This window comes from Aegilops tauschii, chromosome 7 (genome assembly GCF_002575655.3).
Source record: "Aegilops tauschii subsp. strangulata cultivar AL8/78 chromosome 7, Aet v6.0, whole genome shotgun sequence".
Classification (NCBI taxonomy): Eukaryota; Viridiplantae; Streptophyta; class Magnoliopsida; order Poales; family Poaceae; genus Aegilops; species Aegilops tauschii.
Genome location: NC_053041.3, coordinates 178,613,179 through 178,685,267, shown reverse-complemented (window position 1 = coordinate 178,685,267; position 72,089 = coordinate 178,613,179). Strand labels below are relative to the sequence as shown.

Genomic DNA, 72,089 nt, shown 5'->3' with positions numbered 1-72,089 from the left:
AAAACTTAGGCTCAACCGATAGTAACCGATATTTTTTATGAAGAAAGGTGGGATGCCTACCGGGGCATCCCCAAGCTTAGATGCTTGAGACTTCTTGGAATATTATCTTGGGATGCCTTGGGCATCCCCAAGCTTAGGGTTTTTCACTCCTTATTCTCCTCATATCGATATCTCACCCAAAACTTGAAAACTTCAATCGCACAAAACTTAACGAAACTTCATGAGATAGGTTAGTATGATAAAGACAAATCATTCACTTCGGTACTGTCAAAGACAAGATTCATAATTGTTTTCACATAAGCCATAGAAACTAGATAACAAGAAAACTATGCATTGAAAACAGAATCTGTCATAAACAGAACAATCTGTAGTAATCTGTACTCCAACCATACTTCTGTAACTCTAAAAATTCTGAAAAACTATGAAAACGTAGGAAATTTGTATATCAATCACTTGTAAAAAATTTAGATCAAAATCAGGTTCCGGTGAATATTTAAAACTCCTGGACTGAGTGCAAAAGTTTCTGTTTTTGCACAGAATCAAGTCAACTATCATCCACACTATCCCAAAGGCTTTACTTGGCACTTCATTGAAAAAAGCTATAAAACATGATTAATACAGTAGCCTAATCATGTGAACACATCAAAACAGTAGGGGTAAATGTTGGGTTGTCTCCCAACAAGAGCTTTTCTTTAATGCCTTTTAGCTAGGCACGATGATTTCAATGATGCTCGCATAAAAGATAAGAATTGAAACATAACGGGAGCATCATGAATCACATGGCAAGCACATTTAAGTCTGACCCACTTCCTATGCATAGGGATTTTGTGAGCAAACAATTTATGGGAGCAAGAATCAACTAACATAGGAATGCAAAACAAGTGCAACTTCAAAGAGGGAACTTGATATTATTGCAATATGTAAAAGCAGATGTTCCTCTCTCATAGTAATTTTCAGTAGCATCATGAATGAATTCAACAATATAACTATCACATAAAGCATTCTTTTCATGATACATAAGCATAGAAATTTTTGTTACTCTCCACATAAGCAAATTTATTCTCATGAATAGTAGTGGGAGCAAACTCAACAAAATAACTATCATGTGATTGGAAATTAAAATCATGATGACAAGTTCCATGGTTATTATTATTCGTTATAGCATACATTTCATCACCATAATCATCACATAGCAACTTTGTTGTCATAGTCAATTGAAACCTCTTCCAAAATAGTGGATTCATCACTAAATAAAGTCATGACCTCTCCAAATCCACTTTCATAATTATTACAATAAGATTCAACACCCTCCAAAATAGTGGGATCATTAGTACCTAGAGTTGACACTCTTCCAAACCCACTTTCATCATTATAATCATCATAAATAGGAGTCATGTTATCATCATAATAAATTTTCTCATCAAAACATGGGGGACAAAAAATATCATCTTCATCAAACATAGCATCCCCAAGCTTACGGCTTTGCATATCATTAGCATCATGGATATTCAAAGAACTAATACTAATAAAATTGCAATCATGCTCATCATTCAAAGATTTTTTGTCAAACATTTTATAGAATTCTTCTTCTATCAATTGAGCATAATTTTCCTTTCCATCATTTTCACGAAAGACATTATAAAGATGAACAATATGATGTAACCTCAATTCCATTTTTTTGTAATTTTCTTCTATAAACCAAACTAGTGATAAAACAAGAAACTAAAAGATTCAACTGAAAGATCTAAAGATATACCTTCAAGCACTCACCTCCCCGGCAACGGCGCCAGAAAAGAGCTTGATGTCTACTATGCAACTTTATTCTTGTAGACTCGTGTTGGGCCTCCAAGCGCAGAATTTTGTAGGACAGTAGCAATTTTCCCTCAAGTGAATGACCTAAGGTATATCAATCCGTGGGAGGCGTAGGATGAAGATGGTCTCTCTCAAACAACCTTGCAACCAAATAAGAAAGAGTCTCTTGTCTCCCCAACACACCAAATACAATGGTAATTTGTATAGGTGCACTAGTTCGGCGAAGAGATGGTGATACAAGTGTAATATGGATAGTACATATTGGTTTTTTATAAGAACAAAAAAAATAGCAAGGTAGCAATTGATAAAACAGAGCAGAAACGGTATTGCAATGCTTGAAAATGAAGCCTAGGGTCCGTACTTTCGCTAGTGCGATCTCTCAACAATGCTAATCTAATTGGATCATATAACCATCCCTCAAAGTGAGATGAAGAATCACTCCAAAGTTCCTATCTAGCGGAGAACATAAGAAGAAATTGTTTGTAACTATTCTTTCCAATCGATCTATCCAAGAGTTCATACTAAAATAACACCAAGTTATTCTTTCCGATCGATCTATCAAGAGTTTGTACTAAAATAACACCAAAGCAAATTCATATTCACAATACTCAATCCAACACAAAGAACCTCAAAGAATGCCCCAATATTTCTACCGGAGAAACAAAAGACGAGAACGCGCATCAACCCCTATGCATATATTACCCCAATGTCACCTCGGGAATCCGCGAGTTAAGTGCCAAAACATATCTCAAGTGAATCAATATAATACCCCATTTTCACCACAGGTATTCATATGCAATACATTTATCAAGTGCTCTCAAATCCATAAAAGTATTCAATCCAATAAAACGAAATATCAAAGGGAAAACTCAATTCATCACAACAAGATAGAGAGGGAGAAACACCATATGATCCAACTATATTAACAAAGCCCGCGATACATCAAGATCGTGCCATCTCAGGAACATGAGAGAGAGAGATTAAACACATAGCTAGTGGTACAAACCCTCAGCCCCGAGGATGGACTACTCCCTCGTCATCATGGTGGCCCCCAGGATGATGAAGATGGCCACCGGTGATGATTTCCCCCTCCGGCAGGGTGTCGGAATGGGGTCTACATTGGTTTTTCATGGCTACAGAGGCTTGCGGCGGTGGAACTTATGATCTAGGGTTACCTTCGGGGTTTTGGAGTATTTGGCAATTTATAGGGCGAAGAGGCGGTGCGGGAGGCCACCGAGATGGGCACAACCCACATGGGCGCGCATGGGCCCCCAGGCGCGCCCTGGTGGGTTGTGCCCCCCTCGGGGCTCCCCTCTGGCACTTCTTGGCCCACTGGATTTCTTGTGGTCCAAAAAAACTCTCCAAAAAGTTTCGTTGCGTTTGGACTCCGTTTGGTATTGATTTTCTGCGATGTAAAAAACAAGCAAAAAACTGCAACTGGCACTGGGCACTATGTCAATAGGTTAGTCGCAAAAAATGATATAAAGTTGCTATAAAGTGATTGTAAAACATCCAAGAATGATAATGTAACAGCATGAATACTTCATAAATTATAGATACGTTGGAGACGTATCAGTGCCCACTAGGCACCACCATGCGCCAGGGGGGCTGGCCGCGCCCTGGTGGGTAGTGGAGGCCGTGGGCCTACGTTTGCATTGATTCCACCTCCCAAAAATCACATATATTATAAAATAATTCTCTGTAAATTTCTATCGCATTTGGACTTCGTTTGATATGGATATTCTGTGAAACAAAAAGCATGCAGCAAACATGAACTGGCACTGGGCACTGGATCAATATGTTAGTCCAATAAATCATATAAATTGTTGCCAAAAATATGTGAAAGTTTATAATATTGGCATGGAACAATTAAAACTTATAGATACGATGGAGATGTATCAGTGCCCACAAGGCACCAGGACGCGCCCCTCCCCCCCCCCCCCCCCCCCCCGTGCACCCTGGTGACTTGTGGGGCCCCTGGCCAGCCTCCGGTGCCCATCTTCTAGTATATAAGCCCATTTTCCCTAGAAAAAATAAGGGGGACTTTCGGGACGGAGCGCTGCCGTCTCGAGGCAGAACTTGGGCAGGAGCACTTTTGCTCTCCAGCGGAGAGATTCTGCCGGGAACACTTCCCTCCGGGGCGAGGAAATTGAAGTCATCGTCAGCACCAACAACCCTCTCATCATGAGAGGATCAATCTTCATCAACATCTTTACGAACACCATCTCATCTCAAATCCTAGTTCATCTCTTGTATTCAATCTTTGTATCAAAACCTCAGATTGGTACCTGTGGTTTGCCAGTAGTGTTGATTACATCTTGTAGTTGAATCTAGTTGGTTTATTTGGTGGAAGATCATATGTTCATATATATTATGCTATTCAATACCCCTCTCATCATGGACATGAACATGATGTGTGAGTAGTTACTTTTGTTCTTGAGGACATGAGAGAAGTCTTGTCATAATAATCATGTGAATTTGGTATTTGTTCGATATTTTGATGATATGTATGTTGTTGATTCCCTTAGTGGTGTTATGTGAACGTCGACTACATGACACTTCACCATGTTTGGGCCTAAGGGAATGCATTGTGTAGTAGTAATTAGATGATTGGTTGCTCGAGTGACAGAAACTTAAACCCTAGTTTATGCGCTATTCCCTAAGGGGCTGATTTTGATCCATATGTTTAATGCTATGGTTAGATTTATCTTAATTCTTCTTTCGTAGTTGCGGATGCTTGCGAGAGGGGTTAATCATAAGTTGGAGGCTTTTTCAAGTAAGAACAACACTCAAGCACCGGTCCACCCACATATCAAATTATCAAAGTACCGAACGTGAATCAAACAAACATGATGAAAGTGACTAAATGAAATTCTCGTGTGTCTTCAAGAATGCTTAACTTATTATAAGAGACTGTTCCGGCCTGTCCTTTGATAAAAAAAAAGGATTGGGTTATTTTGCTGCACCTTAGTTACTATTGCTACTTGTCACTCGTTACAAATTATCTTGCTATCAAACTACTCGTTACCGATAATTTCAGTGCTTGCAGAAAATATCTTGCTGAAAACCGCTCGTCATTTCCTTCTGCTCCTCGCTGGGGATGTTTAATGCCGGCCGATAAAGGGATAGACGTGTCATGCTCGGGACGCCGGAGTAGGTTCCTCGTGAAGTAAATATGCCCTAGAGGCAATAATAAAGTTGTTATTTATATTTCCTTATATCATGATAAATGTTTATTATTCATGCTAGAATTGTATTAACCGGAAACTTAGTACATGTGTGAATACATAGACAAACGGAGTGTCACTAGTGTGCCTCTACTTGACTAGCTCGTTGAATCAAAGATGGTTAAGTTTCCTAGCCATAGACATGAGTTGTCATTTGATTAACGGGATCACATCATTAGAGAATGATGTGATTGACTTGACCCATCCCGTTAGCTTAGCACTTGATCGTTTAGTATATTGCTATTGCTTTCTTCATGACTTATACATGTTCCTATGACTATGAGATTATGCAACTCCCGAATACCGGAGGAACTCTTTGTGTGCTACCAAACGTCACAACGTAACTGGGTGATTATAAAGGTGCTCTACAGGTGTCTCCGATGGTACTTGTTGAGTTGGCACAGATCGAGATTAGGATTTGGCACTCCGATTGTCGGAGAGGTATCTCTGGGCCCTCTCGGTAATGCACATCACTATAAGCCTTGCAAGCAATGTAACTAATGAGTTAGTAGCGGGATGATGCATTACGGAACAAGTAAAGAGACTTGCCGGTAACGAGATTGAACTAGGTATTGAGATACCGACGATCGAATCTCGGGCAAGTAACATACCGACGACAAAGGGAACAACGTATGTTGTTATGCGGTTTGACCGATAAAGATCTTCGTAGAATATGTAGGAACCAATATGAGCATCCAGGTTCCGCTATTGGTTATTGACCGGAGACGTGTCTCGGTCACGCCTACATAGTTCTCGAACCCGTAGGGTCCGCACGCTTAACGTTCGGTGATGATCGGTATTATGAGTTTATGTGTTTTGATGTACCGAAGGTAGTTTGGAGTCCCGGATATGATCACGGACATGACGAGGAGTCTCGAAATGGTCGAGACGTAAAGATCGATATATTGGAAGCCTATGTTTGGACATCGGAATGGTTCCGGATGAGTTCGGGCATTTACCGGAGTACTGGGAGGTTACCGGAACTCCCCGGGAGGTATATGGGCCTTATTGGGCCATAGTGGGAGAGAAGAGAGGGAGTCCTAGGAGGGGGCGCCCCCCAAGCCCAATCCGAATTGGGTGGGGGGCCGCCCCCCCCCCTTTCCTTTCATCTCTCCCCCCTTCCTTCCACTCCTAGTCCAACTAGGGAAGGCAGGAATCCTACTCCCGGTGGGAGTAGGACTCCCCATGGGGCGCGCCATAGGAGGGCCGGCCCTCCCCCTCCTCCACTCCTTTATATACGGGGGAGGGGGCACCCCATAGACACACAAGTTGATCATTGATCTCTTAGTCATGTGCGGTGCCCCCCTCCACCATAATCCACCTCGGTCATATCGTTGCAGTGCTTAGGCGAAGCCCTGCGCCGGTAGCTTCATCATCACGCCGTCGTGCTGACGAAGCTCTTCCCCGACACTCTGCTGGATCGTGAGTTCATGGGACATCACCGAGCCGAACGTGTGCAGATCGTGGAGGTGCCGTACTTTTGGTACTAGGATCGGTCGATCGTGAAGACGTACGACTACATCAACCGCGTTTTCATAATGCTTCCGCTTACGGTCTACGAGGGTACGTGGACAATACTCTCCCCTCTCGTTGCTATGCATCACCATGATCTTGTGTGTGCGTAGGAATTTTTTTTGAAATTACTACGTTCCCCAACAGTGGCGTCCGAGCCAGGTTTATGCGTAGATGTTATATGCATGAGTAGAACACAAGTGAGTTGTGGGCGATAATAGTCATACTGCTTACCAGCATGTCATACTTTGATTTCGGCAGTATTGTTGGACGCGTACACTTACACGAGACTGGTTCTACCGACGTGCTTCGCACACAGGTGGCTGGCGGGTGTCAGTTTCTCCAACTTTAGTTGAATCGAGTGTGGCTACGCCCGGTCCTTGTTGAAGGTTAAAACAACACATACTTGACAAAAAATCGTTGTGGTTTTGATGCATAGGTAAGAACGATTCTTGCTCAGCCCGTAGTAGCCACGTAAAACTTGCAACAACAAAGTAGAGGACATCTAACTTGTTTTTGCAGGGCATGTTGTGATGTGATATGGTCAAGACATGATGCTAAATTTTATTGTATGAGATGATCATGTTTTGTAACAGAGTTATCGGCAACTGGCAGGAGCCATATGGTTGTCGCTTTATTGTATGAAATGCAATCGCCATGTAATTGCTTTACTTTATCACTAAGCGGTAGCGATAGTCGTAGAAGCAATAGTTGGCAAGACGACAACGATGCTAGGATGGAGATCAAGGTGTCGCGCCGGTGACGATGGTGATCTAGACGGTGCTTTGGAGATGGAGATCAAAGACACAAGATGATGATGGCCATATCATATCACTTATATTGATTGCATGTGATGTTTATCCTTTATGCATCTTATTTTGCTTAGTTCGACGGTAGCATTATAAGATGATCTCTCACTGAATTTCAAGGTATAAGTGTTCTCCCTGAGTATGCACCGTTGCGAAAGTTCGTCATGCCGAGACACCACGTGATGATCGGGTGTGATAAGCTCTACGTTCACATACAACGGGTGCAAGCCAGTTTTGCACACGCAGAATAATCGGGTTAAACTTGACGAGCCTAGCATATGCAGATATGGCCTCGGAATACTAAGACCGAAAGGTTGAGCGTGAATCATATAGTATATATGATCAACATAGTGGTGTTCACCATTGAAAACTACTCCATCTCACGTGATGATCGGACATGGTTTAGTTGATTTGGATCACGTGATCACTTAGATGATTAGAGGGATGTCTATATAAGTGGGAGTTCTTAAGTAATTTGATTAATTGAACTTTAATTTATCATGAACTTAGTACCTGATAGTATTTTGCATGTCTATGTTGTTGTAGATAGATGGTCCGTGCTGTTGTTCCGTTGAATTTTAATGCGTTCCTAGAGAAAGCTAAGTTAAAAGATGATGGTAGCAACTACACGGACTGGGTCCATAACTTGAGGATTATCCTCATTGCTGCATAGAAGAATTACGTCCTGGAAGCACCGCTAGGTGCCAAACCCGCTGCAGGAGCAACGCCAGATGTTATGAACGTCTGGCAGAGCAAAGCTGATGACTACTCGATAGTTCAGTGTGACATTCTTTACGTCTTAGAACCGGGACTTCAACGACGTTTTGAACGTCATGGAGCATATGAGATGTTCCAGGAGTTGAAGTTAATATTTCAAGCAAATGCCCGGATTGAGAGATATGAAGTCTCCAATAAGTTCTACAGCTACAAGATGGAGGAGAATAGTTCCGTCAGTGAGCATATACTCAAAATGTCTGGGTATAACAATCACTTGATTCAACTGGGAGTTAATCTTCCTGATGATAGTGTCATTGACAGAATTCTTCAATCACTGCCACCAAGCTACAAGAGCTTCGTGATGAACTATAACATGCAGGGGATGGATAAGACAATTCCCGAGCTCTCCTCAATGCTAAAGGATGCGGAGGTAGAAATAAAGAAGGAGCATCAAGTGTTGATGGTCAACAAGACCACCAATTTCAAGAAAAAAGGGTAAAGGGAAGAAGGGGAACTTCAAGAAGAATGGCAAGCAAGTTGCTGCTCAAGTGAAGAAGCCCAAGTCTGGACCTAAGCCTGAGACTGAGTGCTTCTACTGCAAAGGGACTGGTCACTGGAAACAGAACTGCCCCAAGTATTTGGCGGATAAGAAGGATGGCAAGGTGAATAAAGGTATATGTGATATACATGTTATTGATGTGTACCTTACTAATGCTCGAAGTAGCACCTGGGTATTTGATACTGGTTCTGTTACTAATATTTGCAACTCGAAACAGGGACTACGGATTAAGCGAAGATTGGCTAAGGACGAGGTGACGATGCGCGTGGGAAATGGTTCCAAAGTCGATGTGATCGTGGTCGTCCTGCTACCTCTACATCTACCTTCGGGATTAGTTTTAGACCTGAATAATTGTTATTTGGTGCCAGCGTTGAGCACGAACATTATATCTGGATCTTGTTTGATGCGAGACGGTTATTCATTTAAATCAGAGAATAATGGTTGTTCTATTTATATGAGTAATATCTTTTATGGTCATGCACCCTTGAAGAGTGGTCTATTTATGTTGAATCTCGATAGTAGTGACACACATATTCATAATATTGAAGCCAAAAGATGCAGAGTTGATAATGATAGTGCAACTTATTTTTGGCACTACCATTTAGGTCATATTGGTGTAAAGCGCATGAAGTAACTCCATTCGGATGGACTTTTGGAATCACTTGATTATGAATCACTTGGTACTTGCGAACCATGCCTCGTGGGCAAGATGAATAAAACGCCGTTCTCCGGAACAATGGAGCGAGCAACAGATTTGTTGGAGATCATACATACTGATATATGTGGTCCGATGAATGTTGAGGCTCGCGGCGGGTATCGTTATTTTCTCACCTTCACAGATGATTTGAGCAGATATGGGTATATCTACTTGATGAAGCATAAGTCTGAAACATTTGAAAAGTTCAAAGAATTTCAGAGTGAAGTGGAAAATCGTCGTAACAAGAAAATAAAGTTTCTACGATCTGATCGTGGAGGAGAATATTTGATTTACGAGTTTGGTATTCATTTGAAACAATGCGGAATAGTTTCGCAACTCACGCCACCCGAAACACCACAGCGTAATGGTTTGTCCGAACGTCGTAATCGTAGTTTACTAGATATGGTGCGATCTATGATGTCTTTACTAATTCACCGCTATCGTTTTGGGGTTATGCTTTAGAGATGGCTGCATTCACATTAAATAGGGCACCATCTAAATCCGTTGAGACGACACCCTATGAACTATGGTTTGGCAAGAAACCAAAGTTGTCGTTTCTTAAAGTTTGGGGCTGCGATGCTTATGTGAAAAAGCTTCAACCTGATAAGATCGAACCCAAATCGTAGAAATGTGTCCTCATAGGATACCCAAAGGAAACTGTTGGGTACACCTTCTATCACAGATCCGAAGGCAAGACATTCGTTGCTAAGAATGGATCCTTTCTAGAGAAGGAGTTTCTCTCGAGAGAAGTGAGTGGGAGGAAAGTAGAACTTGATGAGGTAACTGTACCTGCTCCCTTATTGGAAAGTAGTTCATCACAGAAATATGTTCATGTGACTCCTACACCAATTAGTGAGGAAGCTAATGATGATGATCATGTAACTTCAGATCAAGTCACTACCGAACCTCGTAGGTCAACCAGAGTAAGATCCGCACCAGAGTGGTACAGTAATCCTGTTCTGGAGGTCATGTTACTTGACCATGACGAACCTACGAACTATGAGGAAGCGACGATGAGCCCTGATTCCGTAAAATGGCTTGAGGCCATGTAATCTGAGATGGGATCCATGTATGAGAACAAAGTGTGGACTTTGGTTGACTTGCCCGATGATCGGCAAGCCATCGAAAATAAATGGATCTTCAAGAAGAAGACTGATGCTGACGGTAATGTTACTGGCTACAAAGCTCGACTTGTTGCGAAAGGTTTTCGACAAGTTCAAGGAGATGACTACGATGAGACCTTCTCGCCCGTAGCGATGCTTAAGTCCGTCCGAATCATGTTAGCAATTGCTGCATTTTATGATTATGAAATTTGGCAAATGGATGTAAAGACTGCATTCCTGAATGGATTTCTGGAAGAAGAGTTGTATATGATGCAACCTGAAGGTTTTATCAATCCAAAGGATGCTAACAAAGTGTGCAAGCTCCAGCGATCCATTTATGGACTGGTGCAAGCATCTTGGAGTTGGAATAAACGTTTTGATAGTGTGATCAAAGCATATGGTTTTATACAGACTTTTGGATAAGCCAGTATTTACAAGAAAGTGAGTGGGAGCTCTATAGCATTTCTAATATTATATGTGGATGACATATTGTTGATTGGAAATGATATAGAATTTCTGGATAGCATAAAAGGATACTTGAACAAGAGTTTTTCAATGAAAGACCTCGTTGAAGCTGATTATATATTGGGCGTCAAGATCTATAGAGATAGATCGAGACGCTTAATTGGACTATCACAAAGCACATACCTTGATAAAGTTTTGAAGAAGTTCAAAATGGATCAAGCAAAGAAAGGGTTCTTGCATGTGTTATAAGGTGTGAAGTTGAGTCAGACTCAATGCCCGACCACTGCAGAAGATAGAGAAAAAATGAAAAGTGTTCCCTATGCTTCAGCCATAGGCTCTATCATGTATGCAATGCTGTGTACCAGACCTGATGTGTGCCTTGCTATTAGTTTAGCAGGGAGGTATGATATATCTCCAACGTATCTATAATTTTTAATTGCTTCATGCTATATTATATTTTGTTTTGGATGATTATTGGGCTTTATTATACACTTTTATATTATTTTTGGGACTAACCTATTAATGGAGGCCCAGCCCAGAATTGCTGCTTTTTGCCTATTTCAGAGTTTCGCAGAAAAAGAATATCAAACGGAGTCCAAGCGGAATGAAACCTTCGGGAACGTGATTTTCAAAACGAACGTGATCCAGATGACTTGGACCCTACGTCAAGACATCAACCAGGAGGGCACGAGGTAGGGGGGCGCGCCTACCCCCCAGGCGCGCCCTCCACCCTCGTGGGGCCCCTGTTGCTCCACCGACGTACTTCTTCATCCTATATATACCTACGTACCCCCAAACTACCAGAGACGGAGCCAAAAACCTAATTCCACCGCCGCAACCTTCTGTACCCGTGAGATCCCATCTTGGGGCCTTTTCCGGAGCTCCGCCGGAGGGGGCATCGATCACGGAGGGCTTCTACATCAACACCATAGCCTCTCCGATGATGTGTGAGTAGTTTACCTCAGACCTTCGGGTCCATAGTTATTAGCTAGATGGCTTCTTCTCTCTTTTTGGATCTCAATACAATGTTCTCCCCCTCTCTCGTGGAGATCTATTTGATGTAATCTTCTTTTGCGGTGTGTTTGTTGAGACCGATGAATTGTGGGTTTATGATCAAGTTTATCTATGAACAATATTTGATTCTCCTCTGAATTCTTTTATGTATGATTGGTTATCTTTGCAAGTCTCTTCGAATTATCAGTTTGGTTTGGCCTACTAGATTGATCTGTCTTGCAATGAGAGAAGTGCTTAGCTTTGGGTTCAATCTTGCGGTGTCCTTTCCCAGTGACAGTAGGGGCAACAAGGCACGTATAGTATTGTTGCCATCGAGGATAACAAGATGGGGTTTATATCATATTGCATGAGTTTATCCCTCTACATCATGTCATCTTGCTTAAAGCGTTACTCTGTTCTTATGAACTTAATACTCTAGATGCATGCTGGATACCGGTCGATGTGTGGAGTAATAGTAGTAGATGCAGGCAGGAGTCGGTCTACTTGTCGCGGACGAGATGCCTATATACATGATCATACCTTGATATTCTCATAACTATGCTCAATTCTATCAATTGCTCAACAGTAATTTGTTCACCCACCGTAATACTTATGCTCTTGAGAGAAGCCGCTAGTGAAACCTATGGCCCCCGGGTCTATTTTCTATCATATTAATCTTCCAACAACAAGTTATTTCTTGCGCCGTTTATTTCCTTTTATTTTTACTTTGCATCTTTATTATAAAAATACCAAAAATATTATCTTATCATCTCTATCAGATCTCACTCTCGTAAGTGACTGTGAAGTGATTAACAACCCCTTTATTGCGTTGGTTGCGAGGATTTATTTGTTTGTGTAGGTGTGAGGGACTCGTGCGTGGCCTCCTACTAGATTGATACCTTGGTTCTCAGAAACTAAGGGAAATACTTATGCTACTTTACTGCATCACCCTTTCCTCTTCAAGGGAAAACCAACGCAGTGCTCAAGAGGTAGCGAGAGGGATTTCTGGCGCTGTTGCCGGGGAGGCTTACGCAAGGTCAAGTCAAGATTTGGACTCCCGACAACGAGCCATTTCAGGCGCCGTTGCCGGGGAGTCTACGCAAAAGTCAACATACCAAGTACCCATCACAAACCCTTATCTCCCGCTTTACATTATTTGCCATTTGCCTCTCGTTTTCCTCTCCCCCACTTCACCCTTGCCGTTTTATTCGCCCTCTCTTTTCCGTTCGCCTCTTTACCGTTTGCTTTGTCGTTATGGCTAGTCCTCTATCAACTCCGTTGTCTCCTGAGTTTGAAGTTTTTCACTTCAAACAAAGACAAGGAGAAAACTTAAAAGATGCTTGGTTTAGAATGATGGAGTCTTATCGTAATTGTACCTTTGAAGTGAACCTTAGAATTCTGCTTCGCAATTTTTATGTTGGACTGAATATGTCTCATAGACAACTTTTAGATTGTGTTGCCAAAGGCAATTTTATTGAAATTGATCCCAGTATTGCGCATGAAGTTATAGAGGGTATAGTGGGAACACTACCTCAACAAAAGGGGCCTCATCATACCCAGGAAGAAACGCGAGTTTTTGAGAAAATTTGCGAAGTAACGAAAATTTACAAAAATCTCTTGAACCTCTTAAGGGTGTTAGTGGAAATCTTCACCGCATGAATATGTTGATTACTCTTTGCAATAAGCGGTTGGATTCTTTAGATCTAAAAATTTCCGAATATGAAGGGAAGCGTAAAGAACCTCCCGGATTCGATCATGATTCCGCTAAAAAATTGAAAGCCAAAGATGGCAATACCTAGATCTATCCTTGCTTTTATGCCTAGCTAGGGGCGTTAAACGATAGCGCTTGTTGGGAGGCAACCCAATTTTATTTTTAGTTTTGTTTGCTTTTTGCTTCTGTTTAGGAATAAATATTTGATCTAGCCTCTGGTTATATTTGTTTTTATGTTTTAATTAGTGTTTGTGCCAAGTTAAACCTATATGATCTTCTTGGATGATAGTTATTTGATCTTGCTGAAAATTCCAGAAACTTTCTGTGCACAAAAATAATTGTTAAAAATCACCAGAACGTGATAAAATATTTATTCCAATTGCTGCTGATCAATAAACAAATTGTCTAGGTCGTCCTGTTTTGGCTGAATTTTTGGAGTTCCAGAAGTTTGCGTTGGTTACAGATTACTACAGACTGTTCTGTTTTTTACAGATTCTGTTTTTCTTGTGTTGTTTGCTCATTTTAATGAGTCTTTGGCTAGTAAAAGAGTTTATAAACCATAGAGAAGTTGGAATACAGTAGGTTTAACACCAATATAATAAAGAATGAGTTCATTACAGTACCTTGAAGTGGTGTTTTGTTTTCTTTCGCTAACGGAGCTCACGAGATTTCCTGCTAAGTTTTGTGTTGTGAAGTTTTCAAGTTTTGGGTGAAAGATTTGATGGATTATAGAACAAGGAGTGGAAAGAGCCTAAGCTTGGGGATGCCCATGGCACCCCCAAGATAATCTAAGGACACCTAAAAGCCAAAGCTTGGGGATGCCCCGGAAGGCATCCCCTCTTTCGTCTACTTCCATCGGTAACTTTACTTGGAGCTATATTTTTATTCACCACATGATATGTGTTTTGCTTGGAGCGTCTTGTATGATTTGAGTCTTTGCTTTTTAGTTTACCACAATCATCTTTTCTGTACACACCTTTTGATGAGAGACACACATGATTCGGGATTTATTAGAATACTCTATGTGCTTCACTTATATTTTTTGAGCTATATAGTTTTGCTCTAGTGCTTCACTTATATCTTTTAGAGCACGGTGGTGGTTTTGTTTTATAGAAACTATTATTTCTCTCATGATTCACTTATATTATTTTGAGAGTCTTAAACTGCATGGTAATTTGCTTAATTTGAGAAATTAATCCTAATATGCTAGGTATTCAAGACTAGTAAAAACTTTCTTATGAGTGTGTTGAATACTAAGAGAAGTTTGATGCTTGATGATTGTTTTGAGACATGGAGGTAGTGATATCAAAGTTGTGCTAGTTGAGTAGTTGTGAATTTGAGAAATACTTGTGTTGAAGTTTGCAAGTCCCGTAGCATGCACGTATGATAAACGTTATGTAACAAATTTGAAACATGAGGTGTTCTTAGAGTGTCCTCCTTATGAGTGGCGGTCGGGGACGAGCGATGGTCTTTTCCTACCAATCTATCCCCCTAGGAGCATGCACGTAGTGCTTGGTTTTTGATGACTTGTAGATTTTTGCAATAAGTATATGAGTTTTTTAAGACTAATGTTGAGTCCATGGATTATACGCACTCTTACCCTTCCATCATTGCTAGCCTCTTTGGTACCGTGCATTGCCCTTTATCACATTTAGAGTTGGTGCAAACTTCGCCGGTGCATCCAAACCCCATGATATGATACGCTCTTTCACACATAAACCTCCTTATATCTTCCTCAAAATAGCCACCATAACTACCTATTATGGCATTTCCATAGCCATTCCGAGATATATTGCCATGCAACTTTCCACCGTTCCGTTTATCATGACACGTTCATCATTGTCATATTGCTTTGCATGATCATGTAGTTGACATTGTATTTGTGGCAAAGCCACCATTCATAATTTTTCATACATGTCACTCTTGATTCATTGCATATCCCGGTACACTGCCGGAGGTATTCATATAGAGTCATACTTTGTTCTAGTATTGAGTTGTAATCATTGAGTTGTAAATAAATAGAAGTGTGATGATCATCATTTTCTAGAGCATTGTCCCAAGTGAGGAAAAAAAGAGAAAGGCCATAAAAAAGGAGAAGGCCCAAAAAATGAGAGAAAAAGAGAGAAGGGACAGTGTTACTATCCTTTTACCACACTTGTGCTTCAATGTAGCACCATAATCTTCATGATAGAGAGTCTCTTGTTTTGTCACTTTCATATACTAGTGGGAAATTTTCATTATAGAACTTGTCTTTATATTCCAACAATGGGCTTCCTCAAATGCCCTAGGTCTTCATGAGCAAGCAAGTTGGATGCACACCCACTTAGTTTCTTTTGTTGAGCTTTCATGCATTTATAGCTCTAGTGCATCCGTTGCATGGCAATCCCTACTCCTCACATTGACATCAATTGATGGGCATCTCCATAGCCTGTTGATTAGCCGTGTCGATGTGAGACTTTCTCCCTTTTTGTCTTCTCCACATAACCCCCATCATTACATTCTATTCCACCCACAGTGCTATATCCATGGCTCACGCTCATGTATTGCGTGAAGGTTGAAAAAGTTTGATATTACTAAAGTATGAAACAATTGCTTGGCTTGCCATCGGGGTTGTGCATGATGAGAGCATTCTTGTGTGACGAAGATGGAGCATGACTAAACTATATGATTTTGTAGGGATGAACTTTCTTTGGCCATGTTATTTTGAGAAGACATAATTGCTTAGTTAGTATGATTGTAGTATTATTGCTTTTATGTCAATATTAAACTTTTATCTTGAATCTTTCAGATCTGAATATTCATACCACAATTAAGAAGAATTACATTGAAATTATGCTAAGTAGCATTCCGCATCAAAAATTCTGTTTTTATCATTTACCTACTCGAGGACGAGCAGGAATTAAGCTTGGGGATGCTTGATACGTCTCCAACGTATCTATAATTTTTTATTGCTTCATCCTATATTATATTCAGTTTTGGATGATTATTGGGCTTTATTATACACTTTTATATTATTTTTGGGACTAACCTATTAACCGGAGGCCCAGCCTAGAATTGATGTTTTTGCCTATTTCAGAGCTTCGCAGAAAAAGAATATCAAACGGAATGAAACCTTCGGGAACATGATTTTCGGAAGGAACGTGATCCAGAGGACTTGGACCCTACGTCAAGACATCAACCAGGAGGGCACGAGGTAGGGGCGCGCCTACCCCCCCCCCCCCAGGCGCGCCCTCCACCCTCATGGGCCCCCTATTGCTCCACCGACGTACTTCTTCCTCCTATATATACCTACGTACCCCCAAACTGTTGGGGAACGTAGTAATTTAAAAAATTTCCTACGCACACGTAAGATCATGGTGATGCATAGCAACGAGAGGGGAGAGTGTTGTCCACGTATCCTCGTAGACCGAAAACGGAAGCGTTAACACAACGTGGTTGATGTAGTCGTACGTCTTCACGATCCGACCGGTCAAGTACCGAACGCACGGCACCTCCGAGTTCAGCACACGTTCAGCTCGATGACGTCCCTCGAACTCCGATCCAGCCGAGTGTTGAGGGAGAGTTTCGTCGGCACGACGGCGTGGTGACAATGTTGATGTTCTATCGACGCAGGGCTTCGCCTAAGCACTGCTACGATATTATCGAGGTGTAATATGGTGGAGGGGGGCACCGCACACGGCTAAGAGATCAATGATCAATTGTTGTGTCTATGGGGTGCCCCCCTGCCCCCGTATATAAAGGAGCAAGGGGAAGGCCGCCGGCCAAGGAGGAGGGCGCGCCAAGGGGGGACTTCTACGCCCACCGGGAGTAGGACTCCTCCTTTCCTTGTTGGGGTAGGAAAAGGGAAGGGAGAAGGAGAAAGAAGGAAGGGGGCGCCCCCCCTCCCTAGTCCAATTCGGACTAGTCCATGGGGAGGGGTGCGGCCACCCTTTGGGGTCTTTTTCTCCTTTCCCGTATGGCCCATTAAGGCCCAATACGAATTCCCGTAACTCTCCGGTACTCCGAAAAATACCCGAATCACTCGGAACCTTTCCGAAGTCCGAATATAGTCGTCCAATATATCGATCTTTACGTCTCGGCCATTTCGAGACTCCTCGTCATATCCCCGATCTCATCCGGGACTCCGAACTCCTTCGGTACATCAAAACACATAAACTCATAATATAATCGTCATCGTAACGTTAAGCGTGCGGACCCTACGGGTTCGAGAACTATGTAGACATGACCGAGACACCTCTCCGGTCAATAACCAATAGCGGAACCTGGATGCTCATATTGGCTCCCACATATTCTACGAAGATCTTTATCGGTCAGACCGCATAACAACATACGTTTGGTCCCTTTGTCATTGGTATGTTACTTGCCCGAGATTCGATCGTCGGTATCTCGATACCTAGTTCAATCTCGTTACCGGCAAGTCTCTTTACTCGTTCCGTAATACATCATCCCGCAACTAACTCATTAGTCACAATGCTTGCAAGGCTTATAGTGATGTGTATTACTGAGTGGGCCTAGAAATACCTCTCCGACACTCGGAGTGACAAATCCTAATCTCGAAATACGCCAACCCAACAAGTACCTTTGGAGACACCTGTAGAGCACCTTTATAATCACCCAGTTACGTTGTGACGTTTGGTAGCACACAAAGTGTTCCTCCGGTAAACGGGAGTTGCATAATCTCATAGTCATAGGAACATGTATAAGTCATGAAGAAAGCAATAGCAACATACTAAACGATCGAGTGCTAAGCTAACGGAATGGGTCAAGTCAATCACGTCATTCTCCTAATGAGGTGATCCCGTTAATCAAATGACAACTCATGTCTATGGCTAGGAAACATAACCATCTTTGATTAACGAGCTAGTCAAGTAGAGGCATACTAGTGACACTCTGTTTGTCTATGTATTCACACATGTACTACGTTTCCGGTTAATACAATTCTATCATGAATAATAAACATTTATCATGATATAAGGAAATAAATAATACTTTATTATTGCCTCTAGGGCATATTTCCTTCAGTCTCCCACTTGCACTAGAGTCAATAATCTAGTTCACATCGCCATGTGATTTAACATCAATAATTCACATCACCATGTGATTAACACCCATAGTTCACATTGTCATGTGACCAACACCCAAAGGGTTTACTAGAGTCAATAATCTAGTTCACATCGCTATGTGATTAACACCCAAAGAGTACTAAGGTGTGATCATGTTTTGATTGTGAGATAATTTTAGTCAACGGGTCTGTCACATTCAGATCCGTAAGTATTTTGCAAATTTCTATGTCTTCAATGCTCTGCACAGAGCTACTCTAGCTAATTGCTCCCACTTTCAATACGTATCTAGATCGAGACTTAGAGTCACCTAGATTAGTGTCAAAACTTGCATCGACGTAACCCTTTACGACGAACCTTTTGTCACTTCCATAATCGAGAAACATATCCTTATTCCACTAAGGATAATTTTGACCGTTGTCCAGTGATCTACTCCTAGATCACTATTGTACTCCCTTGCCAAAATCAGTGTAGGGTATACAATAGATCTGGTACACAGCATGGCATACTTTATAGAACCTATGGCCAAGGCATAGGGAATAACTTTCATTCTCTTTCTATCTTCTGCCGTGGTCGGGCTTTGAGCTTACTCAATTTCACACCTTGTAACACAGGCAAGAACTCTTTCTTTAACTGTTCTATTTTGAACTACTTCAAAATCTTGTTAAGGTATGTACTCATTGAAAAACTTATCAAGCGTCTTGATCTATCTCTATAGATCTTGATGCTCAATATGTAAGTAGCTTCACCGAGGTCTTTCTTTGAAAAACTCCTTTCAAACACTCCTTTATGCTTTGCAGAATAATTCTACATTATTTCCGATCAACAATATGTCATTCACATATACTTATCAGAAATGCTGTAGTGCTCCCACTCACTTTCTTGTAAATACAGGCTTCACCGCAAGTCTGTATAAAACTATATCCTTTTATCAACTTATCAAAGTGTATATTCCAACTCCGAGATGCTTGCACCAGTCCATAGATGGATCGCTGGAGCTTGCATATTTTGTTAGCACTTTTAGGATTGACAAAACCTCCTGGTTGCATCATATACAACTCTTCTTTAATAAATCCATTAAGGAATGCAGTTTTGTTTATCCTTTTGCCATATTTCATAAAATGCGGAAATTGCTAACATGATTCAGACAGACTTAAGCATAGATACGAGTGAGAAACTCTCATCGTAGTCAACACCTTAAACTTGTCGAAAACCTTTTGCGACAATTCTAGCTTTGTAGATAGTAACACTACTATCAGCGTCCGTCTTCCTCTTGAAGATCCATTTAATCTCAATGGCTCGCCGATCATTGGGCAAGTCAATCAAAGTCCATACTTTGTTCTCATACATGGATCTCATCTCAGATTTCATGGCCTCAAGCCATTTTGTGGAATCTGGGCTCATCATCGCTTCCTCATAGTTCGTAGGTTCGTCATGGTCAAATAACATGACCTCCAGAACAGGATTACCGTACCACTCTGGTGTGGATCTCACTCTGGTGTGGATCTCACTCTGGTTTACCTACGAGGTTTGGTAGTAACTTGATCTGAAGTTTACATGATCATCATCATTAACTTCCTCACTAATTGGTGTAGGAGTCACAGGAACAGATTTCTGTGATGAACTACTTTCCAATAAGGGAGCAGGTACAGTTACCTCATCAAGTTCTACTTTCCTCCCACTCACTTCTTTCGAGATAAACTCCTTCTCTAGAAAGGATCCACTCTTAGCAACGAATGTCTTGCCTTCGGATCTGTGATAGAAGGTGTACCCAACTGTCTCCTTTGGGTATCCTATGAAGACACATTTCTCCGATTTGGGTTTGAGCTTATCAGGATGAAACCTTTTCACATAAGCATCGCAACCCCAAACTTTAAGAAACGACAACTTTGGTTTCTTGCCAAACCACAGTTCATAAGATGTCGTCTCAACAGATTTAGATGGTACCCTATTTAACGTGAATGCAGCTGTCTCTAATGCATAACCCCAAAACGATAGTGGTAGATCGGTAAGAGACATCATATATCGCACCATATCTAATAAAGTACGATTACGATGTTTGGACACACCATAACACCGTGGTGTTCCAAGTGGCGTGAGTAGTGAAACTATTTCACATTGTTTTAACTGAAGGCCAAACTCGTAACTCAAATACTCTTCTCCACGATCAGATCGTAGAAACTTTATTTTCTTGTTACGATGATTTTCCGCTTCACTCTGAAAATTATATGAACTTTTCAAATGTATCAGACTTCTGTTTCATTAAGTAGATATACCCATATCTGCTCAAATCATCTGTGAAGGTCAGAAAATAATGATACCTGCTACGAGCCTCAATATTCATCGGACCACATACATCTGTATGTATGATTTCCAACAAGTCTGTTGCTCTCTCCATAGTTCCGGAGAATGGCGTTTTTAGTCATCTTGCCCATGAGGCACGGTTCGCAAGCATCAAGTGATTCATAATCAAGTGATTCAAAATCCCATCAGTATGGAGTTTCTTCATGCGCTTTACACCAATATGACCTAAATGGCAGTGCCACAAATAAGTTGCACTATCATTATTAACTTTGCATCTTTTGGCTTCAATATTATGAATATGTGTATCACTATGATCGAGATCCAACAAACCATTTTCGTTGGTGTGTATGACCATAGAAGGTTTTTATTCATGTAAACAGAACAACAATTGTTCTCTAACTTAAATGAATAACCGTATTGCAATAAACATGATCAAATCATATTCATGCTCAACACAAACACTAAATAACACTTATTTAGTTTCAACACTAATCCTGAAAGTATAGGGAGTGTGCGATGATGATCATATCAATCTTGGAACTACTTCCAACACACATCATCACCTCGCCTTTTACTAGTCTCTGTTTATTCTGCAACTCCCGTTTCGAGTTACTACTCTTAGCAACTGAACCAGTATCAAATACCGAGGGGTTGCTATAAACACTAGTAAAGTACACATCAATAACATGTATATCCAATATACCTTTGTTCACTTTGCCATCCTTCTTATCCACCAAATAGTTGGGGTAGTTCCGCTTCCAGTGACCAGTCCCTTTGCAGTAGAAGCACTTAGTCTCAGGCTTAGGACCAGACTTAGGCTTCTTCACTTGAGGAGCAACTTGCTTGCCGTTCTTCTTGAAGTTCCCCTTCTTCCTTTTGCCCTTTTCTTGAAACTAGTGGTCTCGTCAACCATCAACACTTGATGTTTTTCTTGATTTCTACCTTCGTCGATTTCAGCATCACGAAGAGCTCGGGAATTACTTTCGTCATCTCTTGCATACTATAGTTCATCACGAAGTTCTACTAACTTGGTGATGGTGACTAGAGAATTCTGTCAATCACTATTTTATCTGGAAGATTAACTCCCACTTGATTCAAGCGATTGTAGTACCCAGACAATCTGAGCACATGCTCACTAGTTGAGCGATTCTCCTCCATCTTTTAGCTATAGAACTTGTTGGAGACTTCATATCTCTCAACTCGGGTATTTGCTTGAAATATTAACTTCAACTCCTGGAACATCTCATATGATCCATGACGTTCAAAATGTCTTTGAAGTCCCGATTCTAAGCCGTTAAGCATGGTGCACTAAACTATCAAGTAGTCATCATATTGAGCTAGCCAAACATTCATAACGTCTGCATCTGCTCCTGCAATAGGTTTGTCACCTAGCGATGCATCAAGGACATAATTCTTCTGTGCAGCAATGAGGATAATCCTCAGATCACGGATCCAATCCGCATCTTTGCTACTAACATCTTTCAACATAATTTTTCTCTAGGAACATATCAAAAAATAATCACAGGGAAGCAACAACGCGAGCTATTGATCTACAACATAATTTGCAAAATACTATCAGGACTAAGTTCATGATAAATTAAAGTTCAATTAATCATATTACTTAAGAACTCCCACTTAGATAGACATCCCTCTAATCATCTAAGTGATCATGTGATCCATATCAACTAAACCATGTCCGATCATCACGTGAGATGGAGTAGTTTCAATGGTGAACATCACTATGTTGATCATATCTACTATATGATTCACGCTCGACCTTTCGGTCTCCGTGTTCCGAGGCCATATCTGCATATGCTAGGCTCGTCAAGTTTAACCTGAGTATTCCGCGTGTGCAACTGTTTTGCACCCGTTGTATTTGAACGTAGAGCCTATCACACCCGATCATCACGTGGTGTCTCAGCACGAAGAACTTTTGCAACGGTGCATACTCAGGGAGAACACTTTTATCTTGAAATTTTAGTGATAGATCATCTTATAATGCTACCGTCAATCAAAGCAAGATAAGATGCATAAAAGATTAACATCACATGCAATCAATATAAGTGATATGATATGGCCATCATCATCTTGTGCTTGTGATCTCCATCTCCAAAGCACCGTCATGATCACCATCGTTACCGGCTCGACACCTTGATCTCCATCGTTGTATCGTTGTCGTCTCGCCAACTTGTTGCTTTTACGACTATCGCTACCGCTTAGTGATAAAGTAAAACAATTACATGGCGATTGCATTGCATACAATAAAGCGACAACCATATGGCTCCTGCCAGTTGCCGATAACTCGGTTACAAAACATGATCATCTCATACAATAAAATATAGCATCATGTCTTGACCATATCACATCACAACATGCCCTGCAAAAACAAGTTAGACGTCCTCTACTTTGTTGTTGCAAGTTTTACGTGGCTGCTACGGGCTTAGCAAGAACCGTTCTTACCTACGCATCAAAACCACAACGATAGTTTGTCAAGTTGGTGTTGTTTTAACCTTCGCAAGGACCGGGCGTAGCCACACTCAGTTCAACTAAAGTGAGAGAGACAGACACCCGCCAGTCACCTTTAAGCAACGAGTGCTCTCAACGGTGAAACCAGTCTCGCGTAAGCGTACGCGTAATGTCGGTCCGGGCCGCTTCATCTCACAATACCGCTGAACGAAAGTATGACATGCTGGTAAGCAGTATGACTTATATCGCCCACAACTCACTTGTGTTCTACTCGTGCATAGCATCAACGCATAAAACCAGGCTCGGATGCCACTGTTGGGGAACGTAGTAATTTCAAAATTTTCCTACGCACACGTAAGATCATGGTGATGCATAGCAACGAGAGGGGAGAGTGTTGTCCACGTACCCTCGTAGACCGAAAACGGAAGCGTTAACACAACGCGGTTGATGTAGTCGTACGTCTTCACGATCCGACCGATCAAGTACCGAACGCACGGCACCTCCGAGTTCAGCACACGTTCAGCTCGATGACGTCCCTCGAACTCCGATCCAGCCGAGTGTTGAGGGAGAGTTTCGTCAGCACGACGGCGTGGTGACAATGTTGATGTTCTACCGACGCAGGGCTTCGCCTAAGCACTGCTACGATATTATCGAGGTGTAATATGGTGGAGGGGGGCACCGCACACGGCTAAGAGATCAATGATCAATTGTTGTGTCTATGGGGTGCCCCCTGCCCCCGTATATAAAAGAGCAAGGGGAAGGCCGCTGGCCAAGGAGGAGGGTGCGCCAAGGGGGGAGTCCTACTCCCACCGGGAGTAGGACTCCTCCTTTCCTTGTTGGAGTAGGAAAAGGGAAGGGAGAAGGAGAAAGAAGGAAGGGGGCGCCCCCCCTCCCTAGTCTAATTCGGACTAGTCCATGGGGAGGGGTGCGGCCACCCTTTGGGGTCTTTTTCTCCTTTTCCGTATGGCCCATTAAGGCCCAATACGAATTCCCGTAACTCTCCGGTACTCCGAAAAATACCCGAATCACTCGGAACATTTCCGAAGTCCGAATATAGTCGTCCAATATATCGATCTTTACGTCTCGGCCATTTCGAGACTCCTCGTCATGTCCCCGATCTCATCCGGGACTCCGAACTCCTTCGGTACATCAAAACACATAAACTCATAATATAACCGTCATCGTAACGTTAAGCGTGCGGACCCTACGGGTTCGAGAACTATGTAGACATGACCGAGACACCTCTCCGGTCAATAACCAATAGCGGAACCTGGATGCTCATATTGGCTCCCACATATTCTACGAAGATCTTTATCGGTCAGACCGCATAACAACATACGTTTGTTCCCTTTGTCATCGGTATGTTACTTGTCCGAGATTCGATCGTCGGTATCTCGATACCTAGTTCAATCTCGTTACCAGCAAGTCTCTTTACTCGTTCCGTAATACATCATCCCGCAACTAACTCATTAGTCACAATGCTTGCAAGGCTTATAGTGATGTGTATTACTGAGTGGGCCAAGAAATACCTCTCCGACACTCGGAGTGACAAATCCTAATCTCGAAATATGCCAACCCAACAAGTACCTTTGGAGACACCTGTAGAGCACCTTTATAATCACCCAGTTACGTTGTGACGTTTGGTAGCACACAAAGTGTTCCTCCGGTAAACGGGAGTTGCATAATCTCATAGTCATAGGAACATGTATAAGTCATGAAGAAAGCAATAGCAACATACTAAACGATCGAGTGCTAAGCTAACGGAATGGGTCAAGTCAATCACGTCATTATCCTAATGAGGTGATCCCGTTCATCAAATGACAACTCATGTCTATGGCTAGGAAACATAACCATCTTTGATTAACGAGCTAGTCAAGTAGAGGCATACTAGTGACACTCTGTTTGTCTATGTATTCACACATGTATTATGTTTCCGGTTAATACAATTCTAGCATGAATAATAAACATTTATCATGATATAAGGAAATAAATAATACTTTATTATTGCCTCTAGGGCATATTTCCTTCACAAACTACCAGAGACGGATCCAAAAACCTAATTCCACCGCCGCAACCTTCTGTACCCGTGAGATCCCATCTTGGGGCCTTTTCCGGAGCTCCGCCGGAGGGGGCATCGATCACGGAGGGCTTCTACCTCAACACCATAGCCTCTCCGATGATGTGTGAGTAGTTTACCTTAGACCTTCGGGTCCATAGTTATTAGCTAGATGGCTTCTTCTCTCTTTTTGGATCTCAATACAATGTTCTCCCCCTCTCTCGTGGAGATCTATTCGATGTAATCTTCTTTTGTGGTGTGTTTGTTGAGACCGATGAATTGTGGGTTTATGATCAAGTTTATCTATGAACAATATTTGATTTTCCTCTGAATTCTTTTATGTATGATTGGTTATCTTTGCAAGTCTCTTCGAATTATCAGTTTGGTTTGGCCTACTAGATTTATCTTTCTTGCAATGGGATAAGTGCTTAGCTTTGGGTTTAATCTTGCGGTGTCCTTTCCCAGTGACAGTAGGGGCAGCAAGGCACGTATAGTATTGTTGCCATCGAGGATAACAAGATGGGGTTTATATCATATTGCATGAGTTTATCCCTCTACATCATGTCATCTTGCTTAAAGCGTTACTCTGTTCTTATGAACTTAATACTCTAGATGCATGCTGGATAGCGGTCGATGTGTGGAGTAATAGTAGTAGATGCAGGCAGGAGTCGGTCTACTTGTCGCGGACGTGATGCCTATATGCATGATCATACCTAGATATTCTCATAACTATGCTCAATTCTATTAATTGCTCAACAATAATTTGTTCACCCACCGTAATACTTATGCTCTTGAGAGAAGCCACTAGTGAAAACCTATGGCCCCCTGGTCTATTTTCTATCATATTAATCTTCCAACAACAAGTTATTTCTTGCGCCGTTTATTTCCTTTTATTTTTACTTTGCATCTTTAATATAAAAATACCAAAAATATTATCTTATCAGATCTATCAGATCTCACTCTCGTAAGTGACCGTGAAGGGATTGACAACCCCTTTATTGCGTTGGTTGCGAGAATTTATTTGTTTGTGTAGGTGCGAGGGACTCGTGCGTGGCCTCCTACTGGATTGATACCTTGGTTCTAAAAAACTGAGGGAAATACTTGCGCTACTTTACTGCATCACCCTTTCCTCTTCAAGGGAAAACAAACGCAGTGCTCAAGAGGTAGCAAGAAGGATTTCTGGCGCTTTTGCCGGGGAGGATTACGCAAGGTCAAGTCAAGATTTGGACTCCCGACAACGAGCCATTTCTGGCGCCGTTGCCGGGGAGTCTACGCAAAAGTCAACATACCAAGTACCCATCACAAACCCTTATCTCCCACATTACATTATTTGCCATTTTCCTCTCGTTCTCCTCTCCCCCACTTCACCCTTGCAGTTTTATTCGCCCTCTCATTTCCGTTCGCCTCTTTACCGTTTGCTTTGTCGTTATGGCTAGTCCTCTATCAACTCCATTGTCTCCTGAGTTTGAAGTTTTTCACTTCAAACAAAGACAAGGAGAAAACTTAAAAGATGCTTGGTTTAGAATGATGGAGTCTTATCGTAATTGTACCTTTGAAGTGAACCTTAGAATTCTGCTTCGCAATTTTTATGTTGGACTGAATATGTCTCATAGACAACTTTTAGATTGCGTTGCCATAGGCAATTTTATTGAAATTGATCCCAATATTGCGCATGAAGTTATAGAGGGTATAGTGGGAACACTACCTCAACAAAAGGGGCCTCACCATACCCAGGAAGAAACGCAAGTTTTTGAGAAAATTTGCGAAGTAACGAAAATTTTACAAAAATGTCTTGAACCTCTTAAGGGTGTTAGTGGAAATCTTCACCGCATGAATATGTTGATTACTCTTTGCAATAAGCGGTTGGATTCTTTAGATCTAAAAATTTCAGAATATGAAGGGAAACGTAAAGAACCTCCCGGATTCGATCATGATTCCGCTAAAAAATTGAAAGCCAAAGATGGCAATACCTAGATCTATCCTTGCTTTTATGCCTAGCTAGGGGCGTTAAACGATAGCGCTTGTTGGGAGGCAACCCAACTTTATTTTTAGTTTTGTTTGCTTTTTGCTTCTGTTTAGGAATAAATATTTGATCTAGCCTCTGGTTAGATTTGTTTTTATGTTTTAATTAGTGTTTGTGCCAAGTTAAACCTATATGATCTTCTTGGATGATAGTTATTTGATCTTGCTGAAAATTCCAGAAACTTTCTGTTCACGAAAATAATTGTTAAAAATCACCAGAATGTGATAAAATATTTATTCCAATTGCTGCTGATAAATAAACAAATTGTCTAGGTCGTCCTGTTTTGGCTGAATTTTTGGAGTTCCAGAAGTTTGCGTTGGTTAGAGATTACTACAGACTGTTCTGTTGACAGATTCTGTTTTTCGTGTGTTGTTTGCTTATTTTAATGAGTCTATGGCTAGTAAAAGAGTTTATAAACCATAGAGAAGTTGGAATACAGTAGGTTTAACACCAATATAATAAAGAATGAGTTCATTACAGTACCTTGAAGTGGTGTTTTGTTTTCTTTCGCTAACGGAGCTCACGAGATTTTCTGCTAAGTTTTGTGTTGTGAAGTTTTCAAGTTTTGGGTGAAAGATTTGATGGATTATGGAACAAGGAGTGGAAAGAGCCTAAGCTTGGGGATGCCCATGGCACACCCAAGATAATCTAAGGACACCTAAAAGCCAAAGCTTGGGGATGCCCCGGAAGGCATCCCCTCTTTCGTCTACTTCCATCGGTAACTTTACTTGGAGCTATATTTTTATTCACCACATGATATGTGTTTTGCTTGGAGCGTCTTGTATGATTTGAGTCTTTGCTTTTTAGTTTACCACAATCATCTTTTCTGTACACACCTTTTGATGAGAGACACACATGATTCGGGATTTATTAGAATACTCTATGTGCTTCACTTATATTTTTTGAGCTATATAGTTTTGCTCTAGTGCTTCACTTATATCTTTTAGAGCACGGTGGTGGTTTTGTTTTATAGAAACTATTATTATCTCATGCTTCACTTATATTATTTTGAGAGTCTTAAACAACATGTTAATTTGCTTAATTTGGGAAATTAATCCTAATATGCTAGGTATTCAAGACTAGTAAAAACTTTCTTATGAGTGTGTTGAATACTAAGAGAAGTTTGATGCTTGATGATTGTTTTGAGACATGGAGGTAGTGATATCAAAGTTGTGCTAGTTGAGTAGTTGTGAATTTGAGAAATACATGTGTTGAAGTTTGCAAGTCCCGTAGCATGCACGTATGATAAACGCTATGTAACAAATTTGAAACATGAGGTGTTCTTAGAGTGTCCTCCTTATGAGTGGCGGTCGGGGACGAGCGATGGTCTTTTCCTACCAATCTATCCCCCTAGGAGCATGCGCGTAGTGCTTGGTTTTTGATGACTTTTAGATTTTTGCAATAAGTATATGAGTTTTTTAAGACTAATGTTGAGTCCATGGATTATACGCACTCTTACCCTTCCATCATTGCTAGCCTCTTCGGTACCGTGCATTGCCCTTTATCACATTTAGAGTTGGTGCAAACTTCGCCGGTGCATCCAAACCCCATGATATGATACGCTCTTTCACACATAAACCTCCTTATATCTTCCTCAAAACAGCCACCATACCTACCTATTATGGCATTTCCATAGCCATTCCGAGATATATTGCCATGCAACTTTCCACCGTTCCGTTTATCATGACATGTTCATCATTGTCATATTGCTTTGCATGATCATGTAGTTGACATTGTATTTGTGGCAAAGCCACCATTCATTATTTTTCATACATGTCACTCTTGATTCATTGCATATCCCGGTACACCGCTGGAGGCATTCATATAGAGTCATACTTTGTTCTAGTATTGAGTTGTAATCATTGAGTTGTAAATAAATAGAAGTGTGATGATCATCATTTTCTAGAGCATTGTCCCAAGTGAGGAAAAAAAAGAGAAAGGCCATAAAAAAAGGAGAAGGCCCAAAAAATGAGAGAAAAAGAGAGAAGGGACAATGTTACTATCCTTTTACCACACTTGTGCTTCAATGTAGCACCACACTTGTGGGAAATTTTCATTATAGAACTTGTCTTGTATATTCCAACAATGGGCTTCCTCAAATGCCCTAGGTCTTCATGAGCAGGCAAGTTGGATGCACACCCACTTAGTTTCTTTTGTTGAGTTTTCATGCATTTATAGCTCTAGTGCATCCGTTGCATGGCAATCCCTACTCCTCACATTGACATCAATTGATGGGCATCTCCATAGCCCGTTGATTAGCCGCGTCGATGTGAGACTTTCTCCCTTTTTGTCTTCTCCACGTAACCCCCATCATTATATTCTATTCCACCCATAGTGCTATATCCATGGCTCACGCTCATGTATTGCGTGAAGGTTGAAAAAGTTTGAGATTACTAAAGTATGAAACAATTGCTTGGCTTGCCATCGGGGTTGTGCATGATGAGAGCATTCTTGTGTGATGAAGATGGAGCATGACTAAACTATATGATTTTGTAGGGATGAACTTTCTTTGGCCATGTTATTTTGAGAAGACATAATTGCTTAGTTAGTATGATTGAAGTATTATTGCTTTTATGTCAATATTAAACTTTTATCTTGAATCTTTCGGATCTGAATATTCATACCACAATTAAGAAGAATTACATTGAAATTATGCTAAGTAGCATTCCGTATCAAAAATTCTGTTTTTATCATTTACCTACTCGAGGACGAGCAGGAATTAAGCTTGGGGATGCTTGATACGTCTCCAACGTATCTATAATTTTTTATTGCTTCATCCTATATTATATTCTGTTTTGGATGATTATTGGGCTTTATTATACACTTTTATATTATTTTTGGGACTAACCTATTAACCGGAGGCCCAGCCTAGAATTGATGTTTTTTGCCTATTTCAGAGTTTCGCAGAAAAAGAATATCAAACAGAGTCCAAACGGAATGAAACCTTCAGGAACGTGATTTTCGGAACGAACGTGATCCAGAGGACTTGGACCCTACGTCAAGACATCAACCAGGAGGGCACGAGGTAGGGGGCGCGCCTACCCCCCCCCCCCCCCCAGGCGCGCCCTCCACCCTCATGGGCCCCCTGTTGCTCCACCGACGTACTTCATCCTCCTATATATACCTACGTACCCCCAAACTACCAGAGACGGAGCCAAAAACCTAATATGATAGAAATATTTTTCTTATCATATCTATCAGATCTCACTCTCGTAATTGACCGTGAAGGGATTGACAACCCCTTTATTGCGTTGGTCGCGAGGATTTTTTTGTTTGTGTAGGTGGGAGGGACTCGTGCGTGGCCTCCTACTGGATTGATACCTTGGTTCTCAAAAACTGAGGGAAATACTTACGCTACTTTACTGCATCACCCTTTCCTATTCAAGGGAAAACCAACGCAGTGCTCAAGAGGTAGCAAGGTACCAAAGTAATCCAGGAGTGGATCACTGGACAGGGGTCAAGGACATCCTGAAATACCTGAAAAGGACTAAGGATATGTTTCTCGTTTATGGAGGTGACAAAGAGCTCGTCATAAATGGTTACGTCGATGCAAGCTTTGACACTGATCCGGATGACTCTAAATCACAAACCGGATAGGTATTTATATTGAACGGTGGAGCTATCAGTTGGTGCAGTTCTAAGCAAAGCGTCGTGGCGTGATCTACGTGTGAAGCGGAGTACATAGCTGCTTCGGAAGTAGCAAATGAAGGAGTCTGGATGAAGGAGTTCATATCCGATCTGGGTGTCATACCTAGTGCATCGGGTCCAATGAAAATCTTTTGTGACAATACTGGTGCAATTGCCTTGGCAACGGAATCCAGATTTCACAAGAGAACAAGCACATCAAGAGACGCTTCAATTCCATCCAGGATCAAGTCAAGGAGGGATACATAGAGATTTGCAAGATACATACGGACCTGAATGTTGCAGACCCATTGACTAAGCCTCTCTCACGAGCAAAACATGATCAACACTAAGACTCCATGGGTGTTAGAATCATTATTGTGTAATCTGGATTATTGACTCTAGTGCAAGTGGGAGACTGAAGGAAATATGCCCTAGAGGCAATAATAAAGTTGTTATTTATATTTCCTTATATCATGATAAATGTTTATTATTCATGCTAGAATTGTATTAACCGGAAACTTAGTACATGTGTAAATACATAGACAAACAGAGTGTCACTAGTATGGCTCTACTTGAATAGCTCGTTGAATCAAAGATGGTTAAGTTTCCTAGCCATAGACATGAGTTGTCATTTGACTAACGGGATCACATCATTAGAGAATGATGTGATTGACTTGACCCATCCCGTTAGCTTAGCACTTGATCGTTTAGTATATTGCTATTGCTTTCTTCATGACTTATACATGTTCCTATGACTATGAGATTATGCAACTCCCGAATACCGGAGGAACACTTTGTGTGCTACCAAACGTCACAACGTAACTGGGTGATTATAAAGGTGCTCTACAGGTGTCTCCGATGGTACTTGTTGAGTTGGCATAGATCGAGATTAGGATTTGTCACTCCGATTGTCGGAGAGGTATCTCTGGGCCCTCTCAGTAATGCACATCACTATAAGCCTTGCAAGCAATGTAACTAATGAGTTAGTTGCGGGATGATGCATTACGGAACGAGTAAAGAGACTTGCCGGTAACGAGATTGAACTAGGTATTGAGATACCGACGATCGAATCTCGGGCAAGTAACATACCGATGACAAAGGGAACAACGTATGTTGTTATGCGGTTTGACCGATAAAGATCTTCATAGAATATGTAGGAACCAATATGAGCATCCAGGTTCCGCTATTGGTTATTGACCGGAGACGTATCTCTGTATGTCTACATAGTTCTCGAACCCGTAGGGTCTGCACGCTTAATGTTCGATGACGATCGGTATTATGAATTTATGTGTTTTGATGTACCGAAGGTAGCTCGGAGTCCCGGATATGATCACGGACATGACGAGGAGTCTCAAAATGGTCGAGACGTAAAGATTGATATATTGGAAGCCTATGTTTGGACATCGGAATGGTTCCGGATGAGTTCGGGCATTTACCGGAGTACCAGGAGGTTACCGGAACCCCCCGGGAGGTATATGGGCCTTATTGGGCCATAGTGGGAGAGAAGAGAGGGAGGCCTAGGAGGGGGGCGCCCCCCCCAAGCCCAATCCGAATTGGATGCCCCCCCTTTCCTTTCCTCTCTCTCCCCCTTCCTTCCACTCCTAGTCCAACTAGGGAAGGGGGGAATCCTACTCCCGGTGAGAGTAGGACTCCCCAGGGGGCGCGCCATAGGAGGGCCGGCCCTCCCCCTCCTCCACTCCTTTATATACGGGGGAAGGGGCACCCCATAGACACACAAGTTGATCATTGATCTCTTAGCCGTGTGCGGTGCCCCCCTCCACCATAATCCACCTCGGTCATATCGTTGCAGTGGTTAAGCGAAGCCCTGCGCCGGTAGCTTCATCATGACCGTCATCACGCCGTCGTGCTGACGAAGCTCTTCCCCGACACTCTGCTGGATCGTGAGTTTGTGGGACGTCACTCAGCCGAACGTGTGCAGATCGCGGAGGTGCCGTACTTTCGGTACTAGGATCGGTCGATCGTGAAGACGTACGACTACATCAACCGCGTTGTCATAACGCTTCCGCTTACGGTCTACGAGGGTACGTGGACAACACTCTCCCCTCTCGTTGCTATGCATCACCATGATGTTGCGTGTGTGTAGGAATATTTTTGAAATTACTACGTTCCCCAACACCTCGGCACACATGCTGGTTTAATGGAGGTAGGCGGGCAGACGGATGTCGTTTAAATGCGGAGTGAAGGCGTGCACAACGGGCGTGCAGTGGGCGACACTCTCGGCCGACGAGCCGCTTCAATGCTGGCTCCAGTGAGCGGGCGCGTTCGCTTTGCACCATGAATGCGGAGCTGACACTCTGGCGGGATAGCACGCGGGCGATAGAGATGGGTTTTGGGTGTGCCAAATTTATCGGACGCTTGGGTGGCAGCGATCCGGACTCCCACCAAGCCTTCCCAGTTTGCTTCCAGTTTACAGGAAAAGGACGTCCGGCTACGCGGATGGATACAGGACCGTGTTGAATGACAAAACACATCTGCACTACGCGGTTCGATGGTTGCATGCGATTTGGGGGCATTGCAGATGCCCTAACACCGTTTTGATGTTCCCGGTTACCTCCAGTAGAAATGAAGCAATCTGTAAGAGCATCTAGAGCCAAGCGCCTCAAACCCCCCTCATACGCCCGGACGGGTGGTCCGGTCACTGACCGGCAAAAAAAGACCCAACCGGGCGCCTCAAACACCCGGGCTGACCAGGACCCCTAATATCCAACCAAATATGGGGTGGATATGGGGACGCCCGGACACGACCGGGCGCGTTCGCCATGTCGGACCCGACCCACCCAACTCCGCATATATTCGTCCCCATCTGCTCCCAGACCAAACCCTCACTACTAGGGAAAACCTTATACACAGAGGTATAGCAGTAGCGCTGGTCAAAACACGGCGCTATTGCTACTTATTAGTAGCGCTTGTTACAAAAGCACGCTACAACCATTGTTGTAGCAGTAGCGCGTCTGCGCGGAAAAGCGCTGCTACTATAATTCCCTCGCTGGTGTCGGTAGGCTAGGAATAGTAGTAGCGGTTCTTCCAGAAGCACGCTACTGCTATGAACTTTGTAGCAGCGTGTTTATGCTGTAGAGCGCTACTGCTATGAAAAATAAAATAAGTAGAAAAGTAAATGAAAATGAAAGAAATAGAAAAAGGAGAAATGAAAAAAAAATGTAAATAAAACAAAAGAAAAAGAAAACAGAAAGGAATAGCTGTAGCGCGTTTCGCTGGAAAACGCTATAGCTAACTTAGCTATAGCGCGTTTCGGCAAAACGCGCTACTGCTAGTTTGACTTAACCCCCGGCCGCGCGGGCTCAAAATTTCGCTAAGTCCTTCCCCCTCCACTCCCCCTTCTCCCCCAACAGCTCCATCGCCGCCGTCGCGCTGCCACCTTCGACCACACCGCCGCCGCCCGAGGCCGCCTTCGACCACCCCGCCGCCGCCCGAGTCCGCCCTCGACCTCACAGCCGCCGCCCGAGGCCGTTGTCGACCTCATCGTCGCCTCCCTCGAGCTCACCGCTGCCCCCTCGACCTCACCGCCGCCGCCTGAGCCCGTCCAGGACCTCCGCCGCCCGAGCCAGAGCCTGCCCTCGCCGCCGACCGTAAGGCTCTGCCTCTCCTCTCCCCTACCATCATCTCTCTCTCTGCTAGGGCAATTCATATATATGTTGATGCTGTGTTGTTGTTCATATGAACCCTAGGTGATTTGTTTAGGGCAGTAGGCATTTTTTAGCATTTAGGAAAAATGATTAGCAATTTTTTTAGGAAATTAGCTAGGGCAATTTTTTTATGAAAATGCCTAAACAGTAATTCCATTTAGCTTTACATTAATAGAGGGTATGTAAATAATAGTAGCATTTAGATTTAAATTAATAGAGGCTATAAACAAAAAACACTTAGCTATGAAAAATTATTTGGACTATGGACCTGAATCTGTTCCAAATTTCACTCAAATGAAATTTGAATTATTTGGACTATGGACCTGAATATTTTTGAACAAATTGGGTGTAGGTACTAAGGTCTTGTTGTGGAAATTTTGGTGAGGTCAGAAGGGTTAGAGAAAATGGAGTTCCTAGACTTTTAGCTTTAGACAAAAAACAAAAGTATTTAGCTATAAATAAAAAACAGCAGCTATGGCATTTAGCTATAAACAAAAAACAGAATTGTTTTTCTTTTCAAAAACTTGGTTAAACTAATTGTTGCTATGTAAACAAAAACAAGATTGTTGTTATATGATATATGTCATTGATGTTCATTTGCATATTCCATTATTGTTGATTATATCTTTTCATTGAAGTGGCCATGTTATATGCAAATTCCTCAATAGTGTTTGCTCATGTTATATCTTTTCATTGAAGTGGTTCGACTGTGCCCAAGTGGCTTTGTTGTTTCCAGGGAATGAAGCCGAGTGGCCTATGTTTTGCCGGAATGTTGATTCATTTCCGTTCCAGCAAATTTCAGGTTCTTAATTTGTCCACTTTTTAGCAAAAGTCATGCCGAAATTTTCCGTGAATTTCGGCATGACTTGTGCTACAAACTAGGACATATCGAGAGCCCGGGATTTGCCGCACTGGGAAGGAGTCAACGTTCCTGCAAAGCATAGGCCTTTTTTATGTCATTATTCATTTTATTAGATCTAGAATTAATTGACTATATTTAATCGTAGGAAACATGGCTAGCAACGATGAAGGACAGGGTTCTGGTGACTGCGACAACGTCTACCTGGCGGCAGAAGAATTTTTGAGGGAAGCCGACGATCAAGAGTTGATGTTGCTGGGTCCACCTGTCACATCGGAGATTGAGACCGACATCGAGACCGGCGCTGAGACTGAGACCGGTGATGAGACTGAGACCGGCATCGAGACTGGCGCTGAGACTGAGACCGGCGCTGAGACTAGCGGAGCCGGTATAGAACCGAAAGCAAAGAGGCAACAACTTCCTAACAAGCTCAGGACTACTAGACTAGTGGTCACGGAGGTGGACGACGGCAATTTTGAGCCAAACGCGCCCGAGGAAGCGCGCGCGTGCTACGGCAATCAAATAGGCTGCATCATACGGACAACCGCCACCATCAACGATGAGAAACTAAAGAAGATAGATAATATGAGCCCCTCCCTCCTAAAGAAGCTGCACCGGATATTCTTGTTCTCGGGCTGGAATGAAAAGGATTATAAAGATCCAGATAAGGACCCGGCAATGAAGAAGATAAACAAACACGCCATGACCAAGTTTAGCGACGCGTTGGCCGCCTGGAAATCAAGGGTGAAATATCGGATCGTCAACAAAAAGGAACCCTACTCCGAGATTGTAAAGGATAATCCGACAATCACGGAAGAGCACTTTCAAATATTCAAGGACGCTTGCGAGGCCGAAGCTGCCAAAAAAAGTCGAAGTACATGAAGGGGCTTCAACAGAGGAACATTGGGTGCCACCACCTTGGAAGCCGTGGTTACGGCGGGAAGAGGTCCATATGGGCCAAGGAGGACGCGGAAGCCGTGAGTCTGGGCATCCCAGACCGCTTGGCGGAGTTCACCGTCCCGCAGGAGCGTGACGTCCTCAGGGCCCGGCACCGTTGGGACCCAGTGAAGAAGGTTTTCGAGACGAACGCGGTCATGACAGAGTTCATGAGACTGCTGATAATTTTAGTTTCTGATCAATTCGAATGCACGTTAGTCATATTTGTAAACGATCCTTGTGCCTTTTGCAGAGAGAGCAACACAGGATTGCGGCCGAAAGCGACTCGCCGTCTAAGGCGTTGGCGAGGCCCAAGTGGGAGAAGTACTACCATGAGGCCACCAAGTGGGAGACTCGACCGTCGTATGGACGCGTGCACGGTGTCGGAGATGGCACCACGTGGAAGAAGTACTACCGTGAGACCATGGAGGAGAGAAAGGAAAGACGGAGGTTAACTGAAGAAAACATCGACAAGAAGGTTGAGATTGCGGTTGAGAAGAAATCATCTGAGACAGTCGCAACAGCGGTAGCTGCCGCAAAACAAGTGCTTGTAGATATGTCTACTACCTTGGTTCCGGCCGTTTTCAATTGGAGCAGGCAAAATCCAGAAAAAAATGCAGTGGACTTTCCCCTTGCTGACTTCTTCGGGAGCAGCTCGACTAGTGTTGCACCAGCACCTGCAGCTGCACCTGCTCCCGCACCGGCTCCCGCACCAGCTCCTGCACCAGCTCCCGCACCGGCTCCTGCACCTACTTCGGCACCGGCTCCGGCCCGGACGTGCTCGGCGGTGCTTCATCTTTGGCTGAGCTCGACGCCCTCACGGTATCTGTCACACCGGCCCCCTTCAATAAATGTATAATCTCTCGTTTTCATTTCTTTCGGATGTCTCACGTCGCAGACTTTTCTTTGCAGGCCGACGAAACCCCGTGCACCATATTGTACACCATCGGCGACCAGAAGGTGGACGTGGGGAAGGCGACGATAATGGAGTCGAAGGAACCATTGTTCCACAGCCGGCCGATCCCCCGGACGTCTTCAAGGTTTCCGTGGCCAGTGTCAAGCCAGACCATGAGAATTTGGCTCCTCTGGTACTAGTGGGGGATGACGACGAGACCCCGCGGCGGCTTGGTGATTGTTGCAATGGGTAGGTCCTGTTGTGGCCAAAGAGTCTGCTTCGTCTGGAGGCGGCCGGGAGCACACCCACGAGCACGCAGTTAGGTATGAACTCAACACCTCACCTACCCAATTAGCATCGGCTGTCGTGCTGGGTGATAGCGGAGGGGGTGAGGAAGAGGCTCCATTAGTCGCTGGTGACGTCGCCATAGATGAGGATGAGGATGACGATGACACTCAATAATATGTCAATACTAGCGCCTACTTAGATGAGGATGAGCGTCATGAATTGGTGCCTGAATTGCCGCCTCCGGAGTCTGAATGTATTATGGACAACCTTCCGGTAGTAAAGAAGTCTAGGAAGAGACCGAGGAAAGGCAAAAAGACTGCTTCTATGATCCAGCCGCCTCAGCAGCCTCGGGTTCAAGACCGTATAGATATCCCCGATGCGGCAAAATGGCATATCCCCGGTCAACCAATCCTACCTAAAGCAGCGCTAGGGGCCAGATTCGGTGATTTAAGGAGACTTCATGACGATGTGCTGCGGATAGAGAAAGGCCTCATCACCTCAAAAAATCCAGGATACCCACTCTACGTGGTTAACGTGCCGCGGATTGTTGTACGTCGACACATTCCCCGCGGAGAAGTTCTTCCTTTGATTCGATTACATCTTCGACATGTTTCACTTGAAGAAGCTGGATTTTACGTTTGTCCGCCTTTATGCCTTGCACATGAACTACCTCATCGGGGTTGAGCAGATACCTCATATCTGTGTCACTGACCCGTACTTCATGCACGAGGGCTTCTTGGGAGTCTGCGCAGAGCACCGTGAATACGCGAGGGAATACATCGCCAATTTCATGATCGCCAATAAGGACAAGGAGGCGATTCTCGTGCCTTATCATCCCCTGTAAGTCATCCGCGCGGATATCCTTCCTTTGATTTCAATCATTCATTTGCACGGTGGGGGCTAATTAATTTGAGGTGTACTTATTTTGCGCAGCGGCGGGCGCGCCGTCCTCATCATCCTCTACCCCCGATACTCCCACGCTCTTTACTTGGACTCGTCGAAGAACATTAACAAAAAGGATTACACCCACATCAAGTCTGTTCTCGACAGTGCTATGTTTTACTACGGCGCACGGGGTGGAGAGGTCAAGGACAAGAAGAAAAGGGACGGCAGGCCCGCCTTCGGCCATAAGACCGACTTCTGCTGCATCCAGCAACCGAGTGATTCTCTTAATGATGGATTCTATGTCCTACACCACATGCTGGAGTACAGACGGGATCACCAGAACCTTCGCATGTCACCTAGATCCAGCGATGCCCATATTCTGCAATGGGCAAAGAACTTAGGAGATATCGAGGATCATCGACTTCGAGCTAAGTTCTATCACATCCAGCGCGAACTTGCCCAAATCATCATGAAGAAGGTCGTCGGAAAAACAAGGATGTTCTACGAAGAAGGACAAATGTCGCGGGAAGACGTCCGAACACGCGTAGTCGCTCAGCGTCTCGACCTGAAGCCTTTCACTAAGCTCGAGGACTATCTTCTTGACTTGGATGGATGGCACGACATGTTGGAGTGATTGTCGATATATGACAATGTGTCCGTTTAGTCCATACTATCTGTATGACGAAACTTTGAGTTATGCACGACGAAACTTTATTTGTGATGTAATTAAACCGTCATCCTCGACTAGCGAAGATCACTCTAGTTAGGGCATTTTGGGTACGATGAACTTTGTTATTTATGCTTATGATATGTTGCTTCTATTTTTGCCAAGTCTGTCTCTTTCTGTTGCTCAACTATATATGTTGCATATCATCGACTCATGTGACGATGCAGGTGTATAGATCATCGATGGCGAAGTAGTGCTATGCCAGGAGTATACGACGAGTGGCTGAAATGCCAGGCCCAGGTGTACCGGTTTCCGGTTTCCGAGTGACAGCCAGTAGTTAGTTTAGGTTCACGCTAATGCGAGAGAGGGATACGAACTCATGTACTGCATAGTTCCGCTCTCACTCAAAGTGATAGCTCTTCTCGCGTATATCATTGTTTAGATGGATGACGATGTAGTTGCAAGTAATCGGGACTTGTATCGCTATTTTCGAGATGATGACGAGAGACCACTTTGTGTTGGATGATGATTATGATGATGACATGATTTGATGAGACTATTTGTATGTATATGCTATGATTACATTTGTATGTGTATGATATGCTAAAGATTATTGTATAAAGCCTATTCAAATACAAAACAAATATGCAGAAAAAAACAGAAACTAATAAAACTAGCAGTAGCGATGGGAACAAAGTTAGCAGTAGCGCTCCCTTACCAGTAGCGCTTCCTGCTAAAAAGCGCTGCAGATATTAGCAGCAGCGCTCTGCACTAAAGCGCACTACTGCTAGCCATGTATAGCAGTAGCGTGGGACGACAGGCGCTACTGCTACACGTTAGCTGTAGCGCCTTATCAGTAGCGCGTCGTCCCGCGCTACTGATAGGCAAAATACCCGCGCTACTACTAGGGTTTTCCCTAGTAGTGCCTAGCCACTTCACTCCACTCCCCTCCGCCGCCGAAGCTCCCGTCCCGTGATCTCCGGCCTTCTCCGGCGCCCCGGATGGTGCACTAGTCCGGGTGCCGCAACCACGTCGTGGTGGATGTCGCCGGCTCCTCCCAGGACGAATCCATCATCGATCTCAGGTCCACCAGCACAGTCAGGGTTCTGGGCTCCGACGAGGAAGAGTAGGGCATGGGAGACGGCGGCGCGTTGAGTCGCGTGAGCAGCGCTGTGTCCCATATCCTACTCTACCTCGCCGGCAACCGAACCAACAGCCTGAGGGGCGCAACTGGCCATTGGACATGAGCATGGCAGAGGTGGACGAGCTCCGCTTAAGATTAGGTTTACGTTGCATGTAATAGTATGGACTTAGATTTCTAATTTTTTTAGAGAAAAGGCGCCGGCCGAGCTCTGGGAGCTCGAACCTAGTCCGAATTTGAATTAAGAAAGCCATCAACCGGCCAGGATTACAGGGGCACCACAATACAAAGGGAAGAATGCAATGCAAAGCGGAAAGAAGATACATAGAGCTAGGTAGAACAGCACAATGGCAACAATAGAGCATCGTTGCCGACGACCATCACTACGCCTACACCAACTAGCCAACTAGGTACCTGAGAGGAGGGACATGCTGTGCAAGCATTGAGCGCCGGCTACATCCATGACCAGACTCGGGCAACACTTGAGCTGTCTCCACCGTCGCAAAGGGCCACTACCCTTTGACCCAAGCTCGATGGGTGCCGCACCGGCGACCAGCAGAGTGGCTACACATAGCCCAGCTCCAGGTGACCGAGCTGCCATAGGAGAAGCAGACAACGCTGACCCACGAGCAACGGAAGGCCAACCCGACGAGAACGAAATCCGGCAGCGGCAGCACGGAGCAAGGGACGCAAGCTGTCGGACGAAGGCGCACATCCATGACAAAGACCGAAGAAGAAGAGCAGGACAACCAGGCCGCCATGCTTTGGAGCCGAGACACCGACCGCTCCACCACCAAGAGCAACTCATGACCGCCGCCTTCAAGAAGGAACACGCCACCGAGGTGCCGTCGACGCCCAAATAAGGGGCGAACCGGCTTTCGCCGGAGCTCAGGGAGGAGGCGGGAGGGAGAGGGTCCACCCCAAAGCCTCCAAGGAGGGGCTCGGCGCCATACATGTCAACTTTGGGGAGGGGGGGGGGGGGGGGTGTTGCGAGATTTCTAATTTAAGATATCTAGTTGTGAAATCGATTACTTGAGATGTAGTCAGACGCGTCTGGACCGAACATTTCAGGGGTCAGATTTGTCAAGTACAGCTGTATATGCTCTAACATGTCGCCTATCAAAAATGAACAAGCAGAGGCGGGGGTCAGGTTCGTTCTTCATCTTGCAGCAGAAGGTTAACCGTCAACGGACATCCCACGGATTTGGCGCTTCGCACACAACACAACACCCACATGCCGGCCGATGCTGCCAGTGGCATGCGCTTCACTTCAGATCGATCATCACCGGCCGCCGGTGCTTGCTGGGTCTCTCATCGTGCCTCGGCGAAGACGGCGGTGGGGCTGCTCCCCATTACGTGACACATTGATACCAAGGTGTCATAGCGCAAGCACGCGGCACCTCATCATACCATACGCGCGCGCCCTCCGCCCTTGTGCTACGACACTTCAGTTCTCGCGTGCTCTCACGACCACGGTGAAGGAATGGTTTTGCTACATGCTGCATTGCTGCTGTTGCCCAAGTGACAGCATTATCGCTCGACAAAAAAAGCATTATCGCTCGACAAAGCGTCACGTGATTTACCCAGTACGCGCGGTTCAAAATAAAGCGCAGGCAAGGGCAGGGCCCGGCCCGGCCCGGCCCTTCCCATCAAACCAAAGCTGACGTACCGTCACATGCGCGCCACAGACAATTAACCTCGTCGCCATGTACATTGCCATCGCTGCGACGCTGTCCTCGGAGTAACAACAACACGCCTCACAACCGTAAAAAACTACACGATCAGCCTGCCCCACGACAAGCCGAGTAGAGCAGGTACTGCGTTCACCATTGTTTACTCGCAGCGCTAGCAAGCAAGCTCGTCACCAGGCACTGAAGCTCAGTCCCCCCTCCCCCTCCGTGCGCCCGCTCTCCCTGCAGCCAGCCGCCGCCGCTTCTGGCCATTGTAGCAAGGCAGATCCCCGAACCAGCGGATGCAGAAGCTCCAGCTCGCCAGCCCGACCGCGGTGTCCGTCCCGGCGCTCTTCCTCTTCGTCCTCTTCCTCCTCGCCGCGCGCCAGCAACGCTCGCTCCTCGACACCTACAGGTCCGGGTTCGCCTCCGTTTCCTCGTCGGGCTCGCCGCGGCTCGAGCCCGGGCGTCCTGCTGTCGCCCGGGTGCCCAAGGGATGCGACATTTTCCGGGGCGAGTGGGTGCCGGACGACGGCGGCGAGCCGTACTACACGAACCGGACCTGCCCGCTGATCCAGGAGCACCAGAACTGCATGAAGTACGGCCGCCCCGACCTCGGCTTCCTTAAATGGCGCTGGCGGCCGGCGCAGTGCGAGCTCCCGCGGTTCGACGCGGCGGCCTTCTTCGAAGCCGTCAGGGGTCGCTCCATGGCCTTCGTCGGCGACTCGCTCGCCAGGAACCACATGCAGTCCCTCATGTGCCTCTTGTCCAAGGTAATAATCATCAGTTTAGATAGCTGATATAAATTTCAGTCCACTGATTATTGCCAAAATTTACTGATCTACACTACAGAATGCATGATCTACATTTCGATGATTAGAGAGAGGGACTTGATTTTGATTCAATTTTTTTAATTGAAGCTGGAGTATCCCAAAGACATTTCCACGACGAAAAACCAAGAATTCAGGACACTGCACTACGAGTCTTACAACTTCACCATCTCCACCTTCTGGTCGCCGTTCCTCGTCAAGGCGAACCAGTCCGACGCCGATTACGGCAGCGGCCGGCTGTGGAACATCTACCTCGACGAGCCGGACGACGCCTGGCTGCCCGGCGTGGCGGGCGCCGACTACCTCGTCCTCTCGGGCGCGAACTGGTTCACGCGGCCGTCCCTGTTCTACGAGTCCGGCCGCGTCGTCGCCTGCCACTACTGCCTCGTCCCGGGCGTGCCGGACCTCACGCTGCGGCACTCGCAGCGCGTCGCGTTCCGCACGGTGCTGCGGGCGGTCACGAGCCACCCGGGCTTCAACGGGACGGCCATCGTGCGGACGGTGTCGCCGACGCACTTCGAGGGCGGGGAGTGGAACAAGGGCGGCGACTGCCGGCGGACGCGGCCGTACGCGGCGAACGAGACGCGCATGGCCGGGCTGAGCCTCGACTTCCACACGGCGCAGGTGGAGGAGTTCGCGCAGGCAGAGGAGGCGGCCAGGAGGAGAGGAGGGGGCGGCGCGAGGCTGGTGCTGATGGACACCACGGCGGCGATGCTGCTCCGGCCGGACGGGCACCCGAGCCGGTACGGGCACTGGGCGCACGAGAACGTGACCCTGTACAAGGACTGCGTGCACTGGTGCCTGCCGGGCCCCATCGACGCGTGGAACGAGATGCTGCTCCAGATGGTACTGCCATGATGATGTGCACCGTAATGTCGTCGGCCGTTTTCTGGTTTCAGCTGTGTGCTTCTCAATTGCTGGTTGTTACGGAAATTCCATGTGGAAATAGACGACAAAGAATTTGCCGTTTGTTTTTTTTCCTTTGGTCACAACGTGTGATACAAACATATGGCAACTCCAAACTTTTTTATGGTAAGTTTGCTCACTTACTAGATAATTGTCATACGTGACACGTACTAGCAACAAACCCGGACGTAAAAATTCTAGTAGGTTATTAGTCTGTGATTATCTGATCATATTAATTTGATTGAGATTGGTGAAACTCAGCCAGCGAGAGATAATTTGGTCTCATTCACGTTGTCAACCGTTGGATTTAAAGCGCCGTGATTCGTGCGAGATGAGCAGACCGGCTAAAGATGGCCGTTTTCTTTAAAAATGATAAAGATCTGACATCAGATTTTTAGGATCCTGGCACAAACGGGTTGATTACCATCTTGTAGCACAAATCTTGATGTAAGACTACTCGCCGCCCAGTTCTCAGGAGCGTTCGTTCCAACCTATCCTCTCAGGGCGTGTTCGGATTCTCCCCAGCTTCACAAAACTCCACATTTTCAACTTCTCATCCTCGCTTCTAACTTCAGGTAGCGATTCCTGGAGTGTTCGGGACATCGGTAGCTTCTCCCACAGTTGCAGCCCAACTGAGAGAGGGTTGTGGCCTGTTAGTCGTATGTTGGGCCGGCTGCATGCAGCCCAATTAGGAGGGGGTAGCGGTACAAGCGAGGATTCACGTAACGATTCGAGATGTTCTGTTTCTTTTCGAGGGGAGCCAACGAACCGGTATACTTGGCAGTGGCAGTTCCCTGTAAATAGAGCAAACTCCATGCTTCATGTTTCGGTGGAGCTGGGCCGGCCTTGCTTCTCTTTTTTACACGTAGGGAAGGAGCAGCTTCCCGAATCCAGCTTCTCCAGCTAAAACCGTTCGGGACAATTTCGTCTGGGAAGTTTTCGAAGCGTGAAGCCGGAGGACATCAGAACACGCCCTCATTCTCCCCCACTAGCCCAGTCACTCAGCCTTGCAATTTCTTCAGTGTGCGAAACTGATAGTTTTCGAAATGGGCAGCGATAGGCGCACTGGCCCAAATTTAGGCCGGTCAACCGCGGGCCGTCCAATGCCACTTGTTCTGCACCGTCAGATTAAAATAACGTTTCGCTCATCCTTCTTCCCTCGCTCAGTCCTTTTCGCATCTCGGGCATCTCGCGCATCTCCACCCCCAAGTGAAGCACCATTCGAGTGTGTCTCGCCGGTCGTCGTCCTCGACGCTGATCATCGCACGGTCGCCGCGTCGCACGCCCCCGACGACAATCTCAACAAGTTGCTGGTCGATGACCCTGTAAAAAGGATGTAGCAAAAATCACAAATGGTGGTAGCAAAAATTAATACGATGGTAGCAAAAATTAATACAATGGTAGCAAAAAATAAGCTGCTTCCAGCAAAATCAAAAGACGGTGGTAGCAAAATCACAGCCAGTTGCAGCAAAAATTCCAAAAAAATAGGTTTGATGTACCAAAAGGAATTAACCGGTTCCAGCAAAAATTTACGTTGGTTCCAGCAAAATGAATCAATGATTGCAGCAAAAACAAGTCGCCCCCATCGGTCACAACAAAAATCTCTCACATGTCCTCGCAACAAAAAATCTAGCTGGTTCCAGCAAAAACGAGCTCGACGCCGTCCTGATCCAGCACCGATGAAAAGTGGTTGCAACTTTCTGGCGCCCGGTTCCAGCAAATAAAAAATGTGGTTGCAGCACCAAAAGCCGTCGTCTTCGCCGCCAGCAGCTGCTGGTTGCAGCACCGGCGCCCTCCTCGCCGTTGGAGGCAGCTTCCTCCGCGCGAGGTGTCGACCTTGCAGCACATCCACCAGCTGGTTCCAGCAAAACGAGGCATCGGATCCAGCAAAAAAATAAAAAATTGATCAAAATCGGAAGGGGATGGTAGCAAAAAAAGAAAGGGGTTGTAGCAAAAATAACGGGTGGATCCAGCAAAAACGGACCTGGTTCCAGCACAAGTTCATCGCCGGCGTGGTCGATTGCAACTTGGCCGCGGCGGCTAGACGACGAGCATGGCCCTGACTGCGGGAGATGGGGAAGGAGATGCGGCAGGATGTGGATGGGGACGAGGACGAGCGCTGCTCCCTGATTGCAGCAGGATGTGGATAGATCCAGCTGCCGGCGGCCATGGCGACGAGCGCCGCTCCTTGGTAGCGGGTGGGGAGGGAGATGCGCGAAGGATGTGGATGGGGATGAGCCGCCGAGCACATACGTGAAGAGATAAGGAAGGCTGGACGGTGTGTGGGGCCCACTAGCCACGTGCGGTTGTTTTGAAGACCGCATGATCAACATTAGATCGCACGGATGTGGTGAGAGCGGCGCAACGGTTCGGCCGGCGCGCCGGCCACAAACATTACCCTTTCGAAATAGTAGATTCAATGCTTTTATTTAATATGTGAAATCAGTTTTTTTAAATGAGTGGAATTATTTTTGAACTGAGTAAAAACAGTGGTTTGAAATAAGTGAAATATTTTAGTGATTTTTTCTGTTTTGAAATGAGAAGAACCTATTTTTTTAAATGATTGAAATTGTCATTTTGAAATGCGCGAGATTTGTGTATTCAATATATTACATACTCTCTAGTTTTGTAGAAATGAGTGAAACTATTTTTTAAATTGGCGAAATCTTTTTTGAATTGAGTGAAATCTGTTTGTCGTGGAATTGTCACGGCAGATATCCTAGTGAAATCACTTAATCGTGGAGCCATCGCAACTAGGAAGCTTAAAGGGGTTAAAACGGGACAAAGGACACGAGGGTTTATACTGGTTCGGCCCCTTGCGGTGAAGGTAATGGCCTAATCCAGTTTGAGGTGGTATTGCTTATGTTTCGATTACTAGGGAGCGAATCCGCTTGACCTAGCTTTCGATCTGATGTTCCTTGCCCTGAACCGCCGCCGGGTCGTCCCTTTATATACAGAGGTTGACGCCCAGAGGCTCACAGAGTCCCGGCCGGCTCATAAACAGTGTCCGGCTCGGTCTCTAACTATCCCTGCCTTACAATGTAAGTTATGTACATATGGCGGTTTATCTCTACGGGCCTTGAGTCGCCTTTGGGCCTTGGGCCCTTAACTGAACCGCCATCTTCCAGAGCTGTCTTGGGCTTCATGAATCACCATAGGTATAACCCGACCCCTCCTGGGCGGGTCATACCTAATATTTATATCCCCAACATTAGGCCCCAGATTGATTTGAACTTGTTCATGTCAATCTTCAACACTTATAGAAAATCCTCTGCTCTTCATTATGCGAGAATTTGTAACCCGCCATGACGTCATCTTCTGGATTTATGATAACCCGCCATGATGTCATCTGCCATTACTTCACACTTTATCCAACGTATCTCAACGGATCCTTATCTTAATGACCATCCCGAGAATCGAGGCGTCCTGGTAGCTGGATAACCATATTTTCGGCCTCCTCTTTTTTGCGCCCACTTAAGAGTCTTTCCTTATAAATAGGCACAACCAGTCTTTCCTCATTCTCCCCCTTTCCAGCGTCTTCTTCCTCTCGCAACCTTTCTACCGCTCGAGCTTCGCCTTCGCCGCAGAGCACCTCGTCTTCCTCAACCTCGGCCGCTGCATCAACCCGAGTCGATCCAGACAACGGCGGCGACCCTCCGCAGTAGATCTGCAGCTGTAAGTTTCTGCCTTCCCATACCTCAGATCCGCATTAGGGTTTGCAAGTTTCTTTGTGTTCTTCGTAGTTCATCGTAGTTCATCTTCCAGGCTGTACCGCGAGCTTCTTTGATCTGAAAACGGTGTTCAATCAATGCGGTAGTTGTTTTATTTCCACTTTTGATATCAGTAGATCCCCTTTCCTGGAAGAAAAGATCTTGTGAAAGCTCATGAACTCGTCTGTACTGGTTTTTAGGTCTAGATTTATTTTTCTTTTCCTGAACAGCCGTTGATCCAAAATAATAGCTGCAGCCTGTGAAACTTGTTTATGTAACACTTAGGCAAAAACTGCATTTGTTAGATCCATCTAGCCATGGCGGCTCAAATTGCCGACTTAAATTGAAATGCTCAACAGACATCATCCAACTTATCATGGCGGCTTAAATAACTTGCACTGCTCATGGCGGTTTACGTAACCTGACATAATTTAGTCATATACCATTAGGCCCCTTTGTAAGCCGCCATCTTGAATATGCACTGTAATATTTTTTCCTCTCCGGCTTAAGTTTGAACCGGCAATTTCACTCTTTGTTAGGCTTCCGTCTTCATAATGCCGCCCAAAACACCCACTTCATGCAATTGGGTCAAGTCCATCGTCACAGATAATACACTTGATGACTTTGTGAAGACTGGCTATCTGCCAAAGAAGGAAATCACGTCCTACCGTGCACCTGATCCAACCGAGGAAAAGCCTCAGCCCAAAGAGGGGGAGGTCATCGTCTTCACTGACCACATGAACCGGGGCTTTCCTCACCCGGCTCAAAGTTTTTTAGAGACGTCCTACACTTTTTTGACCTCAGTTCTCAAGACATCGGACCCAACTCCGTGTCTAATATTTGCAACTTTCAATTGTTTTGTGAGGTGTATCTTGGAGAAGAGCCCAGCTTACTACTCTTCAGAGAGTTATTTTATTTGAACCGCCAGAATGAATGTGCCAACGGGCCTAGCTTGGAACTTGGTGGGGTCTCAATCCAACGACGGAGAGACGCCATTTTACCTTATGCAAACGCACCAAGTCACCCCAAAGATTGGAACCAGACATGGTTATATTGCAAAGACACTTCTCCAGCTAATGAGAACCCTCTGCCCGGCTTTCGCGCCCTGCGCCTCGAGTCTAATCATCCTCTACCAGACAAGTTGTCCGCTGCTGATCGCCAGAAACTCGCTCCTACCATGGCTAAAATCAAGGCTCTTTTGGGGAATGGCTTAAGTGGTATCGACTTGGTCCGGGTTTGGCTTGCCTGGCGGATCATTCCATTGAGCCGCCGTTCTGGTTTGATGTGCACCTACACAGGAGAGAAGAATGATCCTCTGCGGCACAACCCTGACAATTTACCTAACGACGTCATTGATGATATGACAAAGTTGCTCTTGAACGAAAGCCTAGCAGACTGTGGCAAGGTGGGCTTAAACCCTTTCTGCAAAGCTAACCCGGCTCCAGCGGTAAGCCACCAATTTGAGCATTTTTACCTTCATCCTTGATGTTTTGTCTTTACTCAGACTTTTGCTGATTTTCACAAGCTAATGACAAAATTTGGAAAACAAAGTATGATCATGAAGCTGAAAAGAGAGCCAGGAAGGCCAAGAGAGCCGCCAGGAAAACTGCCGCTAAGAAGAAAGGAAATAAGACCAGCGCCTCAGACTTGCTTCGACTAGAAGATACCTCTGAGTCGGAGGTAGCTCTTGACTCTCTAGGCTCCTTTTTTAACCACCTTATTGACACTGATTATCATCAGGAGGACACGGGAACGAGTCACGGAGTTGATGAAGAGGTAACTATTATTTCCTCCGACTCCGAGCCTTTGCCAAGACAGAAAATCCGAAGAGTAACCCGGAAAGTAAGATTTTCACATCCTTTAGCTTATCAAGATCCTCAATTTCTTTTGAAGCGACAGATTCATGAGAGCCGGAGGCAGACCCGGACCAGCAAGGACGCAGAACTCTCCTCCGGCTTACCAAATACACCAAGGAAGCGCCGGAACGAGGTCACCTCTGACTTAACTCCTTTGGCGGGTCTCACTCGTCAACCACTCAACTCTTCTGACTCGAATTATCAGGAAACTTCACCTTCCTCCGGCGACTCACTCCAGTCCAACATGCCAGCTTTTAAGACCGCTCCAGGGTAATGATAATTTACTTATCCTGTATTCATTTTAATTCTTTATATTTGTACTGATATTTTGATCTTTGTGCAGCGGAAAAGCAAAGCCCAGCAAGAAGGTGAAGAAGAGCAAGCCGGCCGAAGAGCCAATCTTTAAAGAGCCGGAACTCTAGACGGCCGCGCCTGAGGCCTCTATTCCTGAGCCGCCGCTTGAACTAGCGCATGATACGCCAACGTCAACTACTGACCCGCCTGCCGATCAAGCCGCTGATGGCTCTGAAAACCCTAAAGTCTTTAGCCCAGCCAAGACAGACAACCCACAAGATGCTGATGTTGAAATCACCAAAACTGGCTACACTGAGCCGGGGAGACCTACTGTGCTAGCCAAGTGTTCTGCCAAAGAGGAGCACCTGGAACGCCGTAAGGTCAGATTTGACATTGCTGATTATACTCACATGAGAATTAGGGAAGTTTTTTCTGGCTATCTTAGCCAAGTGCACAGCAGCCGTGACCTCGAAGTTGATATGGTGAAGCAAATGCACCAGAAATTTGAGGTATAAACTCTCCCCTTCACTGAATTATCCTTACTATGCTAGCCCCCAAGTCTATTGCTTATGATGAATATGCTGTAGACTTAGAATAAACATATAAGCATTAGTAATATCCTTTGGTCAAACCTGTAAAAAATCCGGCTTAATCCGTAGTCCCCAAGGGCAGGTTTAATCAACATGAATGAGCCGGTCCTTCGCATGCTTGTGTAGAATGTAGTACTTGTGTAGATTTAACAACAATATGCATTAGCCCCCAAGTGCCAAGTACTCTTGCTTACAAAGTGCTTGGGACTTACTCTCATGAACCGCCACTTAGATAAAACCTTCGTTAGAAATTATCCCCCAAGTGCCAAGTGTTGTTGCTTGCAAAAGGCTTGGGACTTAATATTGTATGCTAATATTCATGATTTTTGACCCGGTATTTTGTACAGGCCACCACTACTCAACTTCAAGCAGAACTGTCTGAATTAAAGAACCGCCTGGAGGCTCAGGAGACTGAAACTCAAAAGGCCAATTCCAAATTTGAATTCAGTGTGGCTGAACAAGAGAAATTGAAATCCGAGTTTGAGGTTGAGAAGAAGGCCTGGGCTGAAGAAAAAATTGCCTTAACACAACGAGCTGAAACAGCAGAAACGGCTCTTAAAGAGGTGACTACTGAATTGTCCGGCTTAAAATGCCATGTATCTCAAATGGTCTCAACAATCTTTGGTAAGTCGCCCTGCAAGTGTCAAATACTGAATCTTTCTAGTGACCATATGAATTGTCATTAACTCATCTGATATGGCTATGCAGGCCCCAGGAGCTCCAACCTCAACCAGGACATGCTGGTGAAGCTGAAGGCGGTTTACACGCTCGTGGAACAACTTTACACTGGAGCTCAGCATGCCTTGGCCACAGTTGCCCTGTCAAACAAAGTCCCCACACTCCTCGTGGATGTGCTAAAGCGGCTTTCTGTGCTGCCCCATGATGACCCACAAGTATAGGGGATCTATCGTAGTCCTTTCGATAAGTATGAGTGTCGAACCCAACGAGGAGCAGAAGGAAATGATAAGCGGTTTTCAGCAAGGTATTCTCTGCAAGCACTGAAATAATAGGTAACATATAGTTTTGTGAAAAGATAATTTGTAACGAGCAACAAGTAACAAAAGTAAATAAAGTGCAGCAAGGTGGCCCAATCCTTTTTGTAGCAAAGGACAAGCCTGGACAAACTCTTATATAGAGAAAAGCGCTCCCGAGGACACATGGGAATTATCGTCAAGCTAGTTTTCATCACGTTCATATGATTCGCGTTCGGTACTTTGATAATTTGATATGTGGGTGGACCGGTGCTTGGGTGCTGCCCTTACTTGGACAAGCATCCCACTTATGATTAACCTCTATTGCAAGCATCCGCAACTACGACAAAAGTATTAAGGTAAACCTAACCATAGCATGAAACATATGGATCCAAATCAGCCCCTTACGAAGCAACGCATAAACTAGGGTTTAAGCTTCTGTCACTCTAGCAACCCATCATCTACTTATTACTTCCCAATGCCTTCCTCTAGGCCCAAATAATGGTGAAGTGTTATGTAGTCGACGTTCACATAACACCACTAGAGGATAGACAACATACATCTCATCAAAATATCGAACGAATACCAAATTCACATGACTACTAATAGCAAGACTTCTCCCATGTCCTCAGGAACAAACGTAACTACTCACAAAGCATATTCATGTTCATAATCAGAGGAGTACTAATATGCATAATGGATCTGAACATATGATCTTCCACCAAATAAACCAACTAGCATCAACTACAAGGAGTAATCAACACTACTAGCAACCCACAGGTACCAATCCCGGACTTTGAGACAAGAATTGGATACAAGAGATGAACTAGGGTTTGAGAGGAGATGGTGCTGGTGAAGATGTTGATGGAGATTGCCCTCTCCCGTTGAGAGGAGCGTTGGTGATGACGATGGCGATGATTTCCCCCTCCCGGAGGGAACTGTCCCCGGCAGAACAGCTCTGCCGGAGCCCTAGGTTGGTTCCGCCAAGGTTCCGCCTCGTGGCGGCGGAGTCTCGTCCCGAAAGCTTCCTCATGATTTTTCTTCGGACGAAAGACTTCATATAGCAGAAGATGGGCACCGGAGGGCCAACAGGGGGCCCACGAGGTAGGGGGCGCGCCCCCACCCTCGTGGCCAGGTGGGGCCCCCTCTGACGTACTTCTTCCGCTCAATATTTTTTATTATTTCCAAAAATAACTTTCGTGGAGTTTTAGGACTTTTGGAGTTGTGTAGAATAGGTCTCTAATATTTGCTCCTTTTCCAGCCCAGAATTCCAGCTGCCGGCATTCTCCCTCCTTATGTAAACCTTGTAAAACAAGAGAGAATAGGCATAAGTATTCTGACATAATGTGTAATAACAGCCCATAATGCAATAATCCCCCAAGCTTAGACCTCGCTTGTCCTCAAGCGAAAGCCGATAACGATAAATATGTCCACATGTTTAGAGGTAGAGGTGTCGATAAAATAAAATACAAACATGAGGGCATCATGATTATTCTCATAACAGCAACATATATGGATATTGTCATATGATTTCTTATGCTCAAGTAATAATCTATTCACAATGCAAAGTATGAATCAGAAACTTTATTGAGAACCACCAAACTATAATCTCAGTCATTGAAGCAATTGCAATTTATCATAACATCAAAAAGAGTCTATGTTAGAGCTTTCTAGCAAGTCCACATACTCGACTATCATTTAGTCTTTCATAATTGCTAACACTCACGCAATACTTGTGGTTATGGAGTTTTAACCGGACACAGAGAAAGATAGGGGCTTATAGCTTCGCCTCCCAACCTTTCACCTCAAGGGTAATGTCAACAATAATAGCTCATGCTAACTTACATCCAATTAGATATATCTATCAGGATCTTTCCAACACGCTGTGCTTGCCAAAGGATAAAATATAAAAAGGAAAGGTGAAGATCACCATGACTCTTGCATAAGGTAGAAGATAATAATAAAAGATAGGCCCTTCGCAGAGGGAAGCAGAGGTTGCCATGCGCTTTCAGGTTTGGATGCACAAAATCTTAATGCGAAAGAACGTCACTTTATATTGCCACTTGTGATATGAACCTTTATTATGCAGTCCATCGCTTTTATTTCTTCCACATCACAAGATCGTATAAAGCTTATTTCCTCCACACCAATCAATCATACATATTTAAAGAGCAATTTTTATTGCTTGCACTGATGACAACTTACTTGAATGATCTTACTCAATCCATAGGTAGATATGCTGGACTCTCATGGCAAAACTGGTTTAAGGGTTTTTGGAAGCACAAGTAGTATCTCTACTTGGTGCAAAGAATTTGGCTAGCATGAGGGGGAAAGGCAAGCTCAACATGTTGGATGATCCATGACAATATACTTTATCTCAGATATAAGAAAACATAACCCATTACGTTGTCTTCCTTGTCCAACATGCACTCTTTAGCATGGCATATTTTAATGAGTGCTCCCAATCATAAAAGATGTCCAAGATAGTATATTTATATGTGAAACCTCTCTTTCTTTATTACTTCCTATTAATTGCAACGATGACCAAAGCTATGTATGTCAACTCTCAACAATTTTTAATCATCATACTCTTTCTATGTGAAGTCATTACTCTCAATAAGATCAATATGATCTCTTTGTTTCCTTTTTATTCTGTTCCCTTTTCTTTTATTCACTCAGGATCATGGCAAAATAATCAAGCCCTTGCCTCAACACTAATCTTTATTATATAGATCACGGACTCGATTACATAGAGGGATCATAAATCAAAACTCAAAACTAGATCATACCAAAACTTTATTCTACTAGATCAAGATATTACTAAAAGGATCGAACTAAGAAAAACGGTAAAGATAGGAGTGTGATGGTGATACGATACCAGGGCATCTCCCCCAAGCTTGGCAGTTGCCAAGGGGAGTGCCCATACCCATGTGATTATGTCTCCTTTGCTGGTGAAGGGATTGTTGATGATGTAGGCTTGTCGTCCATCTTCCAAGGCATAGGCTCACCATCATAGAAGGATGATCGAGTCTCCGGGATCCTTAAATCTGCAGCCAAACTCATCCTCTTGAATCTATATTCATACTCACAGTTTTGGTTTTTGCAGGTCATAGATTTGAGCTTGGAGGTGCTCGATTTTCTCGTGGAGCTTGAAGATGGCCTCCCCAATGTCCTTGGCATCTAGCTTGTGGTTGTTGGTGAACTCCGTGATCATTATGTGATTGGAGTCAAGTCCACGCTCCACCATCTCCTGGCACTTGAAAACTTGTTGCTCCATTGCCTCGAGCCTTGTCTCCACGCTTTCGGTCCTCCTGGGTCCCTCAACATCGTGGATGTGCAGCAACCCATCACACATCTCAATGGTTTGAGGGTGTTGCAGCACCTCCGCGAGGTAGGGGTTGATGACCTTCTCGAAGAACTTGTCCTTGGGGGCGCTTGGAGACGTCATGATGATCTAGATCTGTCAGAAAAATAGCTCGAAACAAGAACAGAGGATAATTGCGTGATACAGAAGTCAAAACCTTCGGGAGAATATATAATGAATTTTTACCGACCAAAATATGTATCGTGCAAGAAAACGGAGTCCGGAGAGCACATGAGGTGCCCACGAGGTAGGGGGCGCGCCCAGTAAGGTAGGGCGCGCCCTCCACCCTCGTGGAGGCTTCGTGTTCTTATCGGACTGCTTCTTATTTTTCTATTTTTCTAAATATTCCAAAACGGAGAAATATTGCCATTAGAACTGTTTTGGAGTCGGTTTACTTACCGTAACACATACCTATTCCTTTTCGGAGTCTGAAACGTTCCGAAAGTGTCCCTTATGTATTCCTCCGAGGTTACGGTTTCAATAACATTGGTTTCAACATTTATGGGATTACCTGAGATATAATGTTTGATTCTTTGACCGTTCACCACCTTCGGATTTGTGCCTTCGAAGTTGTTGATTTTTATGGCACCGGAACGATAGACCTCCTCGATAACGTAAGGGCCTTCCCATTTAGAGAGAAGTTTTCCTGCAAAAATCTTAAACGAGAGTTGTATAGCAATACATAATCACCTACATTAAACTCACGCTTTTGTATTCTTTTGTCATGCCATCTTTTAACTTTCTCTTTGAACAGCTTGGCATTTTTGTAAGCTTGGGTTCTCCATTCATCAAGTGAGCTAATATCAAATAACCTCTTCTCACCGGCAAGTTTGAAATCATAATTGAGCTCTTTAATAGCCCAATATGCCTTATGTTCTAGTTCGAGAGGTAAGTGACATGCTTTTCCATAAACCATTTTATACGGAGACATACCCATAGGATTTTTATATGCTGTTCTGTAGGCCCATAATGCATCATCAAGTTTCTTGGACCAATTCTTTCTAGATCTATTAACAGTCTTTTGCAAAATTAATTTGAGCTCTCTATTGCTCAATTCTACTTGACCACTAGACTGTGGGTGATAAGGAGATGCAATTCTATGATTAACATCATACTTAGCAAGCATTTTACGAAAAGCACCATGAATAAAATGTGAACCACCATCAGTCATTAAATATCTAGGGACTCCAAACCTCGGAAAAATAACTTCTTTAAGCATTTTAATAGAAGTGTTATGACCAGCACTACTAGTTGGAATAGCTTCTACCCACTTAGTAACGTAATCAACAGCAACTAAAATATGTGTGTAACCATTAGAGGCAGGAAAAGGTCCCATATAATCAAAGCCCCAAACATCAAATGGTTCAATAACAAGTGAATAATTCATAGGCATTTCTTGACGTCTACTAATATTACCAATTCTTTGACATTCATCACAAGATAAGACAAACTTACGGGCATCCTTGAAGGGAGTAGGCCAATAAAAACCGGATTGCAATACCTTATGTGAAGTTCTATCTCCAGCGTGGTGTCCTCCATAAGCCTCGGAGTGACACTTGCGTAGGATATGTTCCTGTTCATGCTCAGGTACACAACGTCTAATAACACCATCTACTCCCTCTTTATAAAGATGTGGGTCATCCCAAAAGTAATGTCTCAAATCATAGAAAAACTTTTTCTTTTGCTGGTATGTGAAACTAGGTGGTATAAGTTTAGCAACAATATAATTAGCATAATCAACATACCATGGAGTAGTACGAGAAGTATTTATAACATTTAATTGCTCATCAGGGAAGCTATCATCAATAGGTAGTGGGTCATCAAGAACATTTCCTAACCTAGACAAGTTGTCTGCAACGGGGTTCTCAGCTCCCTTTCTATCAATAATATGCAAATCAAATTCTTGTAGCAAGAGAACCCATCTAATAAGTCTAGGTTTAGCATCTTTCTTTTCCATAAGATATTTAATAGCAGCATGATCAGTGTGAATAGTTACTTTAGAATCAAAAATATAAGGTCTGAACTTATCACAAGCAAATACAACTGCTAAGAATTCTTTTTCAGTAGTAGCATAATTTCTTTGAGCATTGTCTAGAGTTTTGCTACCATATTGGATAACATTTAATTTCTTATCAACTCTTTGCCCTAGAACAACACCTACAACATAATCACTAGCATCACACATAATTTCAAAGGGTAAATTCCAATCAGGTGGCTGAACAATAGGTGCAGAGATCAATGCTTTCTTAAGTATTTCAAATGCTTCTACACAATCATCATCAAAGACAAATGGTATATCTTTTTGTAATAAATTAGTCAGAGGCCGAGAAATTTTTGAGAAGTCCTTAATGAACCTCCTATAAAAACCGGCGTGACCAAGGAAACTTCTTATACCTTTGATGTCCTTGGGACATGGCATCTTTTCAATAGCATCAACCTTGGCTTTATCAACTTCAATACCTCTTTCAGAAACTTTATGCTCCAAGACAATACCTTCATTAACCATAAAGTGGCACTTTTCCCAATTCAAGACAAGATTAGTGTCTTCACATCTCTGCAAAACTCGATCAAGGTTGCTCAAGCAATCATCAAAAGAGGATCCATAAACGGAGAAATCGTCCATGAAAACCTCCCAAATCTTTTCACAAAAGTCAGAGAATATAGCCATCATGCATCTTTGAAAGGCAGCAGGTGCATTACATAAACCAAAAGGCATACGTCTATAAGCAAAAGTACCGAAAGGGCAAGTAAAAGTGGTCTTTGATTGATCATCAGCTGACACAGGTATTTGAGAGAAACCAGAATAACCATCTAGAAAGCAAAAATGTGTATGTTTGGATAATCTTTCTAGCATTTGATCGATAAAAGGTAAGGGGTAATGATCCTTTTTAGTAGCCTTATTTAATTTGCGGAAATCAATTACCATCCTATAACCTGTAATAATTCTTTGCGAAATCAATTCATCTTTATCATTAGGAACCACGGTAATACCTCCCTTCTTAGGGACACAATGGACAGGACTTACCCACTGACTATCAGCAACGGGATAAATAATACCTGCCTCAAGAAGCTTTAGTATTTCCTTTCTTACCACTTCTTTCATCTTAGGATTCAGCCGTCGTTGATGATCATGAACTGGTTTGACATCTTTCTCCAAATTTATTTTGTGTTGACATAGAGTGGGACTAATGCCCTTAAGATCATCAAGAGTATATCCAATAGCAGCACGGTGCTTCTTCAGAGTTTTCAATAATCTCTCTTCTTCATGCTCTGAAAGGTTAGCACTAATAATAACAGGATATATCCTTTTCTCATCAAGATAAGCATATTTAAGAGTATCAGGCAATGGTTTAAGCTCAAACACGGGATCACCCTTGGGTGGAGGAGGATCCCCTAGGATTTCAACAGGCAAATTGTGTGTCAGGATAGGTTCCTGTTTAAAGAATACTTCATCTATTTCCCTTCTTTCATTCATAAACATATCATTCTCATGGTCTAGCAAATATTGTTCTAAAGGATCACTAGGAGGTACGACAATAGAAGTAAGACCAATTATTTCATCCTTACTAGGCAATTCCTCTTCACGGTGTTGTCTACGAAATTTAGAAAAGTTGAACTCATGAGACATATCACCCAAACCGATATTAACAACATCCTTTTCGCAGTCTATCCTAGCATTAACGGTGTTCAAGAAGGGTCTACCAAATATAATGGGACAAAAGCTATCTTGTGGGGAACCAAGAACAAGAAAATCAGCAGGATATTTAGTTTTCCCACACAAGACTTCAACATCTCTAACAATTCCAATGGGTGATATTGTATCTCTATTGGCAAGCTTAATGGTAACATCAATATCTTCTAAGTCAGTAGGTGCAATATCATGCATAATTTCTTTGTATAAGTCATGAGGTATAGCACTAGCACTGGCACCCATGTCACATAAGCCATGATAACAATGATATCCTATTTTAACAGAAATAACAGGCATGCCTACCACAGGTCTATGTTTATCTTTAGCACAAGGTTTGGCAATTCTAGCAGTTTCATCACAGAAATAAATAACATGCCCATCAATATTATCAGCCAAGAGATCTTTAACAATAGCAATATTAGGTTCAACTTTAATTTGCTCAGGAGGTGTATAAGTTCTAATATTGCTTTTACGGACCACAGTTGAAGCTTTAGCATGATCCTTTGTCCTAACAGGAAAGGGTGGTTTCTCAACATAAGAAGTAGGAACAATAGGATCATTATAAGTGACAGTCTTTTCTTCAACTTTAATAGGTGCAGCTACTTTTACTTCTATGGGAGGATGATATTTAAACCACTTCTCCTTAGGGAGATCAATATGGGAAGCAAAAGATTCACAAAAGGAAGCTACTATCTCAGAGTCAAGTCCATATTTAGTGCTAAATTTACGGAAAACATCGGTATCCATAAAAGATTTAACACAATCATACTTAGGTGTCATACCTGACTCCTTACCTTCGTCGAGATCCCAATCTTTAGAGTTGCGTTTAATTCTATCCAATAAATCCTATTTGAATTGAATAGTCTTCATCATAAAAGAGCCAGCACAAGAAGTATCGAGCATGGTGCGATTGTTATCAGAAAGCCGAGCATAAAGATTTTGAATAATCATTTGTCTTGAGAGCTCATCATTGGGGCATGAATATAACATTGATTTCAGCCTCCCCCAAGCTTGAGCGATGCTTTCTCCTTCGCGAGGCCAAAAATTATATATATATATATAATTGCGATCACGATGAACAAGATGCATAGGATAAAATTTCTGATGAAATTCCAATTTCAATTGTTTGTAGTTCCATGATCCCGTATCATCACATAGCCTATACCATGTCAATGAATCTCCCTTCAAAGATAAAGGGAAGACCTTCTTCTTAATAAAATCACCGGGTATACCTACAAGCTTAAATAATCCACAAACTTCATCCACATATATTAGGTGCTCATCAGGATGCTTTGTTCCATCTCCTGCAAAAGGATTAGCTAGCAGTTTTTCTAACATATCTCAAAGTGGACATTTTCATCTTCAGTAGGTTCAGTAGGTTGAGGAGCAACTCTTTGCTCTACTGGTCGGGGTGAAGATACCCCGAACAAGCCCCTCAGAGGATTACTTTCCATAGTAACAAGTGACAGTAAATTTCAGCAAACTATATAAATTTTTCCTTACCAAATTCCACCTACCAAAGGCGCTTCACTCCCCGGCAACGGTGCCGGAAAAGAGTATTGATGACCCACAAGTATAGGGGATCTATCGTAGTCCTTTCGATAAGTAAGAGTGTCGAACCCAACAAGGAGCGGAAGCAAATGATAAGCGGTTTTCAGCAAGGTATTCTCTACAAGCACTGAAATAATAGGTAACAGATAGTTTTGTGAAAAGATAATTTGTAATGAGCAACAAGTAACAAAAGTAAATAAAGTGCAGCAAGGTGGCCCAATCCTTTTTGTAGCAAAGGACAAGCCTGGATAAACTCTTATATAGAGAAAAGCGCTCCCGAGGACACATGGGAATTATCGTCAAGCTAGTTTTCATCACGTTCATATGATTCACGTTCGGTACTTTGATAATTTGATATGTGGGTGGACCGGTGCTTGTGTGCTGCCCTTACTTGGACAAGCATCCCACTTATGATTAACCTCTATTGCAAGCATCCGCAACTACAACAAAAGTATTAAGGTAAACCTAACCATAGCATGAAACATATGGATCAAATCAGCCCCTTACGAAGCAACACATAAACTAGGGTTTAAGCTTCTGTCACTCTAGCAACCCATCATCTACTTATTACTTCCCAATGCCTTCCTCTAGGCCCAAATAATGGTGATGTGTTATGTAGTCGACGTTCACATAACACCACTAGAGGATAGACAACATACATCTCATCAAAATATCGAACGAATACCAAATTCACATGACTACTAATAGCAAGACTTCTCCCATGTCCTCAGGAACAAACGTAACTACTCACAAAGCATATTCATGTTCATAATCAGAGGAGTACTAATATGCATAATGGATCTGAACATATGATCTTCCACCAAATAAACCAACTAGCATCAACTACAAGGAGTAATCAACAGTACTAGCAACCCACAGGTACCAATCCCGGACTTTGAGACAAGAATTGGATACAAGAGATGAACTAGGGTTTGAGAGGAGATGGTGCTGGTGAAGATATTGATGGAGATTGCCCTCTCCCATTGAGAGGAGCGTTGGTGATGACGATGGCGATGATCTCCCCCTCCCGGAGGGAAGTGTCCCCGGCAGAACAGCTCTTTTGGAGCCCTAGATTGGTTCCGCCAAGGTTCCGCCTCGTGGCGGCGGAGTCTCGTCCCGAACGCTTCCTTATGATTTTTCTTCGGACGAAAGACTTCATATAGCAGAAGATGGGCACCGGAGGGCCAACAGGGGCCCACGAGGCAGGGGGCGCGCCCCCACCCTCGTGGCCAGGTGGGGCCCCCCTTTGACGTACTTCTTCCACTCAATATTTTTTATTATTTCCAAAAATAACTTTCGTGGAGTTTCAGGACTTTTGGAGTTGTGCAGAATAGGTCTCTAATATTGCTCCTTTTCCAGCCCAGAATTCCAGCTGCCGGCATTCTCCCTCCTTATGTAAACCTTGTAAAACAAGAGAGAATAGGCATAAGTATTGTGACATAATGTGTAATGACAGCCCATAATACAATAAATATCGATATAAAAGCATGATGCAAAATGGACGTATCACCCCAGCGGTTCAATGAATTAAGGCGATCATCTGCCAGAGCTGGAGTCGTGGCTGTTTTAAGCCGGGCCAAGGCGTGGCTACCGGAGTTAGACCCGGCCGACATCGCCATTGGATATCCAAGCCTTAAGGAGGATGGCACATCATTTGAACAAGAGGACTTCACCGCTTGTGTGAAGGAAATACGCCCTGTGGCCACCCTGATTGCTGATGAGGCGGATCTCACCAAGTACCAGCCGGGTTATGACGCGGAAAATCAGAGGATTCCAACGCCGCATTATAAAGTGACCAGCCTGATCCCTCCAATCCGTAAGCATACCTTCGCCCCTGAAGTTGACCCGGCCGGATTAATTGATGATGAAGCTGAATTTGAAGCTTTGAATGGCATTGACTGGTCATCATCAACCTTCCAGGACAGGGAACAGGACGGAGGAGCGGAAAGCGTTGATCCGGAAGCTTCAGGCCAACAAGAGAATTGACCCACCGGGCGGCTCATATTTGTACCTTCCCGGAAAACAATTTAATCATTTGGACTCAGCCGGTCATGTAATAGGGTAGAAATGACTTTGCTTTGTCGTGCCATCGTGCACATTTTTGGTGCTCAACACTGTTAAGCTGCCGCCTTACACTCTCCCCTTTTTAAACTTATCATTTGTTTCCTTTATGCATAAGAAAGTCTTTGAACTGTCCTGCACACAGAAATAGATCACAAGAACCCTTGGCGGCTTTACCGCAGGGCGGGTCATAATATCTTACATACAACCATTAATATGGAAAGAAGAGACACAGATAAGCCCGTTATGAATTATAGCTTTGAAACACAACTATAATATCATACCTGTGATTTTGAATTTGTACTGCCGGTTCATGTGACCTGAACAGTAAGGGTGATAACCCAATCCTTTAGAAGCCAACACTTCCACATGTATGATGATTGTCATACGCTGGCGACTTGTCGTCCAAAACCAAGCCGGGTTGAATTTAAACCATACTTATACTTAGATCTGGACAAAAAGCCTCAAGACAAAAACAAAGATTGTTTCTCAAAAACTTAAGCCAAATAGAAATAAAAATTTGAGGCTTCTGATTCGAATACGATCAGTAAACCGGACCAAAGGGGTTAAGCTAGGATTCAAATATGATCATGTAGCCCCCAGTGGCTTTGGCGTTGCGCCGATCAAGAGGGTACCGACAGCTATGTTCTCTTTGGTTTGAATATGACCTATGTTTGAACAGGAAGCCCCCAAATGACCTTGAGAATTTTTTAATGACTCTGATTCGAATACGATCAAAGTCGGACCCAAAGGGGTTAAGGTATGATTCAAATACAATCAAGAAGCCCCCTAGTGAGTTTGGCATTGTGCCGATCAAGAGGGTACCGACAGCTATGTTCTCTTTGGTTCGAATATGACCTATGTTTGAACAGGAAGCCCCCTAGTGATCATGAGGTTTAACGGCTAGATTCGAATACGATCATGAGCGGACCAAAGGGTTAAGCTGGATTCGAGTACGATCAGCCCCCAATTGGTCGTTTGAAATTATGATGATGAAGACATATGATCATTGAGGATGAAAAGGACAGAGGTCCTGCTTTATTACTTATCATAATATATACATCGTCAAAATATGTACATCATGAGAGCCGGTGGCTCAAGTATAGTAAGGACGAAGATGAGCGATATTCCACGGCCACAAAGGGTCTCTTCCTCCGACTTACGTGAGTCTTTGTGCTCTCGAACATCGATAAGTTAGTATGACCTGTTGTTCAAGTTCTTGCTGACCACAAAAGGCCCTTCCCAAGGTTGGGATAACTTGTGTGCATCAGTTTGATCCTGGATAAGCCGGAGCACCAAGTCACCTTCTTGAAAGGTTCTGGACTTAACTCGGCGGCTGTGATAACGGCGCATGTCCTATTGGTAAATTGCCGAGCGGGCTGCTGCCAAGTCACGCTTTTCATCTAACAGGTCAAGTGCATCCTGACGAGCTTGTTCGTTATCAGCTTCAACGTAAGCCGCCACGCGGGGCGAGTCATGAAGGATGTCACTAGGTAGAACCGCCTCTGCTCCGTAAACCATGAAGAAAGGTGTATAACCCGTAGATCTGTTAGGGGTACTATTGATGCTCCATATCACAGAGGGTAACTCCTCCACCCAACAACCCGCCATCCGTTGTAAAGGAACCATAAGCCGGGGCTTGATGCCTTTCAAGATTTCCTGATTGGCTCTTTTAGCTTGACCATTGGATTGGGGGTGAGCTACTGATGAAATATCAAGCCGGATATGCTCACGTTGACAGAACTCCTCCATGGCGCCCTTGGACAGATTAGTACCGTTGTCAGTTATAATGTTGTGTGGAAAGCCAAAACGAAAGATCACCCTTTTCATGAATTGAACCGCCGTGGCTGCGTCACACTTACTAACCGGCTCTGCCTCAACCCACTTTGTGAATTTGTCATCCGCCACCTGAAGGTGAGTCTTTTTATCTTTGGACCTTTTGAAAGGCCCAACCATGTCGAGCCCCCAGACTGCGAATGGCCAAGTAATTGGAATCATCCTCAATTCTTGAGCCGGCACGTGAGCCCGTCGTGAGAATTTCTGGCAACCATCACATTTACTGACCAGATCCTCTGCATCAGCGTGAGCCATCAGCCAATAAAATCCATGACGGAAAGCTTTGTCCACAAGGGACTTTGAACCGGCATGATGGCCACAATCTCCTTCATGGATCTCACGAAGAATTTCTTGACCTTCCTCCGGAGAGACACAATGTTGAAACGCCCCAGTGACACTGCGATGATGCAAATCACCATTGGCAATTGTCATTGATTTAGACTGCCGGGTTATCTGTCTAGCCAAGGTTTCATCCTCAGGCAACTCGCCCCGGGTCATATAATCCAAATATGGCACTGTCCAATCCGGTATGACGTGAAGAGCCACCACCAATTGTGCTTCCGGGTCTGGAACAGCCAAGTCTTCCTCCGTAGGCAACTTGACAGAAGGGTTATGCAGAATATCTAAAAAAGTATTAGGTGGCACCGGTTTACGCTGAGACCCCAGCCGACTTAAAGCATCAGCCGCTTCATTCTTTCTGCGATCAATGTGCTCCACTTGGTAACCCTAGAAGTGTGCAGCAATGGCATCAACTTCACGGCGATAAGCCGCCATGAGAGGATCCTTGGAATCCCACTTGCCTGATACTTGTTGAGCCACCAAATCTGAGTCGCCAAAGCACCTTACCCAGCTTAAGCTCATCTCTTTAGCCATCCGAAGACCATGGAGCAAGGCCTCATACTCAGCTGCATTGTTAGTACAGGGAAACATCAACCGTAGCACATAACAAAATTTGTCACCTCGAGGGGAAGCTAAAACAACTCCAGCCCCCGAGCCCTCTAATTGCCTGGACCCATCAAAATGAATAGTCCAATATGTGTTGTCCGGCTTCTCTTCAGGAATTTGCAGCTCTGTCCAATCGTTGATGAAGTCCACCAGTGCTTGAGACTTGATAGCAGTGCGTGGCACATACTTTAAACCATGAGGCCCAAGTTCAATGGCCCACTTGGCGACTCGTCCTATGGCTTCTCTATTTTGAATGATATCTCCTAAAGGAGTAGAACTAACCACGGTGATGGGATGACCCTAAAAATATTGCTTCAGCTTCCGGCTTGCATGAACACCCCATAAACGAGCTTCTGCCAGTGTGGATATCTTTGCTTGGACTCAATAAGCACCTCACTGACGTAGTAAACCGGCCGTTGAACCGGATATTCTTTGCCAACCTCCTTGCACTCTACGACAATGGCCACACTGACAGCACGTGTGTTAGCAGCCACATGTAACAATAATGGCTCTTTATCAATAGGAGCAGCAAGGACCAGCGGCTCAGCGAGCTGTCTCTTTAAATCTTCAAAGGCAGCGTTAGCAACCTCACTCCAGACAAAGTTGTCTGTCTTCTTCATCATCTGATACAGCGGTATGGCCTTCTCACCTAACCGGCTTAAAACAGCAATGCGACCCGCCAAACGCTGAACATCATTGATACACGCCGGCTTAGCTAGAAGTGATTGCCTTGATCTTCTCCGGGTTAGCCTCAATGCCACTGTTAGAAACCAGAAAACCCAAAATCTTGCCCGCTGGCACTCCAAAAACACACTTGGCTGGGTTAAGCATCATCTTGTAGACCCGGAGGTTATCAAAGGTTTCCTTCAGATCATCTATCAAGGTCTCCTTCTCTCTGGACTTCACCACAATGCCGTCCACATAAGCATGAGCATTGCGCCCAATCTGACTGTGAAGACAGTTCTGCACACATCACTGGTAAGTTTCCTGGGCACTCTTAAGCCCAAAAGGCATAGATACATAGCAGAAGGCTCCAAACGGAGTAATAAAAGCCGTCTTATCCTGGTCCTTAACTGCCATCTTGATCTGATGATAACCAGAATAAGCATCCAAAAAGCTCAAATGCTCACAACCCGCCGTAGCATCAATGATTTGATCAATACGAGGGAGAGCGAAAGGATCAGCTGGACAAGCCTTGTTTAAGTGCGTGTAATCCACACACATACGCCAGGTGCCGTTCTTTTTAAGCACGAGCACCGGGTTAGCCAACCACTCTGGATGGAAAACTTCAATAATGAACCCGGCCGCCAAGAGCCGGGCCACTTCCTCACCAATGGCCTTACGCCTATCCTCATTGAACCACCGAAGAAACTGCTTGACCAGCTTAAACTTTGGATCAATATTGAGAGTGTGCTCAGTGATTTCTCTCGGTACACCCGGCATGTCAGAAGGTTTCCATGCAAAGATGTCCCGGTTCTCACGGATGAACTCGATGAGTGCGCTTTCCTATTTGGGATCCAAATTAGCATTGATACTGAACTGCTTAGATGAGTCGCCTGGAAAAAAAATCAACAAGCTTGGTATCATCAGCCGACTTAAATTTCAGCACCGGCTCATGTTCTGTAGTTGGCTTCTTCAAAGACGTCATGTCCGCCGGGTCAACATTGTCCTTGTAAAACTTCAACTTCTCTGTTGCGCAAACAGATTCAGCGTAAGCAGCATCGCCTTCCTCACATTCCAAGGCTATCTTCCGACTCCCATGCACTGTTATGGTGCCCTTATGACCCGGCATCTTGAGCTGCAGATAAACATAACACGGCCGTGCCATGAACTTGGCATAAGCCGGCCGTCCAAACAGGGCGTGGTACGGGCTCTTGATTTTGACCACCTCAAAAGTTAACTTCTCAGCCCTAGAATCATGCTCATCTCCAAAGGCTACTTCCTGTTCAATCTTACCCACTGGGTACGCCGACTTATTAGGCACCACTCCATGGAAAACAGCGTTGGATGTCTTAAGGTTTTTATCAGTCAACCCCATGCGACGGAAAGTCTCATAATAGAGGATGTTGATGCTACTGCCTCCGTCCATGAGAACCTTAGTGAATTTATATCCACCAACCCGAGGTGCCACCACCAAGGCCAGGTGACCCGGATTGTCAACCCGGGGAGGGTGATCTTCCCTACTCCATAGAATAGGCTGCTCAGACCATCTCAAATAATGAGGAACTGCCGGTCAACAGCGTTCACAGCCCTCTTATGAAGCTTCTGGTCCCGTTTGCACAAACTGGTGGTGAACACATGATATTGTCCACTATTCAGCTGCTTTGGATTGCCCGGATATCCAGACTGCTGCTGCTGGTAACCTCCATGGCCAGATTGCTGATTATAGCCACCTTGATTTCCTTGAGAGCCTTGAAAGTTGGAATTTGAACTGCTGCCCGGGCCATGAAAACCGCCGCCACCTGAGCCGCTGCCCGGCCCATGATTCCATCAAACATGTTAGAGTTCTTGAAAGCTTTCATGGTCGTACAGTCCTTCCATAGGTGAGTGGCCGGTTTCTCCTGAGTACCGTGCCTCAGACAGGTCTCATTTAGCAACTGCTCAAGAGTGGGACCTGACCCGCCGGACCGAGGAGGTGGTCTCCCCTTACGTCATTGATTGTTGCCCTGCGCATTGGTGTTAGCCACAAACTCCGAGCTACCGTCAGCATTACGTTTATTATTACCTCCTTGATTCGCTGGGTTATGCTGATGACCCTTGGCATTGCCGTTCTTCTTTCCCTTCCCTGTCTTCTCATCGTCAGACTCGGGATCCTTGGTACTATCAGAGTCAGCGTACGTGACTAGAGCCGCCATTAGCTGGCCCATGTCATTACAATCGCGCTTGAGCCGCCCCAGCTTCTGTTTCAGAGGCGTAAACGACAATTTTTCTCCAACATTAAGACTGCAGAGCCGGCATCCATCTTATCAGATGAATGTATTATGGCTTTGACCCGGCGCACCCAATGGGTTGTGGACTCACCCTCCTCTTGCTTGCAATTAGTCAAATCCACAATTGACATGGGCTGCTTGCATGTGTCTTTGAAGTTCTGAATAAACCGGGCTTTTAACTCTGCCCCTGAACCAATGGAATTAGGTGGCAGCCCCTTTAACCAAGTGCGGGCCGTTCCATCCAACATCATGGTGAAGTATTTGGCCATTGCAGTGTCACTGACCTCCAATAGTTCCATGGCCATCTCATAACTTTCAATCCATGTCCCGGGCTGTAAATCGGCCGTGTAATTAGGCACCTTTTGAGGCCCCTTGAAATCCTTGGGCAAATGCTCGTTACGCAGAGCCGGCACCAAGCAAGGGACACCTCCAGTCCTCGTGGTTACACCTGCCTCAATAGAAGTCGTCAGATAAACCAGAAAAGACTGGTAAGCGCCCGCTGAGCTGCCTGCTGAGCCGCCTGCTGAGCCGCCCGCCTCTTGGCGTATCCTGTCCTGGTCAACCAAGTTAGGAACTCCGTCACACGCCGGGTCATGCCTGCACGGCTGGTCATGGCGCCGGGCATTGCTTGAAACGGCTGCTGAATCTATGTGCCTGCTATAACTCGGGCTCCGGCTTGGGCGAGGGGTCGAATGAATCCTGTCTTGACTATAAGAATAGGCCTCCTGCTGCGCCAGAGCCGTCTGAAGAAGTTCTCTGACCCTTCGTGTTTCAATCACCGTCGGAGAGACGCCCTTCGCCGGGAGAGCCGCCAATCGTGCCGCCGCAGCGATCATGTTCTCCAAAGGGTTAGAATACTGACCCGGTGGTGTTGGTACATAATGAGGTGGAGCCCGTGGTTGAACCGGTGTCCCAGCCCCGGGCGGTGCAACCAGTTTTACCTCCGGCGGGTTACTGGGGCCTGCACCGGGTGTGCGGAAGAGGTTTCTAGGATCATAAGTCGGAGGCAGATGGGATTGAGCCTTCTGGTGCCTTCTCCTCATGACCTCATTTGATGCGTTCAGATCCATCGTAAGCTGGAAAGCCTCTGATTGAATCTGCTGAGCTCGAGCATCCAAAGCCGCCCGCTCTGTGGCCATCCATACGTCCTCCACTGCTAGGTTTTCCTTGGCTTGTGCTACCTCCTCACGTAACCGTGCCACTTCTGCATCATGTTGAGCCTGATCCGCCGGATTAACCATGGCGGTTAATACGGCTGTCATCCTATCCATGAGATCCATCAGCACCTGAGCTGGCGGACGCGCAGGGCCTCCTGCCCCAGCTGCCCCTGACCCGGAGGTCATCGCTGCCGCAGCCGTAGAGTTTTGAACGGGTTGCGTGCCAGCCATGAAGATCCCCACTCTGCTCGGTGGCTCAAAGGGGTCCGGAATACTGCTGCCATCGGAACAACCCCCAAGCCCACCGTCTTGCAATTGATACAATGAATCCGTCTCACCCGTGGACGACTCACCATCAGAGTAGATGGCCGTCTCAACGCCAGACACATATCCTTCAGAAAATTCCCCTTGTCCGTGGATGCATCCCACGAAGGCACGCTTCATGGCGGGCTGAGCCCGGGCGGGTCTCGCACGCTGAGCCGTCTCGACGATGTTAGTGCAGATGTCCGGCTCAGGGCCCGGCTCACCGATCTGGCCGATGAAGATGTGGATTCCGCCGAAGGGGACCCGGTACCCGTACTCAATTGAGCCGGTGTCGGGGCCCCAGCCTGCGTCGTTGATGTAGAGCTTGCCGCGACGACTCTTGGTCATCCGGCCCACATCGTATCCCTTGAGCCCTTTGAAGCTGCCCTTCAAGAACTCAAACCCATCGTGTGCAGGCCCCACGGTGGGCACCAACTGTCGTGGAATTGTCACGGCAGATATCCTAGTGAAAGGACTTAATCGTGGAGCCATCGCAACTAGGAAGCTTAAAGGGGTTAAAACGGGACAAAGGACACGAGGGTTTATACTGGTTCGGTGAAGGAAATATGCCCTAGAGGCAATAATAAAGTTATTATTTATTTCCTTATATCATGATAAATGTTTATTATTCATGCTAGAATTGTATTAACCGGAAACATAATACTTGTGCGAATACATAAACAAACAGAGTGTCACTAGTATGCCTCTACTTGACTAGCTCCTTGATCAAAGATGGTTATGTTTCCTAGCCATTGACATGAGTTGTCATTTGATTAACAGGATCACATCATTAGGAGAATGATGTGATTGACTTGACCCATTCCGTTAGCTTAGCACACGATCGTTTAGTATTCTGCTATTGCTTTCTTCATGACTTATCACTACAAAAAAATACACTTCCGTGATGATACGTGTTTGTCACAGTAGGTCGCGTTTTTTGTCATGCATGTACATCCATGACAAATTTATGACAGAATCAAGATAGTCATACCTGTGCTGTCGTAGAAGTGTTCCATGACATTACCAAAATTATTATCACGGAAGTGTCCACTTCCACGACGATAAATCGCGCATCACAGAAGTGCTTTCGTCAAGGGTGACCGACACGTGGCATCCACCGTAACGGAACGCCGTTAAGCTATCGGGTCGGGTTTTGGATCCGATAACCCGTTAACAGTCCCGACCAATGGGGATTTTCCACGTGTAAAATCATCATTGGCTAGAGGAAACACGTGTCGGCTCATCGTTGGGACAGATGTCATCCACTCACTTGACAGAAGGCACCTATGATACGTCGACACGTGGCACGGCCCAACAGTGGCCCATTCCTGTGAAAAGGCCGGCCCGTTTGACTTGGTCAAAAGCTGGCGGGCCAGCCCATGGAAAGCCTGTTAACGTCCTGTTCGCATATATCCCATTTATAGCCCGCTAACCCAAGGAACGTTACGCCCTATCCGAATTAGGCCCAGTAGCGTCATCTGGGCCATCCAATATGATTCCAGCCCGTTTTCACTTCTGGCGCATGTATGGCCCATGACGTCTTTCGGCCCATATGAGGCCCTATGTAACTCTTGGCCTATTAACGGCCCGTGGTGAAACTGGTCCGTAATGAACAGTGTATCACTCTACACCCATTAACGGCCCGTGGTGAAACTGGCCCGTAATGAACAGTGTATCACTTTATACCCATTAACGGCCTGTTATTCCGTTGGGCCGTTTCCAGCCCATGTTATCTTTCGGCCTTCTCGGAGCCCATTTATTCTTGGGCTCATTTCCAGCATTCGTTTACTTACGGCCCGTTACTGTCATTTTCTGCTTGTGGGCCAAATTCAGCCCGTGGTTACAGTCAGCCCGTTTGTTGTCCGTTAATACGTTGGGTCATTTTTATAGCGTCATCAAATACAGCCTATTAACGATGGCCCACTATGGTCGGCCCATGAACGGACGATTCCAACTCTAGCCCGTTTACGGCCATAATGCAGTCTGTTTGGCCCATGTTTGGCCAATCGATCATACGGCCCGTATAAGGCCCATTGATGATACGGCAGGCAGAAGGCCCATTGTTTCTACGGCCCGTAGAAGGCCCATTGTTTCTACGACCGTAGAAGGCCCACTGTTTCTACGGCCAGTAGGAGGCCCAGTGTAACTACTGTAAATATTAGCCCATGGTTATTGTGGCCTAGTTTTAAAAAATAGGTTATTGCAGCCACTAGCTAACCGCGGAAAAAGAACTGCAATGACTACAAGCAAACAAATAAACAAGACAACAAGGAAATAAATAAGCAAGCAACTAACGCTAGGCTATCACGGCTATTACACATATTACATCCACTGGGCATCAAAGTTCGCCACCAGTGCAAATATAGGGAACAAAGCAACATATCATATACACTGGTTGTCAAAGTTGGCGACCAGCAAATAAACGTCGCAGCAAAACAAATCCAGAACTGAAACCACTTTAGAAGATCTCAAGAAGCAATATCCTGGGTACCCATAATGCTGGCAAGATGCTTAGCAAGCTTATTAACTTTCTCTTGTTTGGCGCTTAAATCCTCCAGCGCTTGCTGTTGCACCAGAAAATATGCATCTGAATTCTGCAGGGACTTCCTCAGTCCTTCAGCCTCCTGTCGCAGCACATCTGATTGATGTCTTTCAACTTGAAGTTGAGACTCAAGAAGATGAACTGATTCAGGCAGCGAGTTCGAAGAGCTTGTGCCAGCAGTAGTGGCCAGTAACTCGAACACTACATCAAGACAAGACTTTTGGGTTCCCTCACAGTCGTCAAGATAGTTTTTATCAGCTTTCTTGGAGACCAACAGGGATGTCTCACTATCTTGAACCTTATCTGCATTACTTCCTTTACCATTGGATAACGCGGTACTGTTCTCCAATATTTTGTCCGCATTCTAAAAGAGAAACAAGCAGACACATCACATGTTTACCATGT

General features: G+C 44.6%; 1 protein-coding gene across 1 annotated transcript; it reads left to right on the top strand.

The window, feature by feature from the left end:
• The first annotated feature begins 42,201 nt into the window (after positions 1–42,201).
• LOC109758512 (protein trichome birefringence-like 21) lies at positions 42,202–44,026 on the top strand. Its single transcript, XM_020317370.3, has 2 exons — positions 42,202–42,920; positions 43,068–44,026. Exons 1-2 carry the CDS (start codon positions 42,450–42,452, stop codon positions 43,833–43,835), a joined length of 1,239 nt encoding a protein of 412 aa, XP_020172959.1. The 5' UTR covers positions 42,202–42,449; the 3' UTR covers positions 43,836–44,026.
• Positions 44,027–72,089: the final 28,063 nt, after the last annotated feature.

What these genes read in the sequence shown, in the direction of transcription:
- LOC109758512 (XM_020317370.3), top strand. Translation starts at nt 42,450, where the DNA reads ATGCAGAAGCTCCAGCTCGCCAGCCCGACCGCGGTGTCCGTCCCGGCG. An exon ending in TCATGTGCCTCTTGTCCAAG is followed by an intron (nt 42,921 to 43,067) that starts GTAATAATCATC and finishes TTTTAATTGAAG; the next exon opens with CTGGAGTATCCCAAAGACAT.